General features: G+C 45.0%; 1 long non-coding RNA gene across 1 annotated transcript; it reads right to left on the bottom strand.

The window, feature by feature from the left end:
- Positions 1–48,796: 48,796 nt before the first annotated feature.
- Positions 48,797–56,630, bottom strand: LOC116184218 (uncharacterized). Its single transcript, XR_004148973.3, has 2 exons — positions 50,915–56,630; positions 48,797–49,357 (listed from the first exon to the last, which is right to left on the bottom strand). It is a non-coding gene; the product is annotated as an uncharacterized LOC116184218 (long non-coding RNA).
- Between the last annotated feature and the right edge of the window lie 15,459 nt (positions 56,631–72,089).

Genomic DNA, 72,089 nt, shown 5'->3' with positions numbered 1-72,089 from the left:
GAGCCCAGCCCCAGCTGAGCACAGCCACCTTTCAGGAGCTGCACAGAGTGACAAGGTCACCCCTGAGTCTCCTTTTCTCCAGGCTGAGCACCCCCAGCTCCCTCAGTGGTTCCTCACAGGGTTTGTGTTCCCAGCCCCTCTCCAGCCTCGTTGCCTCCTCTGGATGTGCTCAAGAGCTCAAAGTCCTTCCCAAACTGAGGGGCCAGACCTGGACACAGCCCTCGAGGTGAGCCCTCACCAGTGCCGAGTACAGGGGGACAGTGACCTCCCTGCTCCTGCTGGCCACACTATTCACACTGTGAAGAAACATCTACCCTGATTTGGGAAGGTAGAGAATAATAATGAAGTTTGGTTTGTGCATATGAGGAACAAAGGAGCAGAGATACAGTAGAATTAGGGCTCCTATGGCAACTAAATTTCAATAAAGAGAACATTTCTTTGGCTTCCAAGCTGTCCCAAGGAGTGGTCGGTATTTTTATGGATGCTAAAGGAAGCAGCTATCTTGGGTGACTACTGTGGATGCTGATGGTTGAATCACTGGATCATCCCCACTGCCTATTTGTTATTTTAGGATTCCAGTTCAGAGGCAAAAATGACAATGTGAGAGATGTCTCATTTGGACAAGTCAGCACTGAGAGGTTGTGGTCCTTCTCCAGTAATTCAGCCCCTGAAGACAGGACACTGAATAATCCTCTACAACTGCCACCAAACCTCTCTGGGTCTTGGTTTCCTAATTCTAAACCCACAGACTGAGAATAACCTAAACAAAACTGGTCATGGCAGGAGACTGCAGAGGAACCAAGAGGGCCCCAGCAGTGTTTTAGTTCTGACACCCTCCTCTTCCAAAAATACATGGTTTTAATTTGTTACAGGGGGTTGGGGGGGGGGGTGGGGTGGGTGTGAAGCTCACTCCATAAGAAAACAGATTTTAAAAAATCAGACCACAAAGGAAATGCATTCCTCAATGTCAAGTTTTAGAAATTAATTATCTGCCGATTCCTGAAATCATTGTATTAGCTGGAGTTTTATCTCTGGTTTCACTCAGGTAGCAACACAGCATTTTGAACAGAAGGCATTTTGAAGTCTGCAAACTTAAATAGAGATGTCCCTCCTGATTAAAGGTGCTCTGCATTTCCATAGTGCACTGGGAGAAATGCAGACTCAGAAGGGTTCTTGGGATGGTTTGATACTGAAACAGATGTAATAAACAATACAACCTGTTGCTGAGAGACATTTCTCTTGCAAACTGGTAATTAAAAATAACTAGTGATGGCACTGACATGAAAAGGAAGAATTAAGGATGTCTGGCTTTGGATGCATTTCTACTCAGGGCTGATTGCAAATACCAGTTGATGATCTTACTGCTTGGGCTTTTCTAAGATACATTTTTCCCTGTAGAGTTTTTATTTTCAAGTCTTGGATCTCGTGCTGCTCTGTTGACCAGGAGAATCTTAGAGGCTCTGATTCCATCCAGCTGTCTGAGTCCAAAAAACAGAAGCAAAAAATGACATCGCTTTCTTTGCAGTGTTTTGACCCAAAATCTATTTCCCTTGATGAAAGCAAATTTCAGGGGTAAAAAAAATCCAGAAATACAAACCCCAGTGGTCTGCATTTCCCAGAAAGACTCAAATAACAGGAATGATTCAACTTTGCTGTTTCATTGCCTTCCTGACCCCTGCCATTTTCTACCTTCCAGACGCCAAAAAGATCTTAACCAGGATTCTGGGAAACACAAGAGACCTGCAGTCTCTGATCACATAAAAGGAAGAGAACAGGGGAAAGAAAAGAGGGTGAAAGCAAGCTAGAGTAAAGCAGATAAGCAAAAAAATAAAAAGAAAAAGAAAAAAAAAGTGAAATACAGACCTGATAAGATTTTTAGGTGGCCCAGGATGTTTATTTCTATAAGGATCTTCCTTCTCTGTCGTGCAAGCACGATTTTGCTTCCTTCCCTCTCCCTGGCTCCATTCCCTCTTTCTCTTTTCCCTTCCATTGCTCTTTAATAGCAAAAATAAGGTCTCCTGCTTTGCACAGGCCTACTGAGCCATGCAGGCCACCACGGTGGATGCTTCCCAGGCAGCTTTGCCAAGCAGGCTCTGGACTGTGGCTCGTTTTCCCCCAAATCCCTGCTCTTCCTGGCAGCCCAGCCATCCCTCCCACACTCCTGCCTGTGCACAAATGCAGGTCCCTGCCTGGCACACCCATTCACCTTCTGAAGGATATGAAAGATGCTTCACTGACACCTGTTTGTCTTTTCTCACCTCCCCATCCCTCATTCCAGCCATCCGCTGAACTCAGGTTATTCAAAAGAAAGCAGATATGAGAGGCACAGAGATTTTTTGGTTTTGTTTTCTAAACTCTCCCTTAGAGGAATTTACACAGGAGCTGGTTTCTGAATATCTTTTTTTATTCCTTCTCTGATAACTTTCTCTGTGCTGGGGATGCAGTGCTGACCTCCAGCAGCAGAACTTTCAACTTTCCCTTTTCTCCCAGTGCTGTCCCTAAGTGCTTTGCAACTCATTGAAAACCCATTAATTCTGTCTGTGCCCTATCAGATTAAAACCTCTATTCAAGTAACATTTCAAATATCAGCTGCTTTGCCTTAATATCTTTCTCAATAACATTTCTCCCAGCTTCACATTCACACTCAGCTCCCCTGGGTGCTTCCCTTTTCTGTGAGTATTGTTGATTCTTTAAGAGCACACACTCTCTACTCCCTCTTTCTGCTGCTGCTCTCCACTGCAGCTTGCTCTCTTCTACCCCATCTCCTCTTTCTCTTGCCCTTATTTTATTCCTCTACTATGAAGAGAAGCTGCAGCTCTTTCCTACATTTCCCAGTCTGAAATTTCAGCCCCAGCAGAGACTTGCTGTTGTCAGAGTTCCCAGATGGGAAAGAACTTGCCCAGCTGCTTGTTCATCCAAACAGCAGCCACAGAATTTGCTGGGCCATGGATGTAGAGGCACAAAAATCTTTCTGAGTAACCCTGAAGACCCATCCAAGTGATTCAACCAAGACATCCCTGTTTCCACGGGACTGAGTTCCAATCTCTCAGGGCCAGATTTTAGCTCCAGAGAACAGGGAGGCTGTGAGGTGTTTCACACCCCACCAGCCTCCCTGACAGGCCTGAGCTATGACTCCACAGCCTCTGTCACAAGGTTTTTGTGGGTGGAAGCTTGTTTTTGTATCCATCAGTGAGCCCCAGAAGTTATGGATGGAGCATGGAGACCATGACTCAGTACATCCTCCCCTTCCTCAGCCAACACCTTCCAGATTTGGAACAGCAGAGCTTGGATGTAGGTACAGTGACAGCAGGCACAGGTTTGTGTAGGAGACAAAAAGGGATGACAAACACTTGATGCCATCAGGAACTCTCTTCTGACATCATTGAGGACCTTCCAGCCTCTGCCCAGAGGCAGAAATTATCCTGGACTTTGTCATAGTTTCTCCTTTCTGTGCCAACACTTCTCAAAGTGCTCTTCTTAACTTGTCCACTCCCTTAACCCTTCTCCCCTCTCGTGCTGCTTGTCTGGCAGAGGTCTGTGTCCCTGGGGTGCAGGAGGCTGGGGCAGCCAGGGACACAGGGCAGAAGCCAGTGTGGGCAGGAAGAAATGGTGATAACCCATAATAACCACCTCTCACACAGGAAATCTGTGTGTTTACCCAGGGAAAGACAGAGGGAAATGGGTTGGGAGAAACCAAACAGCACAGAGAAACCAAACAGCACAGGGATGGAAGGGACAGATCTGGGTTGTTGGAGTCCAGGACATCCCTCTGGCTGCCCTGGCTGGCTCCAGACCCTGGCAGGGGGCTCGAAGCCCTTGGCACAAAGTCAAAAATAGCTGTGACTTCGATTTTAGCCCGTGGAAAACACTGCCAACTCTGCATGAGTAATTACAAGTCACAAGGGTTTGAGTAGTGTGATATTTGAACTAACACAAGGTGGAAAAGTAGAATTTTGGGATTTTTAGAATGGGGTTCAAGGGGCAACAAGATGGAGGAATTTTGACATGTCCTAGCCTTCTTTTCCTTCTTCTTGTCCTCCATGCCTTGGTGTGATGGCGACACTTTTCTATTGGTTTAAGGTAGGGATTCACAGTCTAACATAGATGATAGGAATTGGTCAAGAAATTGTAAACATAGACACGTAGTTTTGAGTATACAATGTGGGAACTGCCCAGGGCTCAGGGCAGATGGCCATGGTGGACTTGCTAGCCAGAGCTCAGCAGGTCAGAGAAAGAATGTTTAGATCAGAAGAAATAAACAACCTTGGAAGAACAATCAGACACATTCCAGGCTCCTTCTTTGGCTGCATTTGGGGTAGGGGAAGCAAAGACTTTTTATGATCTCTTGGGTCACCCTGTCCTGGGAACCCTGAGAGAAATCCACATGGGTGGGATCCTGCAGGTCCCACCAGCAGGGTGGGAGCACCCTTGGCCTCATGGCAGTGGCTGGGTGGGACAGGGACACCTGGAGCTGGTCTGGGGACCTGAGCAGTGTCAGACAGGGGGACTCCAAAGCTGCTGCTGCAGAGACCACGCTCAGCTCTCACTCTGATACAGCAACAGCCACAACCCCACCGCCAGACTCCACGCCAGACCTTTGCCTTCATTCATGTGCTCAGGCTTCTCTCTCCCCACACGGGCTCAGAGCTCACCCCACACTGACTCCCAGCTGATGTTCCTCCAGTGAATCCACCACAGCTTCCAATCCTCACTGTTTCCCATATTTTAGGATATGGTGCAGCCAAGAATAACACACAGATTTTTTTTTTTTTTTCCCAGGGTGACTGAGGCAAAGGAGTTTGGTGGGGCAGAATTGTCTTAACGTGGTCTGAAATATTCAAGAGGAGCAGACACAAATCTCTGCATGTATTTCCTTCAGTGCATTTGGGGAGAGGCTGCCCACAGAGAGAAGGAATGCTCCGTATGGATTTCAACCTGTGCAAGGTGGAATGGACTCAGCTGAGTAGTTTGCAATACATAATTTATCAGAGGAGTTTATCTTCTATTTTTTGCTCATGGTTTCTTCAGATTGTTGTGGGGTTTTTTTACACAGCCCTTCATTATTGAAGCATAGTTGGAGATTTTACATATATATATGAATATATGTATAGATAAAATCTCTAAAGATTTCTCTGAAGATGTTTTAGTTGTTTCAGTAGTAATGGTGAGTTGAATTGTGTGTCCCTGGTCTTATTATTCACAATAGGAAGAAGTTGCAATAACCACTGAATAGCCATGCACATTAATTTTGAAATTCATGTTCATCTGGAAGAATTCTGTGGGATGAATGTTTATTGCTGTTGTTGTTATTACTGTTTATTTTATAATGGCAGGAGGAGCTCCATTGTCCTTGGTCTCCTGGTGGACACCGAGGGGTGCAAGACAACTGAAGGAATTTCATTATATATTTGGAGGATGCATTTATACCAACGTTACCATTATATTCTCTCTGTCTAATATTTTTTCCTGAACTGAATACTTAATTCTTCTTCAAGGACCAGCTTTAGCATATGCAGGGCCCTGTGTGAAATCAACACAGCATAATCACAGAGGAAAATTATATGGAGGGGAGTAATGGAGGCTGGAATTATGAAAACTATATATAAAAAAATCCAGACCCATGCTGACTCCTTTCTACTTCCAGCCATTTATCTAGACCTGGGCAAGCAGTACAAATAAAGAGCAAATTAGTTGGATTTGCACGATTACAAAGTAATCTTAAGAAAATTTATTTTACAATTTCCTAATCATTCTATCATTAGTAGCTCAGTCCACAGACAGATTGTGCAATGTGCTTTCACCTGGGTTTGAAATTTAAAACAGGTAGAAGGATCTTTCACACTGAAACTGCTTCCAGAGGTTGGTGATGGCCTAAAGTGAGGTGTTTTAGGGGGAAGGATAGCACCCTTAAACCTATTTTACCTTGTCTCTCACTTCTCAGTGAATCAGGATACAGGAAAGTCTTTCTCTGTTTCCCCTACAGCCAAGTCCCCTGATTTAGAACATTTTTGGACCAGGGACTAAAATACTGTCACTGTTGAAAGCAATGGCAAAACTCAGAAAAATCAATCTCCTAATGATGTCTACATTTTTGAAAGGGAAAAAAAAAAAGAAAAGAAAAACAGGAAGGGAAGGCAGAAGGACTACCTGTGATGTCCAAGAATAAAGAACCTTCAGACTGAAAATGAGGCCCCCTTTAAATGAAAGCTGGAGTCCCCAAAATCTAAAGGCATCCTGCTTAATTAGGCTCTCCTGTAAAACACAGGCAACAAATGCTATTGTGAGGCAGCTCCTGGGGTTTATTTCCTTGTTTATTTGTCTGTTTGTTTCTGAGCAGCCAAAGAAAACTTCTCCAGGGACCTGTTTGATTCCTCTCTGCAGTCTGGGCTGGAATATTGATCCTAGAGAAGAGATGGGTGTTTTGTGTCGGTGTGTTGGAGGAGAGATGTGAGTTTTGTGTATGGGAGCTTTGTGTACATGAGGATGTGCAAGCTTGTAGGAATGCAGAACTCGTGAGAAAGACTTGGAATTCTCCTGACAGCCCCAGAATTCACCTGACAGCCCCATCCCCTCCCCACAGCACCTCTTCTCCTCCTTTCTCCAAGCCCAACCTCAGAGGAAATCATGTATTGCCATTGCTTCAAAACCCAGCTCTAATTTTCTGCCTAATGAAAGATGTATTGACAAAAGTTGACATTAAGCGGAACTAATTACACTGTAACTGCTGAATAACTAAGAAATAACTACCCTGTAATTTATGGTGCAGCATGGACTCGGTGCAGCAGCTCTCAGAGCTGCTCAGTCTGTGCTGAGCTCACTGGTGCATGAGCTGCAGAACTTTTCCCCTGCCAGGAGGATCCTCTGGACGTGAAACTGCAAACACTTGGCCATGGTTAGAGCACAAACCCAGCCAGGCTTCCCACAGCCCTACAGAGCAGTAGGATACATGACTGCCCCCATTTTATTCCTGGTTTTCATTCAAAGCCCTAATCCCATCGGGGATGCCCTCTCTCTCACAAGGAGTCCATGCCACCTCCTGCATCAGCTCCCCACTGTGGATACCAAGGGCTGGGATATATAAAAGGGCTGGTGTGGGGTCTGGCTTGCTGCCTGTTGTATTTGTGGCACCAGAAAAATTTTCCTCTACTCAAATAATTTGTTGGAAGATGCATTTACCATGAGCTGGGAGCAGGGGAAGGCAAGATTCCTTGTTTTCACAAGGAGGATGGGGCGTTCCAAGAGACAACTAGAATCTCTCCCATACATCACTGTCACACAGCAATATCAGCATCCAGCTCAGAAGATAAGTTTAAATGTGCCCTGTTCCATCTGATCAAACTCAGAATTTCTTAGACTTCATCATTAAAGTTGATGAGAAAACAGGCATTTGGTCTCCAGAGAAATCTGGCAACTAAACTTTCATTTATGTCTCAGATAGGACCAAATCAGAGAATACGAGTTTGAAATATTTCTCTTCAGAAGTGTCTTGGGGTGATTTTATGATGATACTTTATTCCCTAATCATCTGCTTTATGCCCAAAAATGTCTGCTATGGTTTTAAGATAGACTGAGGGGTGGGGCAGGGAGGTCGGGGCTCCTGCACACCTTGGTTCAAGCCCCTTCTCACCTTGGGTGGTACAGACTGGGACATTACATTATTCCCTTTGTTGAATTAGTTCTTGCTTGTTTAGGCAAGAAGCTTTTTTTGTTTTGGTTTTTCTTTCCCCACCTTTTTCCTTGGACTCCAGCAGAGATCCTTCAGTTGTTTTTTGGGGTTTTTTTCCCCTCTGCTGGGGACAATCCGGGACGATCCAGGGGAGACTGAGCCAGCAAAAGAGAGGAAACCAAAACCCACCAGCTTCTCCTGCTGTGAGGAGGGGACTCATGCCAGAAATGTTCCCATCTATTCTGCCCAGCAGGTGAACCATGGTGCCTCCCCTTCCCTGAGACAAAAGGGAGATCTGCAATCTTTGCCCCTGTGGGGATGGAGGTTAAGGTTTTGAAATTTCAGTATCTAGCATTTATTCAATCCTTATCTGTGCCTTGTGGGAACCCTTCGTTTTTTTGGTTAATAAAGAGTTTGTTGGGGTTTTTTTTCACCATCATTTCCCTCATTGGCAAATAGGTTTGTCAAAGCCCTTCTCTTTAGAAGAAATGCTCAATCCAGGGTGATTTCTCCTAAAATTTGCCTCTAAACCGAGACAAGAAGTTATGCCACCACCCCCTGAAGTGTTTCATTTTGATATTATTGAAACACAGTTTAGCACTGCAATACTGGATGGGATATGGATATGTAAGAGAATAACATTAAGATTCTAATATAGAAATGAAAACAAGTGGGAAATGGAGCACGAAAAATTTGAAATAATAAAAAATTTAAAATCCATTCTGATTTTAAATTGATTCAATATTTTGCCTTTGAAATGTCATTGGAATTAGAGTACTCTAATGAAGCATTCACAATTTTACCTATTACCTAAAGAAGAGCAGCCTTTTCCCAGGGGAGAAATGTTCCATAGACCAATTTACAACTGAGTGCAAACCACAAAATTTTTAGCTTGGAAACTCTTCAGTGCAGAAAGCAGAACTTTGTACTTTGGTGGTAGAGCTCCAAGCACAGCAGGACAGATCTCCAGGCATCCTCTCCACTGAAAGCACAAATAATAGAGTTGTTGGTCAGGAGATTTTCTGATGAGCCCCAGAGGAAGTTATAGTGTGCATAAGAAAACCAGAGAATTTGGAGGTAATGAAAGTAGGGAGACAGAAAAATCACTCTGTGTTGGAGACAGGAAGACAGGCAGAGAAAAGAGAGTGAGATTGCAAAGATAGACAGGTGGGGAGAAAGAGAGAGAGGTGCAATTCAGCTCCTGCTCCTGCCTGATTCGTTCCACCTCCATTATCATGCACCAGAACAACTCATTCTTCTTTTTTTACCAGAAAGCGTAATAATGTTCCACAGGTGAAGGAGTTATCTCAGCTTTTCTCTTTTCCAGCAAAGCTAACACTCAGTACATGAAATAAAGGTTATCTAGAAAAATAGACGCTGCAACTCGCATACAAAGGACCCCTTTCCTGTGACAAGGGAGTCTTTTCTGAAGGGGTCTGTTAGGTTTTGTGCTCAGAAGAAAAAGGGGAAGAAAATGGATTCGACTGCTTAGTCCCCCTGCCAGGTTGCCAAATTGACTTTTGAACAGGGGCAGGGAGACTCTTTCCCACAGCATGAAGAGTGGAGGATGGCAAGGGTGAGGATGAAGAGGAAGGCAATGCTGCTGGCCATGCAGGGGATTAGGACAAAACTCACCTTTCACAGCTCTCCTAGATCCATGAGGACAGGCATGGTCTGAAAGGCAATGCCCCTGTGTGCAGAGTCTCCAATGCACAATAAGGAGAAGGAAAAAACAAATCTCCCGTGGGTTGTGTGTCAGGATGACTGAAGCACAGCACACAGCTGCCCATGCCAAAGGTGGTGGGTGCCCAGGTGTGTGCTCAACATCCCTGTGTGCCCAGCATCCCTGTGTGCCCAGAATCTCTGTGCTCCCATCATCTCTGTGTGCCCAGCATCCCTCTGTGCCCAATATCTCTCTGTGCCTAGCTGTGTGCCCAGCATCTCTGTGTGCCCATCATCTCTGTGTGCCCATCATCTCTGTGTGCCCAGCATCCCTGTGTGCTCAGCATCTCTGTGTGCTCAGCATCCCTGTGTGCTCAGCATCCCTGTGTGCTCAGCATCTCTGTGTGCTCAACATCCCTGTGTGCTCAGCATCCCTCTGTGCCCAGAATTCCCTGTGAGGAAAAGACCCCATATCCTTTAAAACAAACCCTAACAGGGTCTGCAAAGAGAGATCATTTAAATCCTCACTTAAATTACTGATGAAAAGATCTGGTTTTGACACGAAATGTTTCCTTTAATATTTCCATCATGTTTCAAAGTGTACCCAGCTCATGCCAAGGCCTTCCATGGCAGAGAATCAGCTGCCTCTGCTCTATTCTGCCTCTGATCTTCAAAATTCATCTACCTTCCTCCAACAGATTTTCCTCTTTGCCTCACATTGCTTTTACATGGATTCAGTAAATTTGCCACTTAGAGGGTCTCAAGTCTTCTGTCCTCACACATCTCCTTTCTTTTCTCCACAGAGCCTGGATCATTTCTTTATAGCACCAGAATTGAATCCATAAATCCAAACTGAAGGGTTTTAACCACAGATGGTGGCTGTGGTGATGGACTTGGCTGTCTCCAAGGATTCCTTCCAGCTTTGCCTCCTGGAATGGCTGAGGCTTCCATTCTAGAAGCTGACTCCCCCCTGCACTTACATACCTTTCCTTTCCTCTATAGACAACAACATAACTGCTGAAAAGAAGATTTTAGATATATATTTTTAGGAGCAGAGTTTAAAGGACACTTTGCAAGGCAAAAAAGATAAGAGAGTGTAACAAACGTGTGGTGTCTGACTCTCTCTTGGAGACTTTGCTTTGATTTTTCTTGAATTGTTTTTTGTCTGAATTTTTAATATAAAGTGTTAGGCAGCTTGTCACTCTTTATGTATGGAAAACATAATACTCTTTGATGTTCTCAGTTACTGTGTCATGTTTATGTGCTCTGACAGTCTTTGAACCATGGCTCACTGCAGACAATAGGAAGGGATCCTCAGAGGGATGGAAGGAAGGATTTTAAAAGAGCCTCATTTCCTAATCCCAAAATGGCAGTGTGTCACCAGCATCCACACTGGTGTCCAGTGCCTTCCAAACAAGGCAGTATCTGACTGAGTAAGTTGCACAACTGAGCCCAAGGCATGTGACATCACTCTGGTTTGTCAACACTTCAAGGGTTTCAGTGAACATTAGAACTACTCAGACACTTCCAACCATTTGATGTAAGGAAAGACAAACTTCTGGAACTTCACAAAATTATTGTCAATTATTTAAAAGAAAACAAAATTCAATGAGTATAAAAAGCTATATTTCACCCAAGTGCTGATCACAATGACAGGAGCTGCTAGTAAAATAAATACATCCCTCCTGTAAGGGCTTTTGTAGGTACCCAAGAACAAAGAAGTGACAGGCGGCTGTTGCAAGGAAATTAGGGATGAACACATCCAGATTTATTCCTGCTGAATACTAAATACATACCTGAGATCCCTGGTGATGATGCCCAGAAGCTGTCCCTGTTCATCCTCATCATCACAGTGACATTTAAAGGAGGCACCACCGAGCTATGGAACTCTTTGCATGGCTTAGTGTGTTATTTAATGATCAGCAGGGCATGAGACAAAGTGTAGTAGTTCACACTGGCCTTTCCTGAAAAACTAAATATATCTAAAATCTTCTTTTCAGCAGTTATGTTGTTGTCTATAGAGGAAAGGAAAGGTATGTAAGTGCAGGGGGGAGTCAGCTTCTAGAATGGAAGCCTCAGCCATTCCAGCAGGCAAAGCTGGAAGGAATCCTTGGAGACAGCCAAGTCCATCACCACAGCCACCATCTGTGGTTAAAACCCTTCAGTTTGGATTTATGGATTCAATTCTGGTGCTATAAAGAAATGATCCAGGCACTGTGGAGAAAAGAAAGGAGATGTGTGAGGACAGAAGACTTGAGACCCTCTAAGTGGCAAAATTACTGAATCCATGTAAATTACTGAATCCATGTAAAAATTACTGAATCCATGTAAAAGCAATGTGAGGCAAAGAGGAAAATCTGTTGGAGGAAGGTAGATGAATTTTGAAGATCAGAGGCAGAATAGAGCAGAGGCAGCTGATTCTCTGCCATGGAAGGCCTTCGCATGAGCTGGGTGCACTTTGAACAAATAATAGAAATAATAAAGGAAACGTTTAGTGTCAAAGAGCTGAAAATCACAGTGAATTGGGATCAAACTTAGTGAGGAGGTTTGCACAAAAAAAAAAAAAAAACCAGAAAGAGTTTTGAAAATCTTTAAACATTTCAAAACTTTCTTAACAGACTTCTAAGCGTTTTATACTAATATTTTCTTTGTTTCACATCAGCATTTCATTTTAAAAATCAGCTTAAAATATAACTAGGTGAAGAGGTTAAATAACTTTGTGAAGTGACCTTCAGATCTTAAGCAAATGCAGTGCGCCAGATTAAACATGGGCTTACACTTTTCTTTAAATTCTTTCTTTTCCTTTCATTCCCCTTTCAAATATATTTTCAAACTCTAAATGATTTGAAGTGCATTTTGTCCTTTGACACTTTTCTTTAGCTTCTTTTGCAAATACATATTAAAAAATATTCCTAACTTAGCTCTTATCACTGATAACTGCTGGAAAAATAGAGAATACCAGCTGTTGTTTGTACAGTGCTTGAAAAGGCTTCAATAACAAAATGGCCAAAGGGACTGGGGAGGACTCAAGGACAAATTCCTACATGAGCTTCCACTGGAGTATTGAAAGTGGTTCATCACACTCCTCAATTCCCTCTCTCTTCTGCACATCCTCCTTCCCAATCCTTGAAATGCCAACACATTTTAATAGCTCCTGCTGCCTCTCTAGGAGAGAAATGCAGCCCCGGGTAACATTTGTGTGCTCAAAATGACCACCTGGTGATGGCCTCAAGCTTCTTCCTTGTGCAACTTCTTCTGCCTCCGAATCCAGAGATTGTTGGGTTTGCTCATCCTTTGTGCTAAGCTGTACCTGGAAAATCAGGGTCTTTTGGGGAGCAACCAAAACCTGTGCACAGAATATCACCAGCTAATCTAAACCAGAGGCAAGTGAACTGTCATAAGACTTGATTTTTTTTCCTCCTCTGTGCATGGTGTTCTCTCTGTTCCCTATTTAAAAACCAGGGGTTATTTGAAGTGGGTTATTTATTTATTTATGCACTTCTATTATCACAAGAACCAAATTGCAACCTTCGAGAAAAAAAAAAAAGTGTTTGTGAAGGGCGGTGGTGGGGGGAGCCAACAAATTAAAGTCAGAGAAAGGGGGCTACATCTTTATCAAAAGACAACATCAAATTAATTTCTGTCTGGTCTCAGGAACTCATGTAAAATTTATAGGCTGTTTGTTAATTTTGCTGTAGTGCCAGCAGCACGGGGTGTTGGTGATTCGGGGAAGGGCTGGGGTGGGAAGGGAGAGGAGGGAGAGGGGGAGGCAGAGGAGGAGCACAGCAGCCTTGGCCGGGCTGGCAGGGATCCGTGCGTGGAATGACCTTGCTCAGGTGGCCAGCTCAGCTGGGATGGAGCGGGAAGGCAGCAGGATGGATGGCTTTGGATGGACCCTGCTCCCTCCCTCTGCCTGGCTGATTAAAATTCCAGCGGTGTGCTCAGCTCTCGGAGCAAGGCTGCCCTTTCACCACCAGCACAATGACTCCTCTTACATAACCCAACAGCCAATTCAGCAGGCTCACGACTCAAAAAAGAAGGAGAATTAGTTTTGTATGAACACACCTTCTTTGCCCTTTCCCCACCCTCCTCTCCCATCTTCTTTACTTTTTGTTGGCTTTGGAGCACGTCCATGGAAGTGTCTGAGCCATTTGTGCATTTTCCATTATCTCAGCAGGACAAGGGGCCGCAGTCAAGGCAGCAGGAAAAAGCCAGGGAGGTCTCCCCAGTGACTTAAATGAGGTGAGAGAGCACACTCCCCACCAATGCTTCACAATGGCAAGGTCATTTTTATTTTGTTCTCCAAAATCTCTGCTGGAATTAGAGATTTGCAGCTTTCAGGAGCTCTTCTGGCTTTGCTAAACCCCATGTTTCTGCTGGAACCATGCTGTGCCACAGGGAGCATCACCAGTTGCACACTGTGAGATCAGACCCAGGGCAGAAATGCTTTCAGAGGGATATTCAAGGGTCCCACTATCATGTGTGGCTGGTAACTTAGCAAAGGTCAGTATTTCCCCAGCAATATTTGCAAACAGAACCCTAACCCCACATTAGCAGCAAAAAATAAACAAACAGAACTGCTGGAATCGGCTGAATTTCATTTTCATGTCAAACTTTCCAGCTCTCAAAGAAACCTCGGGCATCTGGGTCTTCATTTTAAAGACATAAGCTGGCACATCTGCAAAACTTCCCAGCTGAATGAGAATGCATCACTTTAAAACAGACCTCTAGCACTGATTTAAAGACTCCCACTTCCCCTGTCAGCTGCCCTAACATTTTAAAAGCCTTGCAAAGCAAGGTATGGGATTTGTTTTTTCTTTCCTTTTCTTCTCCCCTTTTTCAGGATACTGACCTGGAGATGGATGTTCCCAGTCCCATAATCTGATTCCCATTTTCCCATTTATTTCCCAGCTTGAAAACAAGAGAACTAAACCTGTCCTACAGATGTAATGGAAATGATCAAACCAACTGAAGACTGAGATTAGATTCATATAGAGAAGAATATTCCAGAAAACATTAATAAATCACCCACTGCTCCCCACTAGACCAGAGATTTTACATCAACTTCTAACAAGCAATTTCATTGTTAGAGAGACAGAAGGAACATGCCAGTGTGGGGTCAGTGTGGTCCTTCTCCACTCCTTCCTGTTTGTCCTCATCCTCACAGAGCCTGGGGAGGGGAAGAAGAGAATTCCTGCCGGCCAGGGGTGATTTTTTTTTCCTCCACAGCCACGGAGAGGAACACTGTGCTTCATAAACACACTTCAAAGATGCCACACTATTAAAAATACATGGACATCATGTGGATCTAAGCTAAATACATATGGCCTTTGATTGCTTGGCATTTCCAATTCATACAGGAACATTACTGCGATGCATTATTGATGATCACAAGCATTTCACTGCCTCAGACTAAGGACACCTCTTCCTCTTCTCCCCTCCTCGCATGCAGCACCCTTTGCTGGAGGCTGAGCGGTTTAATTAAGCCGTGATTAACAGCACACACACGCCTGGCTGTCAGTGACTCAGCTCTGGGAGTGCCACCGCTGTGAGCTGAGCGCTGCTCTGGCACAGGGAATGTCCCCTCCGGGTGTCTCAGCTGCTCCCCACCAGTGCCAGCACATCTGGCCAGCTGTGTGCGCCCAGAGGGTGCCCTGGCACAGCCGAGCTGCCCCCCAGCTCCAGGCAGGTAGATGATGCTGCTCAGGGACAGCAGGGATGGGGAGTGGGGAGAGTGAGCCATTGGTTCAGCTCGGAGGGGTTTGAGCTGCAGGGATGGGATGGGCACAGGCTGCTGGCTCATCCCTGTTGATAAAAACAAGCCCCGTGCCGGGCTTGGAACCTCTGTCCCTGGAGGACATGGCCTGCCCTGGCACTGCAGCTCAGCTGGGCTCTCCCACACCACACACGGGGCAAAATGCCATCCCTCCTTTCCATTGGCCCTGCCAGGTCCAGGCATCTTCCCTGCTCGCCCCTGGGCACTCTGTGCACTCAGTGCCCTGCTCCTTGCTGGCCAAAAGCACGGCTGGACTCTGTGTTGGATGTCCCCTTCGCGCTGGACATGTCACCCTGATCATGTGCTGTCACCACGCGCTGCCCTGGCTGCTTTGGGGAAATTCTACACAAATGCTCCTTCTCCCTGGCTGTTGTTTCACCAGCAGTTCCTCACTGACTCAGTTACACTCCCCCTTTTATTCTTTTAAAAAGGAATTATCCAGAAGCAGGAATTTGGGAGGAGGAGGAGAATATTCGGGGAAAAAAAAATTATTACAGCTGAGAAACAGCTCTTGAAACTTATTAGCTCATGACTCATCTCTCTGAAAGGAGCTAATACCTTAATTTCATATTTCTCTGCTCAAATGGAGACCAAAGCATAAACTGAAATGAAACTTTACACTAATGGCTTCTTAATTACACCCATCTAAAAGCAATTACCTGAGGTTTAACAGATACAAAGTTAGGGGTTGACACGGTCAGCGGAAGGGAATGGTGCAGCAGTGTCTGTGAGGAGATGGGCTGTGGGAAAGTGGAATGGAAGCGACCATGGCCAGGCTGCCCCTGCTTCCTCCTCAGTTGCCCTGCTGCTGTGCAATCTCCCTCTGAGGGTGTGTGCAGCACCCACAGGGAGGGATATTCCTCAGGAACACACTCGATTTTGCAGTACTGGGATAAAAATTCCTGTCATAAAACTCCAGCGTGGAGGACTTGGCAAATGTGGTAGCAATAATATTTCCCTCTAGGAAGCCACAGCTCCTGCATCCCAACTCCTGCCTGCTAATGCTTCTTCCTTCCACCTCTCCACCTGCAAGAGGAGAACCATTCCTCCCAGTCCCAGGGTGCATTTTAAGAATTTCTTAATAGTTACTGAAGGTTTTGAAATTATCCACACTAAGTTACCACATGAGATCAAGGTGGTGTCACTGTTATTATAAGTACTATTATTACTACTACTGTGAGTAGATTTCAGTCGTGTTTTGCTCACAGTTTAATAATTTAGCACTAATAAAGGGACTTCAGCAAACCAGTGGAGTCCAGGCCACCACAGCAGTGTAGGTTTCCTGTACAATATCTGGAGGAATTAGCTTCCAGGAGTGGGATTGAGAACTGGCAGCACATGGTGCTGGGAGCCATGTGAGCTGGGAAAGTCGTGGAGGTGGATTTGAATTCCAGTTCTCTCCAGAGCTTTAGTCCAAACTGCAGGGAAAGAGCTCCCTCCAGTCTCAAAAAGACCTTGCAGCGGCCGGTGGCTTTGTGAGGAAATTCAAATTTTGGGAGGAATAACCACAGCTTAAAGGACTCCCCAAGCCTGCCCAGCCCCACCTCATTTTGTGGAGGCTTGCACCATATCGCACCACTGAACGAGATAACACAATTATTGGCTAATTAGCGTCATCAGAAAGCGTTCTGCAATGGCAGGCTTTTAATTGACTTCCCCATTAACAGATAATGATCAGGCTCTGCCTCCTGCCAGGACGACCCCCACTCCTCTTCCCCCCTGAGACAAGTGGTTGACCTGAAAATGAAACAGCACAGCTGTCCTGAGCTCATTCATGGTTAACACCTCCAGTTTGGTAAGGGAAGCAACAAACTGAGACTGAGAGAAGGAAAAAGAGAAGGAAAAGAGAAGGAAAAGAGAAGTTTCCTCTTTGCCTGCCCAGGCTCTGGCAGACAGGGCTGGCACAGTGGTAGTGAAGTTGCACAGCCCCATCCTTCCCCTGCCAGCTCAAAGCCCTCCCCAGTGCCAGCCCAGGACCCTGCTTGCTTTCCTCCCCTCCAGTCTGTTGAGTAATGTAGTTTAGAGAACACAAATTCAATTTCACAGCTTCTTTCAGGGTGCCAAACACCTGGTGTTTCCTTGCCCTGGAACTAAAGCTGAACATTTCCATCATATTTCACAAGATACAACTGGGCTGAACACTCTTGTTTTGGAAGAAAAGGGCAGAATTCTTTTTCAGCTTGTTTCTCTGCAGTCAGGTGCAATTTGCTGGCCTCACAAAATCTATTGGTTACCCTTCTGTTGGAAACTTGAAACAACACACAGCATGGTGCCTTGGTGTAATGGGATCTTCTCCTGAGAAACATTTAACCCACATGCTGAGCTCTCATTTGGGTACTCAGCACTTGGGAAAAAGGCAGAAGCTCCTGTATCTAGCCATAAATCCTGGTGAGGGTTTTAAATGTCATTGTGATCCATCAAATTAATAAGTTTTTCCCAGAGGCAGCAGGAAGAAAGACAAGTTTCCTTTTTGTCCTGTGATGAAACCCAGGCCTGGTTCAGGGACTCCGTGTGGTGGAAAAGTCTCTCCTCCAACCCGAGCTTCCAAAGAAAGGCTCAGCAGTCTCTGTTGTTCGGTCTCAAGGCAGTTTATTGCAAGTTATCTAAAAGATTTTCTTCTGGGGCTGCTGTGGTTTGCTCAGAGCTCAGGCAGAGGCACACACACACCCTGACATCCTCTCTGACCCCGACTGCTTCTTCTCTCCCGCCCAGGGCTGCTGCTGTCTTTTATATGGTACATTACGTGTGACATGGTTACAGTTTCCCCCAATGCCTATTACCTATATTAAATGGTGATTTTCTATCTTTTATATGGTACATTACGTGTGACATGGTTACAGTTTTTCCCAATGCCTATTACCTATATTAAATGGTGCTTTTCTACTCTAAACCAATCTGTGAGTGCCAACATCACCAAAAACATGGAGGTGAGGAAGGAGAAAGAGGGAGGACAGGACAGACCCACATCCCTCCATCTTAAAACCTCTGACCCCCATGTACAAAACCAAAACCCCCCTGTACAACACTAAAAAAATTCTTCCCTCTACTTTGTAACTACTTCTACTCTAATATCTAAACTTTTGTGACTTCTTGTTCTTCCTGCAAGGTTGGTAACTCATTCCATGGCTCAAACCCAAAATCACAGCTGTTTCCAGCTGCCTGCCAGGGTCCCAAATGCTTCTGACCAGGGCCTGGAACCTCCAAAAATGTCTGAGGGACATTTTGAGTTCCAACAGTCCTGTAGCCTGGTGACCGGATTGCCCAGCAGTGGCTCAGAAGGACCCAAATTCCTCCTGGCTCTGCAGCAGTGCTGGGACAGGAAGCAGCAGGGTCATTAAACTGGGAATTGCTGAGCTCCTGCACAGGTCAAGAGCAGCACCACTTTCAGACTCTTTTCTCTGCCAGCTTCACCAGTTGAACTGGAGTTTCATTACTCTTTCCTACTGCATAAAATGTGCTTGAAACTCTATGAAAAAGTTGTTTGGGAAAGACTGAGAGACAGAGAAAAATAAACTTGCTTTCCTTAGAAAGCAATTTGAAAATAAACCAAATTTCTGCTAGGTGTGTGCTGCCATCTTCAAGACTTCAGGGGTCTCCACATCTGCAATTTGCCCTTGCTGTGGGCAAGATGTGTTCTTCTCACTCACCAGGATTAAAACCAGTAACAACCCAAAGGTGAAGATTTACTGAGATGCAATAGTTGAGATACTGGTGCATGGGATGGAGGGATAGAAATCAGTGCTGAAACCTGCAGAGCCTGGTCTGTGCTCTCTGGAGCCCTGGCCATTATTGTTTCTGCTAAAAGAGCAAGGAGCCAACCTACCTCTGGTGCATTGGTTCCCTTCCTTTCAGAAATGTAGCTAGAGTCCATTCAGAGGGCTGGAAATGCAGATTTGAAACTTGTGCTAGAATTTTGGAGGGAAAGTGCTGTTTATTGTGATTTCCAGGAGTGAGCCTGCCCTAGGAACAGCCAGGAGGGAGGTGAAGCCAGCACCAATGGGGACCTCCAGACATGCTCAGACTGCACAACAAATCCCGCTGAAAATCAGCTGTACTGATGCTGTGCTGACCACAGGGCTTCACAGCAACACAAAAAGACAACGTTGGCACAGAAACCCAGAGGTCTGTCGTGAAGAAAAACATGCAGAGGTCAACATTTCTTCTGTGTTCACTGTTAGGGTCTTTTTTCTTGTTGAGTGCTCAGTCACAACCCATCCAACCCATCCAGGGGGCCTGGCTGCTCCCTGAGAGCCTTGCACAAACACCCAGTGGTGGGAAGGGAGAGAACATGAAGGATTGCCATTATCTGATTTTTAATTCCTTTTTCCAGGTAAGTGGATAAAGATTGAAATCACCCCAAACTCTGTCTTTCCTAAATGCAGGTCAGCAGATATGTGACCAATAAAAGCAAAAAGGCCCAGTTAAGCACTAAAGAAAAAGGGAAGCACTGACCAAACTGCATTTCTTTGGCAAATTATTTTCCTGTCTAGACTGGTTGTCAGATGTTGTTTTGTTGTTCTGTGTGCCCAGAGGCCAGACCAAAGCCGGGATCCCCAGTACAGGCAGCTTTGTTTAATGAGAGACAATCCTTTCCCCCAGGGAGCTGTAATCAGAATAGGCAGGACAAACAAATGAAATAAAGTCGCCTTCTTCATCCTGTGAGCTTCGATGGAAACAGGACCCCAAAGAGATTAAGTGGCTTGCCTGAGGCCACCCAGAAAACCTGTGGCAATGCCAAGCTAAAAAGAAAGAAACAAACAAAAACCAAAACAAAAAGCACCCCACGCAGCCTCAGAATCCTAATACCAGTCTTTGAGACAAAACCTGGCTGAGTCTCTCTATTTCCACGAAAATCCAGAGAAATCCTATTTAAGGCACTGTTGCTGTTCTTGTTCTTCTACAGCTGCATTTCTTGCTGGAAAAACTCAGTTTCTCCTTCCTACATGAGCTACAGATGCTGAATTACCTCCCTGGAGTGGGCGGCAGCTCCATCCCCGAAGGCGCTGGGAGGAGACGATGGAGAGAGGTGGAGGGAGGAAGAGTCGCCAGCCTTTTCTGATGCTGGAATGTAAATAGTGTTTTGCAAAAGAGCCATTTATCAGTGAAATTACAGAATCCGTTTGAAGATTCCCCAGGAGGACGAGCTGAGAAGATGGCTTGCATGGAACTTAACGAGAGGTTTCCTGCAACACTTGGTGTAGGCAGCAGCACTTTGCTGGGAATTAAAACCGCGCTGGAAATGTTAATAAATGCAGACACATGTTCTTGTTTGTAGGACGCGCCGTGCCTCCTTTATTTATTTCTTTCATTTTATTCTCCTGGATGTAGCTGCAATGCCAGCCCCTCTGTCTGACACTTCCCTGGGGGAAAAGTTGCCTCTCTCTTCTTTGCCAACCCTCGGCTGCCCCTTAAGCCTTTTGTGCTGTGTGTGAATCCAGAGCTTCCCTCTGGCAGGTCTGGGACCCTGGCAGGGGTCAGGAACCCCCCTGGACAGAGCCCCCAGAGACACTGGCTGTGATCTCTGGCCATGGAAAAGAGTTTTCAATCTTACAGCATGAATTACCAGCTCTGAGTGTTTGATATGAGTAATAACTAAGTGTGGTATGGGTGCAAAAGTAAAATTTTAGGATTCTAGATGAGGGGTCCAAAGGGGACAAGATGGAGGAAATTGGGTGTGCCTTGTCCTTTTTCTCCTTCATGCCCTCCATGTTTCACTGTGGTGTTGGCATTTTTCTGTTGGTTCAGGCTGGGGACACACTGTCCAACGTAGGTGACAGATATTGGCACGTTCTTGTAAATCCAGCCCAGGGAGTTTCTGGTATTTAATGTTTGTAACATCCCACTGAGGGCAGAGCCCCACACGCTGCCCTGCAGGACAGAGCTGGGCAGGGCAGCAGAACATGTGAGAGATCAACAGAATAAACAACCTGGAAACCAGCACAGACCAATTATGGCTTCTGCTTTGGCAGGGGGCTGACAGACAGAGACTTTCTACAACCTCGGGATCATCAATACCTCAGATTCCGACAGTGCTGCTGCCCAGCCTCCAGCCAGCAGCACAAAGGGACCTGAAGGGGACTGGATGGCTTCAGTTTCTGGGCAGACAGCAGCTTTCAAAGCACCAAAAGAAAGCCCAAGAATAGCTGAGGCAAAACTGTTCTTCTGAACAGTTGCTGTGGAAAGGGTTTGCCCATCTGCTCTGGTAGCAGAAGGATGGAAGGGAACCAGGCTTCCAAAATCCACCTGGACTGACTCTCCCTGTCTCATGGATGAAGACCCAAGTGAATCCTTTGTGGAGCACATCAGGTGTTTTTGCTCCCTGGACTAGAGGATGCCCTCCAGCACAGCAACAATTGAAAAAATAAAGTCAATTTTCTTCCTCACTGGAAGAAAACCTAATCAGAGTCATCATTACATCATGCCCTGATCTCTACAATGACTCAGACCAACAGGGTGGCCTTTCTGCACCTTCACATAAACCCTGGGAATGACCTGAAGAAGGTGGCCTGTCCCTCACATCTCTTTCTAGGAGATGAACACATCCCAGTGAATTCATCCAAATGTTATATATTTATGTCCAGATTTTTCCCTCAGGCAGCTCCCCTAGGAAAGAGTTTAGCTGATCTCTAGAACAGAGTAGGTGCTCAAAGCTCTGCAGATCTCTGCTGAGGTGCTCAGCTTCCTTGAAGAGCAGATCTTTCTATTTAAGATCCCAAATCAAGCATTCATTTCCCTTTATAGGAAAATTGAAGCACAACTGAATCAAAGATGCACTTAAGAGAAACAAGATGTAAAAATTACACCTTCATTTCTCCACAGCAGCTTGCCAGGTGTCCCTTGTCCGCTCCCCACACAGCAGAGTGTGGCACAAAAGGCTGGGAAGCCTCACCCTGGCCCTTCTCTATATTAGGTTTAGTGGCTGCCTGTTCAACTGCCCCCTCCTCTGTAACTGCAGCTGGTTGATTGTCCTCCAGAGACTGCTAATCTGCTCAGCCCCTTCCCTTCCAATTCCATATTAATTACCTTGTCTAGATAATGAATACTCTCTTTTCCCTTTCCTCCCACCTGGCCCCGAGTACTTCAGCATCCCCATCCTCACAAGGCAGATTTCTCAGGGTGGCTCCACCAGATCCCCTCACATCCCTCCCATCATTGCCCCTGAGCTCTACCAGGCTTCAGTCTGAAGCAGCTTTCTCCTCCTCCTCCTGTTTTCCTTCTCCTCTTTGTCATATTTATTACAGGAGAAGGAAGAGATGAATTAACCAGACCCTTGTGTCTGTCTGAGGGCAGCCTAGCCAGACTCATGGGCCCAGTAAAATCCAGGAAAGCCAATGATTGAAACTCAGCCTTGGATGTAATCTTTTTTTCAGTTCATATTATTCTCTGTTCCTGTAATTTAATTTACAATATAATTTCATATTCTTCCTCTAAAGCAGAACTTCTCTCTTTATATGTACATACATTTTTTTATCCTGCCAGGTTGGATTTGTGTCTGATTTTATTTTATTTTGTTAAACAAGGAGGCTGAAGTCACTTTATTTCCTTGAATAGAGCAGGAGGATAAATCATTGTTGGAGATGTGCTGAGGCATCTTTCCAAAATGTGGATCTTTAGAGGGGATGAAAGAAAATGCTTTAACCAGGCATTTTGACACCTGAGTGAGGGATTGTGCTTTGAATATTGGGTGTATTATTTCCACTGAGGTATATTACAGCACATTAAGTATTGATTCTTTGTTCCTTCTGGAGCTGGGAGAAATATTTACAGGTGTATGGAACTGCTGAAGAGGTCAGAGACCTTTGTTACTTTTTTAACCACTTCTTTCTAACAACATTCCAGTTCCCAGCTGGGAATTGGAATCCACAAAGTGCAAACAAGCATCACTAACAGTGACCACAAACCAGAGCAAGCAGATGCTGAACAAGGGCTCCTGTAGCCCTTCCCAAAAATTTCTCCTTGCACTTCCTGGTGTTGTCACAGCCCAAGTAAATTTTGTGAGGAAAAGAGCTGTGAAATCAGTAGGTGTGTGATGGATTAATAGTGGCAGGAATGAGCCACCCTCATATCCAACAGAATATCAGACAAACCTCCAACTAAATAAAAGATCTACTTTTTTTTGTATCTCACTTTCTCTCTTTGCCTAAAGCTTTACAGTGTCTGTTTAGTGTTCAGAATTCAGTTTAATTCCCACCAAAAAGAAAGAAGATAATTCCTTGCTTTTTAAAAAAAAAACAACAGAGAAGAATCATGACACTTTCAAAGCAATTTCAAACAAGATGGTTCCAGTCACCACTAGCCTTGGGAAAAAGAGCCAAGATCACTTTTTTGTAGGACAATTTTCGTATCATTGAGAACAATACTGGTTTTTATTCTTCTCCAGTGTTCTAGAGATTTTTTTGATGAAACATTCACACTCCAAACTGGGTTGAAATCTTTAAGCATTAGAAATTTTATCCAACTTTTGTTTGTAGGCAAATTCACTTGCTGCTTGCCAGCTTGCATCCCAACTGCTGAAATTCTCCTTGGATTATAAGAAAAATGCGTTACTCTGCCTGTCAAAGGAAGGGCAGTTCCATTTAATGTCTGGATGATATTTCAATATCCAGATGGCCCCTTGGCCATCTTGCCTGGCCAAAATAAAGCAGCTCCATTTCTGTGACCATGTCATTTCTTTGTGCAAGAGGTCTACAGGATCCACAAGCTTTCCCAGCAGGTTTTATTTGATGGGCCTTGCTTCAGGTCCTTGCATTTAACCCCAAATGGGAGTTTTTATCCTGCCAAGTGGTTTCCATCTCTGTTCCACCATGGAGACAATTGATTCATCTCAGGCCAAGCCAGTGTGACAGGTAGATCCATCCATTCAAGGACAATTCCCAGGTAGGATGGGCTGCTAAATGAATGCACCAGATTGCAGCTGACACCCATAATGCTGATTTTCCCCTCTCCTTATAATCATAATGGGATCTCAGCAATAGAGATGGATTTGCTAATTTCCATCTCCTCTCTTCTTTAATCACTGTCAGGCATAAATTAATTTCTCCTTAAAGAGCTTTCAGGTTGAGATGCTGTCATTGCACAGTGTACTTAAAGGCCCTAAATCAGGGATCTAAATCCCAGAACGTTTCCTGCCCAATCTAAGATTCCAGAGCATGTAAATATATGTCATACCAGCAATACCACAGGCTTTTTTTCTTGGGGTAGGGGAAAGGAGGAGGAAAATTGAATTCTGGATGTGGGACATTGAAAAGCAAGGTGAGAACTGTGCTACAAATCAGCTGAGTGCTGCTTCTTAGATGTCCTCCAGGTCTGTACTGTCAAACAACAATCCTGAAAGTGCAGTGTTGGAGCTGAATCCATTGGAAATGGGGAGAGGAGCCTGTCCAGAGGGAAGTTCAGCCCCTGCAGGGCCTAAATTGCCCCCTAGGAGAGTTTCTCTTTCTTGACTGATCTGTCTTTCTTTACTGTGCTTTTTCCATCAGGTGCTTTATCAGGTGGATATTTCACTGCAGGCATTTTCAGTGCACCCAAAAAACAACACAAACCGAGAGAAAGCAGGAAGCTTCTAACAAAACCAGAAGGAGTAAAATCATTAAGCAAAGATATAATTTTCCTTAAAAAAAATGCTAGTGAATAAATTATCAATCCTTTTCATAAAAAATTCAGTGGAGATGAAACTGTGTGTGGTGATAATGAGCAAATGTTTATATTTGCAGAGAAGTGTAGCTGCATGGATGGAAAGCTATTGATTTAGCCCCAGCTTTCACACAATTTGTGGAGCTCTTTGGATGGATGTCTGTCCAGCTGGCTGCACAACTAGCAATGGAAGACTTGTGACATCCTGAAAAATGGCTACAACACATTAAAAATTCTTTCCAGGGAAATTTTAACTATTTTTTACAATGCCCTATAGAGCTACACTTTAAAAGAAAAAATCTAAAGACAGAATCCATGTCATTCTCTCTGACCCCCAAGTTTTCAAAGCACTGAAAATATAGGAGGGAAAGAAAAATCTCACAAACCTCTATTCAGTATTTCAGTTCATCTGAAAGCTGCCTTTCCTCAACAGAAATACTGACAGAGTGAAAATTGCATTCAGACTTCTTAGTTTATTCATTTTTTAGCTTCTTGTAACAGATAGGAAGTTTAAGGGACATTTTAAGAGTAAATAACCTAGCTGAAATTTGTGGGAATGCAGAAATGCCTAAGATGATTTTCTTTTTTCCTCTCCCCATTTCATCCAGTTGGTGCTCCATGTGTCTCCTTCAGAAGACCTGCTTTTTCCAACCCAGACATTCTTGGTTCTACACCCTTTGGATTTGTAGAGGAACTTTTCTTTCCCTTTTTGCCTGCCCATCCTTTCCTTCTCCATCAGTGCATCTCCACAGAGTCTCCCATGGTCCAGCCTGCCCTCACGGAATCACTCAGGTTGGAAAAGGCCTCCAAGATCCCTGAGTGTGACCCTTATCCCCAGCCCAGAGCTCTGAGTGCCCCATCAAGTCTTTCCCTGGGCACCTCCAGGGATGGGAGCTCCAAACCTCCCTGGGCAGCCCCTGCCAATGCCTGACCACCGTTTCAGTGAAGAAATTCCTCCTGATGTCCAACCCATGTGGGAATCCAGAGCTTCCCTCTGGCTGCCCTGGGACCCTGGCAGGGGTCAGGAACCCCCGGGACAGAGCCCCCAGAGACACTGGCTGTGATCTCTGGCCATGGAAAAGAGTTTCCAATCTTACAGGATCAATTACCAGCTCTGAGTGCTTGATATCAGTAATAATTAAGTGTGGAATGGGTGCAAAAGTAAAATTTTAGGATTCTAGATGAGGGGCCCAAAGGGGACAAGATGGAGGAAATTGGGTGTGCCTTGTCCTTTTTCTCCTTCTTCATGCCCTCCATGTCTCACTGTGGTGTTGGCATTTTTCTGTTGGTTCAGGCTGGGGACACACTGTCCAACGTAGGTGACAGATATTGGCACGTTCTTGTAAATGCAGCCCAGGGAGTTTCTGGTATTGAATGTTTGTCACATCCCACTGAGGGCAGAGCCCCACACGCTGCCCTGCAGGACAGAGCTGGGCAGGGCAGCAGAACATGTGAGAGATAAACAGAATAAACAACCTGGAAACCAGCACAGACCAATTATGGCTTCTGCTTTGGCAGCGGGGCTGAGAGACAGAGACTTTCTACAATCTTGGGATCATCAATACCTCAGATTCCAACAAACCCAAACCTCCCCTGGCACAGCTTGAGCTGTTCCCTCTCATCCTGTCATACCTGAGGGCGCTGGCCCAATCTCCCATCCCTGACCACTTCCCTCTCCTTTTCCCACCAGTGTTGTCTTCAAGTCTTTCCAAATGCCCCCATTCCCAGGCTCCCAAGCAGCCAGCTGGCTCTTTTCCAAACAAGCCACTGAATGGCAAACACAGAGACACACTGGGATAAAACAAGCTCCTCTTATTGATTTTTCCAAACCAATATGGCACTGACGCTGCCTCTTTGTGCCATTTCCCTCCTCTGCCAGGAGGCATTCGCTCCTCTTCCATCATTTTAATTAGACATTACACCTGACACAAACGCTGAGTTGATTAACCTAAAAGGAGCTGAATGGGTTGTGGGATCGTTAACACGGGGCCCCTGACACCCCATAACTCACTCCAACGTGTCTGTTGCACAAACTCACAGCTTCTCCAGCTCGCCGCCGAAGCCACAACGCGAAGTAATGGCACCTACAGAGAGCTTTTTACGAGGCTGTCTCACATAATAACGCTATAAAAGCCAGATTTAAAAGACAGATTGCCCTGGACTGCACAGACTTCACTTTTTAATGTTTACATAAATGCACCTTTTCGGCACTGTTTTCAGGTAACGGCCCTTCCCAAGTCATGGAAATCAAGGCAACCATCAGCTTTGCCTTCCCCAAAAAGCTGCTCTCATCAGGAAGCAGAGTGCCCTTGTGGGATTCTGCTGTTGCTGGGGTGGGGGGCAGGAGGCAGGGAGCAGCCCACACACACCGATTTGCTACAACCATGGCCCTCCCAGGAATTCCTATTTGTAGGAAAAGTCCCTGGTGTGAGCAGAATCCACCCAGCCTTAATGTGCCTTTGTTAGACCACACTGGAGAAACATTAAGTTTTGGTGTCTCCAGGAGTGCTGCCAGAGGAACTATTTTCCTGCTCAGATGCATTTTCCAGCTCATACTTGAATTTGCCCAAGACTAGAATAAGCCTACATCAGCTATGGCTGACGCTGCCCAAGTCCAACTGCATCAGCCCAGCCTGGAGTAGAGGAAACATAAATTGCACAAATTTCCCTTTTTGCCTGAGAAGGAGAGAAGCTCAGGCTGCCCCAGTGCCAGGATTCCTGCTTCAGCTGTGCCATTTGATGGCACATGAAGCTTAGCTATGGGTGCAGCATTACCCAGGGTTTTCTTGCCCTCATGTCAGTCCAATCAGACTCCACTTTTGGGAACAGCAAGAGGACAGCTGATCCTTCTCTGCCAGCAACAAAAGGAGTAGCACTGAGAGATCCTTAATGTATCTGCCTATCTGTGTTGGAGGGGGAATAAAAAAAAGTGAGTTGGTATGGCTTAATTGGTCTGGGATGGAGAGATATTCCTCATTCAGCAGGCAGGACTCCACTGAGATTGAGAAATTGCTGGAGATGTATGAGTCCTGACGAGATCCCCTGTTAGTTAGTTGGCAGCACTGACTTTGCTGTGCCTTCCTCTTCCACTTGTTTGTTTAGCTTTGCCCTGCATTAAAACCTGTCAAGCCTGCAAACAAGACAATGTTTTTTGATTAGGCTGCTCAACTGAATAAAGCAGAGCTTGGAGAATTTCCTGCTCTTCTAAAGAAGAGAGAAGTTCTGTGATTCTGTTAGGATACAGCCAAGGTACATCCAAACTTTCTGGATTGATTTGAGATGCTCCCAATGATGCCTTGAGCATCATCTGAAGTCCAAGGCTTCCCATCATCCCTGTAGTTCACACAGGCTCAGGGAGGAGCTCTGGAGCCTCGCAAAGGTGTCCCTGTTTCCACTGGGAGCAGTCAGAGCGGCGGCTCTCCTGCTGAAGTCCAACCCTAACATCACACCCTGCACTCACACAGGGACAGCAGTCCCAAGGCAGCCAGGGTTCTGCTATTGTTCTGAGGCACCTCCAGGGGACTCTTATTGCATTTGGAAATGGATTCTTACTGCAGTTTGGGAATAGAACAGCTTGGTTCTTGCCTGTCAAAACACTGCTGACAGTCCAGACTTGGACATCAGTGTGTAAGGTAAGATTAGCTACTGCTGTAAGCCTGGGATGTGCAAGGATGAGGCATGATCGGGATTCCCCCTTGTCTCTCTGGGATTAAAGATCCTTTGCAGGACCATTTTGCAGGAGACTCCACCCACTGAGCAGTGGAGAGACTGGCAGAAGATGACAACCTGCTGCTGCTTTCATATCACTGATTTGCCAAAGCATATCCTCAGCTGGAAGGGACCCACAAGGACCATCAACTTCAACTGCTGGCTCTGCACAGGACACCCCCAAGAGTCACCCCAGGCTTTTCCACGGTCTGTCCCATTCCTGGCGAGGAAGCAATGAATCACACATTTCCAGTTTGCAAAAGTCTACTCCCACATTGCCTGGCAGCCCAGCAGTGTGTGGGCAGAGGGCAGCCACAGCTGGGCTGAGGAGCAGCTTTGCTTTGAGTTCCTGCTGTGCAGCACGAAGGCAGCTGTCCTGCCAAGCTGAACGAGCACAAGTGGAACACAGTGAATGCAAACACATCTGTGCTGGTGTCAGACACGGGAAGATGTTGGTGGTGTAGCATGGCAATGTTGCTCAACCCTCTTCCCACTGAGGGTGACAGAGCTACCTCCTCCAGGCATCAGGAGATAATGGGAATGAGAAACTGCTCTGCAGCCTGGGGACAGCTCAGGCTGTGAATTCCAGCAGGGCTCAGCTGTACCCAGCTTCACTCCCTGCATTCCCAGCAAACCAGAGCCCTCTGAGCAAACAGGGAAGTGAGGGATGGACACGAGCCTGGCAAAATGCTGGGGCAGAGACACACCTGTGACATGGGGAGGGATAACCAGACATAAAATTTGCTTGCTTTTGCCCAAGGCTCCTTGTGTCAGTTTGCACGAGTGTGCAGCTCAGGGCAGCAGCCAAACTCCAACAAGGGATTGCTTGTCTTGAAGGGCTCCTGATTTTGCCTTTTTTGGACAGGAGAAGATTTTGTGAGTGACCACACAGCCTTTGTTCAGGCCACGCATTTTCTTTCATGGAGAACAGCTCCATCTTTCTGTTCTCTCTTCCACTGAGCCTGCTACAAAAAGCCTCCTTCTTCCCCATATTTGCATAAGTGATGATGCAGCCATCCTAATTATCGAGGGAATCCACTGCTCCCCCCTTCCAGCACCTCCCCCCTTTGCTGCTGCTCTTTCCCTGCTACGGGTTTTGCTGGCAGATGGAACTGGAGCCTCCTCAGCCCACTGGCTCTTCCTTGAAGAAGAACAAAGTGACAGCCCTGCAGGCAGCCGAGCCACGGCAGCGTGACTAATCCATGTCGGGAGCATCCCAAAGGCCAGTGCCAAGGCTGTGCTCCCACAGTTTTGCTGGGGGAAAGAGGGTGCTGAGCATGGGCTGGAGGGGCTGCATTGTCCCCTCACAGGGACAAAATGTGTTCTCCACACTGCTGAGCTCTGCAAGCTGCCTCAAGGCCCTCACAGTCCAAGGGCCAGGGAAAGGGAGATCTGGAGCATCCAGTTTGGGGAGTAACCAGCAAGGAGATGAGCAAGCTCATACATATGGAAGGATGACCTTAGCAGCTCCACTCAGCATTCTGCACATCAGATGTGATTTGCAATCAGCCATGGCCATGCTTGTCTCCATTTCCCCCTCAAGTCCTGTTCTTGCAGCACTGTTTACATATGGTTTTACCCATGGTTTTTTTATTTATCTGTCCTACTTCTCTGCCCCTAACCCATAACCTCAGCAATTGGCATTTACCCATTAAGTCCTTTCAGTCAGACATTTCTGTCTTTGTTTGTGTTAGGATTGGGTTTTCCATGCAGAGGAAGGTCTATTTTTTAGTGTTATTTTTCTGCCTGTGGCAAAATAGGTGGCAAAGTCCTGACAGCAAATCTGCAGCCATAGCAAGTCCTGTTTAGCACAGTCCAGTCTGTACAGAGCTCATTTTTTTTTATGTACATGGCATCAGATGGGCTACCCATGTGATCCTCTTCTGCTGTGTGCCTGGAAATGCTCCAAAGAGCTGATGAACCAATTGGAATTGCAGACAAGAGTTTAGTTATAGTCCCTGGGGGGAAATGAGGCCTGTGTGGAAGGAAGTAGGACAGGGGAGATGAAAATAGTCTATCAGGAAAGCAAGCCAAAAACCTGCCAAGCTCCTCCACCACGCAAACACAAGGCAGCCTTCTCCCGTACTCCAAGCCCTGAGCTCCTGCATCCCACAGCCATCAGCTGAGCTGTCAGTACACTCAGCACTTCCAGGACATCCATTTCAGGAACCAGAGCTGCAAATCATGACAGCCACTTCTGGGGGTGTGCAGCAGAACGGGGGAGGACAGCAACCAGGTCCATGTCAGCAAGGATAGACCGAGCACCTCCTCCTCTGAGCTTGGCAGGACTCTGGGATCCCACAGAGGATCTTGGTTCTGCTGGGAAAAGGCACCAAGAGAGAAGTCCATCATCTCCTCTCACAGCAATCTTCTGTAGATGGACATTACTGGGCATAAATCCAGGGCTGACCTGAAGCTCGTTAATGCTTTAAGGCAATAGCAGCTCACACCTTGCCTTCTTTAGAGGCCTGGCTCCTGGATCTGTGCTCGGGGATCACCCTCTGTTCTACCTTCTTGTTAGAGATGGGCTCTGTCATGTTCTGCTTGCTCACTTCCTCCTCCCAGCCAGCCTCTCAGTTGGATCTGACACGCTCCATCTGCCAATATCCCAGCCCAGCCTCCCCAGAGCGGCCACACAAACGCTCTCAGCTCCAGCCAGGGAAAAGGCAAAATCCCTCCTGCAGTTGGATTCCACAAGAGCCTTTCACCAGGCTCTCATGCCCCAAACTCTGGCCAGATGGCCTCACCACGTGGTGTCCCACCACATTTTGTCCGTAGCAAAGGTGCCAAACATCTCTTCCTTCCCTGCTTTGAAATCAGTGCTCTTTCCACAACACAAACACTCTTTCAGTTGTCCTGCTTTCCACATTCCAGGTTGGCAATTAGAATCTGCAACCTCTGAGCTTCTCTGCAAACTGATGAGCTGCTAAAAATACAGCCCCTGCAGGCACCCATTCAACTTCTATTTCTGTATTTTTTATTATTTATTTTTTTACTTTTTTTTTTAACCAATTTGAGATGAACAAAGCACTTCAACAAAGGGAAGGAGAAAATGCTGTGATTGTGAAGATGGATCGCTGCCACTTACTTTGTTCACTTTAATTACACAAAGTCATCACTTAGTGGGAAGCCTCAGGATAGGAAAAGGGAGCACAAAGAAGTTACCATATCCCATATCCTTATTTCACTATATTTCATGTTAAAGCCTCCCCGACATCCTGGAAACAATACCTGAACCAGCTCTTCCACACTTTTAAATCTTCCCATACATTACTCACCTGCTGTGTCTTCAACCTGGAAAGCCCAAATAGCCCCAGTCCTCCTGGTAAAAACCAGAGTGGACCAGCAGGAACAAACCACCTCATCCCTCCACAGGATGCTACAGAGTTTGTTTAAAAACTTCTCTTCGCCAGTCCTCTCATGCCACCTCCTAAACTGGATCCAGCTGGGACATGGGGTTGGAAATCAAGATTGTTCAAGACAGTTAAGAGGTTTAAAGGCAGAAAAGTTCCAGCTAGCACCTAGGTAAGGGCAAGACCCAGGAATGTGTCCTTTTCTCTTGCTATTAACTCACTTTGCCACCTGGGGCAAATAATATTCCCATTACTGACTCCCTGTTGGCAGACTTAGGATCCCTTAATTCCTCTGAAGTTAATCCTGAGTTATTCAGCCTGGCATCCCTGCTGGCCAATGCCAGGTGTGTTGGAGGCAGTGCTGAGCCCAAAGCTGGAGTGTCTCAGGAGGTTGTGCTCTTAGCACAGGCAGGAGTGGAGTGTTCCCCTCCCAGCCACTGCAGGGCTGCCCTGAAGGACCCATTTCACTCCAGCCCTGTGGTTTTGCAGAGGCTGAGGGCAGTCACTGTCCTCCCCGTCCTGCAGTGACACTGAGAAATGACAGTGTGCCATCTTCTGAGCAGACACCCAGGAAAACCACTGTCCTGCTGGACACAGAGGCTGGACAGACTTTCCCCTATGGCACTTCAGCCACTCTTTGAGCTTTTTCTGTTTGGCTGAAGCACTCAGGCTCAGAGGATGAGGATAGCTCCTTTCCCCATCAGATCATTTATGCAGAGAGCAGTTTCTGCTCCTAGGGTTGTTTCTGATGCCAGAATTCCCAAATCCATGACCCCTCCTTTACCCTGATATAGCTGCAGCAACCTGTCTGGTTTGGGGGACTGAAGGGGATTCTGCCCTACTCCTTTTAACCATGAAACACCATCATTCCTCAAATAAATCCTCTCATTTGTGTTCCCACATCTGCCCAAAATATTTACAACTTCACCATCTTTGCCTATACTTTCAGCTCCATCTTTGCCTTCCAAAGAGTTTGGGCTTTCCCCAAAGGCCTGATTTGATTGTAACTTTGCAGAGCCTGCTCATTTTCAATGAGGGCTATTTGTAATCACTGATATTGCTGCAAGTTTGCAGCTTTAGCATTGTGTGGTTTTGGTTTTCACTCCAGGATTTCTCTGCCCATTTTATGAGCAGTCGAGGCTGTGTTTAGACAGTCTCTCCTCACACACCAATTGCTACCTCATTCTGTGTTTTATCCCCAGTAAGCTGTTGCCTTTCTTGTTTCACTCGAGGGTTTACAGGCATTAACTGGGTGTCCTTCCCCCTCCAGGGCCTGGGGCTTGCATTTCCATTTGCTCCACTGCTTCTGGCATCACTGTGAGCTTTCCCACAGCCACTATCTGGTCCTTATATTTTTTTTCCACATTCCTCTTTATTTTAGGTATGCTCTGAATATTTTGTTCACAAGATTGTTCCCACACTCCCTTATTAACCCCCTTTTTTTTTGGATTGTGTTCAATAGATAAGAATTTCACTTCTGTTGTTCCTATTTGCCTTAAAATATTTATGGAATTTCTTATAAGTTTGTTTTTCCTTTCCTCTTCAATTTTGCATTGACCTTCATAAGTAAATTTTAAAAATAATTCCTCTCATTTTTTCTTCTTTTTTTTTTTTTTTTTTTCTTGCACAGGTAGAATTAGATTTGGACAAGAGTCAGAATTTCTATTTCTAACAGAGCTCTTGTAATTTCATTTCAAAGAAAATCTGATTCCTGAAAATACTCCAAAGTTTTGAAACTCCTTACAAAACAACTTCCCTAGAGCAAGTTTTTAAAAACCCAAGTGATTTGTTAGGAAAACATTGAAAATAAATTGACCTTGGAGGCAAACTGAAACGTAAAAATTGACACCAGCATGAAAGTTGATCCACCTGGCTGCTAAAAATAATACCAAGAATGATAGAGCTCTAAACTTTAAAATAATGTTGTTAGGAATGAAGGTTGTGGAGAAGAGGTGAATGTGACAGGATCCAGCAAGATAACACTGCAGGAAGATGAGAAACCCTCCGTGTGGGCAAAGAGGATTGTAACTAAGAAATAAGTGTATTTGCTGTTTCAACAGCAATAATTTTCAAAAGTTGAGAAAGATTACAAGCAAAGTTGATTAGGAAAAAAAACCTGTAGGCAGAGAAAATGCTGATTGCAAATTGGTGATTCTGCAAGAAAAGTTTATTAGAAAGTCAAAACCTAAACACTACTAATTTAATGTGAAATAAGAACACAAATTTAGCTAGAATCCAAGCCTTGCTCTGTTTCAAAGGAAAAAAGCAATGGAAAAAAATCTCTCTTCATACACAAGGATTAGATATAAAAATTCAAGGTGGGAAATGGAAAATATGCACCAAGACCCTTTGAAGAATTAGCTGAAATCCATTGTGGTCTGCTGACTTTAACTTCTAATATCTGTTCTTTATTTACCCAACTGCAGCACTGACTCCATTATCCAGAGGCATCCCATCCACAGAGGTGTCCCTGCTGTTCACCTGAATGACTCCTCTGAACCTGTCCTGGTCTGAAATTATCAGTTTCATTGATCAGCAGTGGGAAGAAATACGAGTTGGACTCGATGATCTCAAAGATCTTTTCCAACCTGGTTAATTCAATAGTTAATTCTGTGAAATTAACCACTGGAAGAAGAGATGGAAATGTGCTTGTAGTCAGGGGGCAGATCAACCCCATGAGAACAAGGCTGTCTCCCTCTGACTTGCTGAAAATTCTCCCTGGCTGACACAGATCAGCTGAGATCCTGGGGATCTTTACCCAAAAACAACCCCCAAACATGGCACTCGTACCAATCTCACACAGCAGAGGTGGGAAAGGCTCTCTTTGTGCCAAGCAACCCCAAAATGACTGAAAGGAGCAGTTAAGGGCCATTCATTCATTCATTCATTCATTCACTCCGTGTGATGGAACTCAGACACATGTCTGTATTCCAGCTCTGCTGAGAGGAGCTTGGGCAGCTCCATGCCTCAGTTTCCCTAGCTGCCCTCAGGAGAATACCACTGACCTCCAATGGAAAATGCTCCTTCCCAGGACTGTCCTGCTGTACTTTTTAAGATTATGTGTCACTGCAGGCTCCCAGCTGGGCAATAATTATCACTGACTCCATGATTACAGAAGGCTGATCAATTGTTTTATTATATATTTTATACTATATTATACCATACTCATTAAGAAATTTAGTGACTTTTATAGTTAGTCTGATAGAGCTTTCACTTAATTGGTCAATCCATCCAAACACCATCCAGTGTCCAGTTAAGAAATCACCCTTTTTAAACAAATCTCCATGGCACATTCCACATGTGCACAACAGCAGGTGCAGCAAGTGGAGATAAGAATTTCTTCCCATCCTTTTCCCTGATCTTCTCCCAGCCTTCCCCAGGACAATGCCTGGGAAAGCTGTGCCTGCTCTCTGTGGCCAGAGAGCTGCTGCCACAGCTATGCACAAGTTTGTCTTTTCCCTCCTATTCCTTAGAGCTGGCAGCAGCATTTTGTGTTGTTTCTCATCACTCAGAGCTATTATTAACACTCTTCTGGAGACATGAAATGTATCTACAGACACCTCTGGTAATTAGACTAAAAATCCTACTAGTGCTGATGCAGCTCTTGCAGAATATATTAGGAGCAAAGCCAGCACTGAAAAGTTTTTTGGGACTTGATAATCACACCGGAGATGAGAATTAGAAGATTTTTGCTGCACAGAAGGTGAGCAGGGAAAGGTGGGAGCGAGGAGCACTGTGTGAGCCTGGTTCCCTGTGTGGCTGTGGCAGTCACAGATGCCCAGTGTCCAGCACAGCCAGCCTGGCTCTGGCACAGCTGAGCTGCTCTGCAGGACCACGGCACATCCTTGCTGTGAGCAGCCTGCTGTCACGGGCAGTGCCTGCTCTGCTCACACCTACAGCTGCCTCTGCTGGGAAATAAAGTCTGAAAAGAGCCACATCCCCTCCACGGCTCCCAAAACCGTGTGTGAGCCATCCTGGCAGGTTAACTTTGCTCTCCTGAGCTCTTAAATTCAGATTCAGATGGTCAAGCTTTGTGTATTTGATGGGAGGAAGACTCAGAGCTGGCTCTGCACATCCCTGTCGTGGCACATCCCTCTTGCCCCGCCCCAGGTGTCTCAGACATGCTGTTCTTAGAGCTGTTGAGCCTGTGGGGTCAGGGTGGCATTCAGACATTCAGACAGCAGGACTGAGCTGCTGGGAGGGACACCCCATGTCTCTTGCTCACAGCTCTGCATCCCTTCCCTCACATCCAACCCCCCTGCAGGTCTGGGCATTGGATGGGAGGAGCAGGTGTGTAGGGAGAAATATTTAGGGAGGAAAGGATGGAAAGTGGCTGTGGTGGTCCCCCTTTTGCTGTGGGCACCCATCAGAGCATCGTGGGGGTGCCAATGAGTGATGCCTTGGGGATCTCTGAAAGCTCCCCTTTCCCCCCCAGCTCCTCTGTGGCACTGCATGTACCAAGCAGCCAGGACCTGGCAGGATCCTTGGGAGGGAGGTTATGTGGAGGAAAATGACCTCTCTAAGTGAAGAGCAGCACTTCATTGCTTTTCAATCCTTCTGCTGACGCCAGTTCAGAGGCTGCAGAGGAATCCAGAATACACCTAAAACCAAACCAGCAGCTGGGCCCTGTGCTGCTGCAGGGCAGGCAGGTCTGCAGGCAGCGGAGGTGCTGGGGGTGCTCTGGGCACAGGGCAGCAGGCAGAGGGGCAGCCCAGCCCTCTGCTCCTGGCTGCAAACGTGTCAGCATCTCCTCCAGAGCAGCTGCCCCGCTGCTCCAGCCCACACCGTGTCGTTCTGCTGTGGAATGGCACACAGGGAAGAGGAAACTCCCGTTGTTCCCGGGAGAACGATGTTTTTCTCATTTCTGGTGTTTTCTGGGCTCATGTTCTGTTGGAGCAGTGTCCCAGGGGCAGCTACACAGTCAGAGTCCATGCTGGCAGGATGGGACACACCTGTAGCCCCCAGGGAGAGGGGAGTGACTGGGACAAGTGATCTGATTGATATCTCAGACAAGGCACTCCCAAATTTGAGGTCACGGTGCTCAGTGCTGCAAGACACTCCATGAGGGTTTCTCTCGCGCTGTCATGTCAGGGCTCAGGAACCTGGAAACCACCTTCAGTGAAAACATCAGCATTAGCAAGGTGATTGTGGAGCTGAGTGACAGGGAAAGGGAGATCAGGGAGACTTCCTTTTACCAAAAAACCTCTTCATGGCAAGAGCAGCGAGCATAATATTCTCCAAAAATGGGAGAAAGGGAGAAGGGGTGAGAAGGGGAGGGAGAGAAAGGGAGAAGTGGAGAAAGAGAGAAGGGGAGAAAGGGAGATCTATCTGAAGTCAAAAGGACTTTTTTTTCTACCTCCAGTGGATCACTGCATAAACCAAAGCAAACAAATGGTTCCCACAAAATTTATACTGAGGAAATAAATTTCTTGGAAGCCAAGATTGAACTTAAACAATGATGTAGCAGGTTGATCAGCTACATAGACATTATTAGACTTAGAATATGAGGCTTTATTTTTTCAAGTGCATGTGAAATCAAATTTCTAAGACCTCTGAGATATCGTTTGCTAAAAGGTCCATGTGAAAGGGAATAAAATATTTTGTTTCAAAAGATCACAGAATAATGGGGAGAAGAGAAATGCAAAGGTTGTCTGATCTGTTACTGCAATTCTGATAAAAAATTCAGCGCTGGGTGATTCAGGAGAAGGTTTAACATACCTGCTCATCAGCTCAGATCTAACACATCTAATTGTGCATTTCTTCCCATGGGAGGTCATTTTTGCCTAACCCTGTCTGATAATTAGATTATGTTGTACAGATTTAGTCATTATCAATTTCAACCTGCATAATGTTTGGCTGGACACCGTTCTCAATGAGGTTGCAAACTCTTTGATTCCCCCTAAATTATTCATTTCAGTAATATCCTGTGACAATAAATTCCACAGGTTCAGTTCATCACATACATGGAAGGTTTTCCCATGCTGCCTACACATACCTATACCTTGTTACCCTCGTTTCCTTCTGCTCTGTGAATCCTGGCAGGTTTCTGGGGCTGGATTTCTCCAGAGGGGGTGTTTTTAAAGGCTGAGATGATCACCTTCTTCACAGCCCCACCCATCATTAGGGGCTTCTCTTTCAGAGGAAGCACCCCAAGAGAAGACTGCAGGGAGCTTGTTCTCTGTATACACCGAGTACTAAATGTGTTGTTCATCACAGCTGGAAGTGGGTGAGAAAACAAAGAAATGGAGAAGCTCAAATACAAGGAGAATGTGATGTCAGTGTGGAAGCCAGGTTGAAAGGATGGAGCTCATCTTCTCAGGTCCCCTGTCAGCCACACAGTGGTGACAAAGCAATGTTGAACCTAATTTCAGACAATATGCAGTAATGTTTGTAATAACTGTGAGAGGGGCAGAGGACAGGAAAACAGACAGGAGGGAGACACAGGAGGAGGAGGAGGAAGGAAGCAGGAGAAGCAGACCGAGCTTATGGTGAACTCTGACTTAAATCACTCTCCCTGAGCTACCTGCACTCCCATGGGCACAGAAATGCATGAGAACATCCCAAGTCAGGAATTCCAGACCCTGGAGTTCCCAGAGTTAGGTGGCACCCAGACCCACCTTAAGGCAAAGAACAGCAGATGGTGCAGCCCTGTGGCTCCAGGCTGGAATGCTGCCACCAAGCATGGAAAAACTTGAGGAGCTGCAGAAAATACGTGGAGGGAATGGCACGATGAGCACCAGCAGCTGCCTCTGACAAGAGCTGCTCCTTCAGCCATGCTCAGGCTGGTTCCCTCTCCTTCATGCCCCTGACCTGACCCCCTCCCAGGAGCACTGTCTGCCTCTTCCTCAGCCACTTTCAAGCCCAGTGCTTTGGGCTCAAATGCTTCATCTGTGCTCGAGCTTTCCCCCACCTTCCCTGGCAAGTGCCTCTGGATCTCAGCCACTCCACACCATCCTCCATCCTCTCTGCTTTCAGAGCCCTCTCTGAGCTCCAGCACTGCAGATCCAGCTGACATCCCTGCTGCCTCTGGACTTGCAGAGGAAATCCAGTCTCTGCTGCCTGTCTTGCCCCTCTCCAATCCACACTCTGGAACAGGCAGTGACTGCTTTCCCCATCAGCTGCCTCCTTGCTACACACTTCTCCTCTTCATTTCCTCCTCCCCTCAGGATATTGATGCTGGATGAAGTTTCCCATTAAAGCAGCCACTCTTGTAGAAAGGTGGGCTGACATGATTAATGCCATTCAGTGAGGAAGGCAGAAGTGCAGCCAGGGAGCAAGGAGACAGGCACATTCCCAGCAGCCACTCATTAGAATTTGCCCTAAAGTGGCAGCAGGGCACAGGATGGACACAATTTTTTCAGCTCTGTCTTGTGCTGGATGGAAACTTTATAGGGCCAAGAAGGAAGAGAAGCCTCCTTGTGTCTGTTTCATTTTTCATTTAATCTGTACCCAAACAGTGCTGCCTTGGGCCGAGGTACAAAGGAAGAAGTGATCCTCACAAGCCTGTCTTGGTGGCAGTGTGGAATCCACAATTCAAGCTTCAGAGTGGGCTCAGGGGAGCTCAGATTTATTTCTGGTCTTTTTAGGTTTTAGCAGCTTTGTTTTCTCTCTCTTCACCCTGTTCCCTCTTCCCCTCTGCTGTTTGCAGCAGGTCCTCTGTGAGCAGCTCTACTGCCAAACCCATTCCCTGAGATTTTCTTCACTAACCTGGAAAAGCCCAAGAGAGACCATCCCCTTAATCCTGGCTCCAAACTGCCATAATTTGGGAGAAAGGGCTTGGATGGCAGCCCCAGCTAGCACTCAGCTGAGTGAGGCTCCCCTTGTAGTCAAAGGAGAGGAAAAATTTCTCTCCACATTCTGAAAAGCAGGAATTTGGCTTGTGTGAGCTGGAGGAGTCTGTTTCCCTCAGCTGATAAGCAGAGGAGGTTATGGTGATTGACTTTTGGACTTTGAAAACTTCCTCCACCACCAGCACGCTGTGATCAAGATCCTACATCTTCCCATAATAGTTACCTCTAAGCACCCTGAATATTTAAATAAGCAAATCAATAAATAAGTAACTAAAAAACCAAAATCTAGTTTTTAAATTAGATTTATTTCCTTCAGCTTCCAGCCATTGATTCTCCTTATGCCTTTTCCAGACTGAAGAACATTTCAGTACCCAGGATCTTCTCCCTGTGCAAGTGCCTGTAAAGAACTCCAACACCTTCCAAGTCACCCTTCCTTCCCTAACTGCTGTTTTTAGAATACTTTACAAATCATGCATGAAAAATGTATAAAAAGAGCAATTCTGGCACTGCTCTCTGTGTAAAACCTCAGAAGTACTCTTGTTGGGTTTTTTTTGTTTATTTGTTTTTCCAGGTTACCCAATGTCCGTAAGACCTGCAGTTATCCAGTTTCAGATGTGTAAATGCTCTTAATCTCAAAAGAAATTAGCACCATAAAGAGCCAGGGCCTGGGAATTGCTTCAACAAAAGTCAATCCATTATGTTCATCCACACTTTCATCAATCAAAGCCTCGGTCTACAAAGAATAAAATGAATTCTCTTTGAAAAGATATTTTTCTACAATAACATGTTGACAACGCTAGCTTCTCTTTCTAGCCTTTGATTCTTTATCAATTAGCATCAGATTATGTGGCCCCGTTATTTGATCTGACTGATAACACATTACCTAGTACACAGCTACAACCTTCTGGCCTTTTTGAAAAATAATGTTATTATATAAAGTTCACACAATTACCTCTCATGCTGTGAGGTTTATTAGAAACTACAGTTAGCAGACCAAGGGGAAGTTCAGCAATTCCTCAAAGGGTCTTGGGGCAAGTTTTCCATTTCCCATCTTGAATTTTCCAGTGTAATCCATGTGTTTGGATGTAGATTTTCCATCCCTCTTTTGCTTTGTAACAGAGCAAGGCTTGGATTCCAGCCAATGTTGTCTTCTTATTTCATATGAAATTGTTGTGTTTGGGGTTTTGGTGCTCTAATAAACTCCTCTTACAGAATCACCCATTTGCAATCAACATTTTCTCTGCCTACTGTTTCTTTTCTAATCAATTTTGCTTGTAGTTTTTCTCAACTTTTGGAAATTACTTCTTTGGAGACAGCAAATGTACTTATTACTAGTCACAATCCTCTCTTTGCCCATATTGAGAGTTTCTTGACTATGCAAACATCTGATAAGTGAAGAATTGGGAAAATTGTCCAGAAAGTTCTTGAAATTCATTAAAAGAAAAGAAGAAAAGACAAAAAAGAAAAAAAAGAAAACCAAAATGAAGGAAAGAAGAGATTTCTTAGTAAATGGATTTTAAGGCAGGAAGAGAGGAAAAATTTGAGGCACTGACTTTGTGCAGGAGGAGCAGTGTGGAAAAAGGGAACAACTGGCTGGAGAAAGGTGGGAGATTCTTAATTTGCCTTTGCTGCCAGGGAAATTGTAATGCAGAGCCATCCTTTCCTTGCCTTTCTGCTTTCTTGTTCACCTCTGGGCAAGGACTGAGTTTGTAAACATGGAAATAATTGACATATGTTAGAAACAAACAGAAACAAAAATGACAATTAGGGGGAATGAGAGGGTGGAAGAAAGCAAGGAAATAAAGCCTGACACTGAGCTGGCATCATCACTGCCATGACAGATATCATGGTACTTGCACTCGTGCTCATGCTTTGTGTTCAGCACTGTGTGAGTTTGGGGTGTCCCCTGACAAAAATTGTGGTTACAGAATCATCCTGAGCCTAAGGGACTCAGGATCTCACTCAATTCTTCCTCCTCAGAATAACAAGGACTTTGAATTCTGAGCTGCTCTTTTACCCAGTCAGGTAAAAATCCAAGGGCAGAGATTCCTGGGTGTTAGAGTGGATGTGACAGGAAACGCCCCAGAGCAGAGGGAGGATGTCCTGCCCTGGCAATGACAGGTCCTGCCTCGGGCACAGGTCCCTGGAAATCCCTTTTCCTATGACTCAATAGGCACTGCTTTAGCTACAATCAGCTTCCAGCACAGAGAATAATTCATCTTTATTCCACATAATGTTTCCTTTATAGAAGAGCTACAAGAAGTGTCACACGTGATAGGAGCTGTCGAAAAATCACATTTTCTGAAGTTATGCTGACATTTTCATAGAGTTTTGGAAGACAGGCTCCACAGAGGGGGAACCTCTGGAGCCTTTCCCACTCCATAGGAACTCTGTTCAGGATGCATGGGAGCAGGGCTGATGGAGAAACCCTTGCTGCTCCCTGCACCTCCCCTGAGCTTTGCTGAAGGTCACTCCCCTGCTTCAGCTGGGCTCAGTTACTATCTGAGGCACTGGGGATGTTCCTCCACCAAAATGTTGCCCTAATTTTGCTCTCTTAGTTAAAAGCTACTCTGTGCTGGCTCTCTTTGCAGGCAACAGAGAGAAACATGGACTTGCTGCTGCCTGTGCAGACTAATTGTTTTAATTAGATTTGTAATAATGTCTGAAGTGAGGCAGCTTGAATGTTTCTTATGTTTTTTCCTTGATCTAAGTGCATGCCAGAATCCCGGGTTCTGTGTTATCAATTACACCCAGTTCCATTCCCCTCACTTTCTCCTGTAGCTTTCCCCTACATGCTATGATTCAGATGCTGAATTTCAGGCCTGCCAGTTAAAATACATTTTCTTTCCACTCTGAACTTCTTGCTTTGTCAGCATGAGGACCTAGATTGCTGATGAAGTAATTTTTGATAGTCACTGAAACATTTTCCCAGTCGCTATGAGCTCTTCCCACTAATTTGAATTTGTGTCCAAGTTCTGGTCTCCACCCTTTTGTTCCTTTTCAGCTCCTCCACTTTTTCCTTCCTTTCAGCACCTCTGAGTTGACATCCAACCCACTTTGGTAAGAAGCTGAAGTTCCCTGCCTGTGAAGGCTGAAACTCTGTGACCATGCTGCCTGTTCCTCCTTTTTTTGCAAATTACCTTTGTTGGATCAGGAAGTGGCCTGACAGATACACGACACAGACGTGGAGATGAAAATAAATCATTATCAGATCTGGGCTCCTGACTTAGACAAATAAGCATTGGGCATGATTCTGCACTCATTAAAGTGTGTCCCTCAGGAGATGGCTGACAGTTCATTAAGTAAAATGATATATTATTATTTAAACTCGAGACTGATCAGGCTGGGTGGAAACTCACTCTACTGTATTCATGATTTCATGCAACTTCTGCAAAGCATTCCTCTGAAGTGCCTGAGCCACGTGGACATCTAGATCCTGCTGTAATTTATCTAAGAGGGTAAATTGTGACATTTAAGTGGCAGAGCTCTGTGCTCAGGCCTTGCATTCCAAATATTCGTCTCCCCTCCCAGAGAGGTTTGGTACAGTGTGTAGTCACCAATCTAAGCTTGATTCAAGTCCCAAGCTGAAGATATGTGATTTTCCAGTTCCTCCATCCCAATAATCCGATTTTCCAAGCCCTTTTGTCCCTGCTTTGGTCAGTGTGAGCTGCCCCACACTCTGTCTGCAAAGCAGGACTCAGTAGTTACTGGCAACACGATGAAGTGCCAAGGCAAACTGTCCATCCTTATTTATCTTACTTCATTTCACACCTCAAATTCAGCTTTCCAGGTTCCACTCCCCCGAGGCACTGTGCCTGATCCAGGGTCATTCATCTCCAGGACAAGTGTCTATTGATCAGCTGTTACCCAATTTACAGTAGCCACGTACTACAACATCAACTCCGGGGCCTCAAGAGGGAATTGAGTGTGGGACCAAGGAAAGGAACTTCTGCAAACCCTGCAGTGCAAGCACAGCGTGGACAGATGCTGCTGCTTTACAGCACAACCCCCAAGCCCAAGCACAGCAAGAGCAACAGGATCACTGCCAGGAAAAAAATCTAAAAAAACCAGTCCCATGCCCTCCTGCAGGGAGGTTTGAGCATTCCTGGCCACGTTTTGACAGCAAAAAATACAAAAAGAGGAATCCAAGCCCAAGCAACGTTACAGGGAGAGTCCATTAATGCCTCCTAAACCCTCTGTAATATGGAAGGCTTACTCTTTTTTCTTTTTTTTTGTCAATCCTGAACACAAAGAGCAAATGTCTCCTTTCAGGGAGAATGACCTTTCGAGTGCACCAGGAGAAGGAGAGAAGGAGGCAGAATAGAGGCAGTGAGAGGGGAGCCACACAAATCCTGCCCTGCCTCTCAAAGCTGTGCTGGGCTGGACCAGAGGCAGCAGAGCTCTTAGAAACACAGCTGCACCCACACCAGTGACAGCACAAGAGCTGCCTGGGCTCCTTCAATAGACCTATTATTCCTTGGAAAAATCCATTTATTGGAAATCGGAGCTGTTTACAGAAAAAAAAAAAAATCAGTTTTACTAAATCCTTTCCTGCCTTTTTTTTTTTTTAAGAGAATTGACATAATTTTTAAGTTCTCACTTATTTTTTCTCCAGATTGAAACAAGTTCTCTTATAGCATTCCCAATAATTAGAATTAAGCTGAAATGCCAAAATGGTTGAAAAGAAGAAAATTCCACAGACATGTTCCTATTGTTGCCCTAACCAGAATGTAGCTTTGTAAAAACTCAAGTTTATGTCTGAATATTTTTCTTGGGACACGCAGACCTATTTCAAGCAGCTCCATGTCATGCTGTTTCTTGTAGTAATTTTGTAGGACATGAACACTGATATTAAGGGTAAAGTAACTCTATTTTGCACCTTCCTCTGATTTCCTTTTCCCTCTTTGATGTTCACCTCCTACTAGAACATTTTCCCTGATGCCATTCTTGGGTTGAAAGCAGCCTGATTCACATCTCATGCCAATTACTGTGACATTGTCAGAACTAAACCAGTTTACACCACCTGAGCAATATGATTATTTAGCAGTGGTATCAGTCCTCTGCCTCCTCCTTCAAGATTTCTGCCACAGGCTTTGAAGGAAAGCTGATTCCTTTCCTCGCCATCAGGAAAAAAAGCATAAGCAACTTTATTACCTCCTATATTAGTTAAAAATCAGAGAAAAAATCAAATTGTACTGAAAATTTGTAGATTTCCTGTATTTTATTCATTATTCTAAAGAAGTGAACCATATTCCTTCTGGACTACATTCTCCCACCCCACCACAGGGGACATTTATTAGGGACAAAGCCACTTTTTATCAGTTTCCCACCCTGGCTGAACTTCCCTGCATTGCCACTCCATTTACTAATCCAGACCCACAGAGGGAACTGAAATAAAAAATCTTTATAAACTGATTCACTTGAGCCCCTCCACGGGACTGCAGTGACACATCTGCAGGAGGAGCAGTGTGGAAAAAGGGAACAACTGGCTGGAGAAAGGTGGGAGATTCTTAATTTGCCTTTGCTGCCAGGGAAATTGTAATGCAGAGCCATCCTTTCCTTGCCTTTCTGCTTTCTTGTTCACCTCTGGGCAAGGACCGAGTTTGTAAAAACGGAAATAATTGACATATGTTAGAAACATAAACAAAAACAAAAATGACAATTAGGGGGAATGAGAGGGTGGATTAGAATTTTTTGCCTAGGTCTGCTCTCATTCCGGATTCAGCAGCAGGCTCAGGGATCTGGGTTCAGTTTTGTTTGTGCATTTGCTTGTTCAGATTTTTTTTTGTGTTTTGTTTCATTTCACCTAATAAATACAGACATAGAATGATATGAATCTTCACAAATTTCAGGATATAATTTTGGCCATTTGATCAAGAACTCATCTGAATTTGAACCCAAGTAAGAGGATTTTTTTTGCCCTTGTAATAACTATGTTAAAAATATTAAAAAAATCCCCCAAATTCAAATTCATAGTGGTGCTCTTCTTCCTTTTTAAAATACAGGGCTGTAAATTCACCTAATTTGAGGCCTAATGTGTGACAAGATTCACACACAGTGATAATATCTTCTATTAAAGCAACGGATATTGTTAGAAAGAACTTCAGCACTCTTCATTTTCTTCAAGACTCTCACCATTCTATGCAACATCTTTGGCATATACACAAACCCAGGGTCTTTCAACCCCCAGTGGGTCTTACAGGCACAAATCCATTATCACAATATCCCAAACACAGGGAAAAAATTGTCAGGGGTAGCAGGGAAGGAGGTTTTTTATTTGTCTTTCTGTTATGGACTTCAAATTGAATCTGTCAGACAATATCCAGATTATCTGCTCAGCATGAAAACAAAGAATTATTTTTTTTTCTTTCTTTCTTTTTTTTTGATGAAAGCTGAGGTGTGTACTAATGTCTTGAGGGCTGAGAGTGTTTCAGATATCTATTACCATAAATTAGCTCTGAAATATTGGCAGCTGGCAGCCCTGCCATTCTCTGATCTCCCTTCCCCAGTCTGCAGAACAAACACAGATGTGGACACTTTGTGCTCCCCCCTGGCCTGTGTGGGTTTGTGCCAGTGGATGTCTTGATGTGATATCTCAAGAGGAGGCTTCACTTGTTTGTTTGCACATTGATCCGTGCCCGAGTGAGAAATAACTCCAACAACCACCTTCTTATCAAGTGAAAGCATTGAAGTCTGACTTTCTGATACAAATATTCCGAGTGGGAGCTTTGGCAGTTGGAGTCCAAGCCCTGGTCTTCACCCTTTTGTTCCTTTTCAGCTCCTCCACTTTTTCCTTCCTTTCAGCACCTCTGAGTTGACATCCAGCCTACTTTGGTAGGGGGCATGGTGGGCAGTGAGGAAGATGTGTCCAGCCCTGAGCCCTTCAGTGGAAGGCATCCACTTTTCCTTGGGGATTTCAGCCACACACTCTCCCACTATCTCAGACTGCTCCAAGCTTTGTCCAACCTGGTCTGGGACACTGCCAGGGATCCAGGGGCAGCCACAGCTGCTCTGGGCACCCTGTGCCAGGGCCTCACACCCTCACAGGGAAGGGTTTACAATTTAAATGTGGGTCTCAGATTCAGTCAAAGAGAGAAACAAGAGTTTCTAGCCAGGCAGAAGCCTGGGAAAGAGTTGGAAAAGAATGTAAATAATTCTTTATCTCTCTTGTTGTTCACATTGTTTATAGTGAAGTTCTATCACTGTGCATCAAGCACTTTGCACCAATGGTCTGAGTTGTTTTCACTTCAGGATCCATGGAGTTGGACCTCACGAAGCTCTGTATAAAAGAGCAGGGTATTTGAATAAACTGGAGTTTTACTCTCACAGCCTTCTGATCAGAGTCTCTTCATTCCCATCCTGCCTCGACAGCGACATTTAAATCCAAACTGAGAAACGTGGCAGCACTTTACATCCACATTAAACTCAATTTTCCCTGGGGTAAAGGCCTTCTGAGAGGAGAGGGCAGGCATTGTGCCTAATGGTGCTGAGTGTTTGTGTGCCAGCAGCCAGCCTGGCTATCCTCCACACCACTGGGATCCGTGCAGTGAAGGTACATTGCCATCCTCTCCTCTGCGTGGGCACTCTGGGCTCCCAGTCCCTGTCACCCATCAGGATGTATTATATCTGTGCTCACTAATTTCACAGCCTGTAAATTACAGGCATACCCTGTGTATCTTCATCTCATTAGAGAAGGTTAATTTAAGCAGACAATCAACAAAAATACAGAAAACTGGTTTGGAAAGAGGAGTTTGCTGTGTCTCTGACAGACAATGAATTCACAACCCCAACATCTGCCACCACTAGAGAGAAAATGCTGGAGGAAAAAAAAAAATAAAGGAACTCATTGCTATTTCCTCTGATGAATGGTGAATTTCCAATTAGCATTTTAATTACTCAAGCCAGACTTTCATCTGGTTTGATGATCACAAGAAATTCCATAAGCAACAAGTCGTCTTGGTTTGTCAACATGTGCTGGGGTAATGCAGAATGCACTTACAGGAGTTGGCCTGTGAGACTGTTTCTCTTCTGGAAAAATCCTACAGCATTAATTGTTCTCAAGTATTTCTTTATAGTTTTACATAGTTTTTATATGGTCTTACACTTTATATAGTTTTACACTTTTGTGTGTCCCAAGAAAAAACTATAAGACTGTTGTACCTGAGGTCTTTGGTATAAAAGATATAGATTTAATTCCTGGCAGATCCTACAGCAAATCCATCAATAGGACCCTAAACATCTCAACCTGTATCACTTGTCTGAACAAATCCTTCAGCAAATCCATCCTGTATAATTTCAGACACCTTTGTGTGTCCTTCACCTGAGCTAATCCTACAGCAAACTTGTCCCTGATGGGACTGATGGATGGGTCTGCAGAAGGTCTGGTGCTGATAACTGCCACCTTTCTGTTTGTAGAACCAAAAAACCAAAAAGGAGCGGGGCATTTTTTAAAGTTCCTGTGCAGTGTTAGGAAATTCTGTGTCTTCTGGTGAAGGAGAATGAGCAGGGATGTGGTTATCCCTGCAGCTGAGTACAACTTTGACTATCCCAAACTTTGCACAGCAACACCAGTGGCATGGGACACAGCCCTGCCACAAGCTGGCTCTTCCAGAAGGTCAAGGATGTCATTGCTAACAGAGAGGCTGACACAGGCTGCTCCTGTAATTCCAGGCCCTGGCTTGGGCACCTCGTGCTTTGCCTTGAGGGAGAAAGATGTGCTCAGCTTTGAACCCTCAGCTCGGTGCTGAAGAGCCACAATCCTGTCAATGAACTGGCATCAGCAAAGATCAGTCAAATCCTGCAGGTACTCAGAAAGGTCTTAGTCTCAGCTTTAAGACTTAAAATGGTTGATCTGGGGATTTGGATTATTCCAGTCCCTTGATCTGAATAGATCTGGAATTGATCAAGATGAGGATGGGCCCTTTGGGCCCTTGTAGACCATTGTTCTTCATTTTAATTGTCTGCTCACTTCAGTAATTTTTTTCTTCCATTTTGGTTTGCTGATGTTGGGTTTTTTCCTGTGAAGACTTCCTTTCCCCTCTATTTTTATGTGATTTCTCATTCTCTCTGGATGCCCATCACAGAGCAGCCTTCTATGGTGTAAAGCTACCTGCACATCACGGGTGTATATCCATCATCTGAAAATACCACCTTCTCTCCTTAGCAGTAATCAGGACTAAATCTGTTTACTTGAGAAAAAAATTACACATGGGGGGCAATCATTTATTCAGAGCAAAGAAAACCAAAACAACCAAGCCAGCAGTGCCCGTTTCATTAAGTGAACAAATGAGAGGTTTTTAAGTTCTTGGCAGTCTGATGGATAAAGGTACCTTGTCAGAAGGTCCCTCTAGATTGAGTTGCAAACAAAAGAGAGGAAAAGCTTGGGAGGAAAAGCAGATTTTGGTGTCAGAATGAGCAGATCTGACACACAGCTCTGGTTTCTGTGGTGTAGCTATCCATGGTGCTGCCAAGTGTGTGCCCAGACACCAACCTTGGATGGACATGGGGCCTCTTTCCTTTTCTTTTTCCAAGTGGTCTTGTCAAGTCAATCCTTCACTGCAGCTTTTCTTCTGACTTCCCACATCCTACTCCTGCATCCCATCCTTTCATCCTCAGTGAGGCTGACCAGACTAATTCCCTTCTTGCAGTATATTATTTATGCATTTTTGTTATTTTTCCCTCCAAGGTTCAAAGGCGGACATGGTTCTGTCACTTGGAGAAGCTCCTCAAGCACCAGCAGGGTAATGTAAATCCCACAGGGAAACACATCCTGCCCAGTGAAATGAGAGAAAAAAATTATAGAAATTATCTCTACCTCCCCTTTCCCCTTTCTGCTCCTGAAGCCTCACGTCCTCTATATCCTGTTTTTCCCTTTCCTTTGTGCAATTTCAGCCCTTGCCTCATCCCTCTCCAACTCACAACAGTCTGGTAGAATTTCACCAATGCAGGCAAGTGGAACACTTCACTTCCACTGCCTGAATGAGGCCAGGGCACAGAGGAGTTTATTATATCATAAATTAGAACATGAAAAGCTAATATATTTTATACATTTGTCATAGAGGGAGAGAGAGAGGAGGAAAAGCCTTTGCTGCCAGGTTCCTCACAGCAAATCTGTCATGCTGGAGAGAGGCTGCTGGAAGGGAAGTACTTACAGACAGACAGACAGAGCCCTGGTGCAGAATAGCAAAGCTCCTGCTGGATGCTCCAGGGCTGTGGCATGAACCAGGATGAAGTTTTCAAACCAAACCACACACAGCCCACCACAAGCACCTGGGCTCTTCTTGTATGAGGATAAAATGATGCCCCCATGGGGAAGCTGTCTGTGGCTGCGGGGGGCTTTGGGTGGCTGAGGAATCGGGGGGTGCTGCTGGTCTTTGTGTTGTGGGTCTCAATTTACCTGGTGCTGCTTTACAGAAAGTGTATGCAGAGATGGGCAATGGAGCTGGGGAAGGGTCTGGAGCCCCAGGAGAGGCTGAGGGAGCTGGGAAGGGGCTCAGCCTGGAGCAAAGGGGGATCAGAGGGGATCTTGTGGCTCTGCACAGCTCCTGACAGGAGGGGACAGCCAGGGGGGCAGGCTCTGCTCCAGGGAACAGGGACAGGACGAGAGGGAACAGCCTCAGGCTGGGTCAGGGGAGGCTCAGGGTGGACAGCAGCTGGAATTTCTTCACTGAAAGGATTTTCAGGCATTGGAACAGGCTGCCCAGAGTGGTGGGATCACCATCCCTGGAAGAGTTTAAAAGTCACGTAGATGTGGCATTTTGGAATGTGGTGATATTAACAATTGGACTCAGTGATCTTACAGGTCCTTTCCAACTTTAATCAAACTCTGATTCAAAGTCAGATCCAAGTAGATTAATACAGAGGAATTTTCTGGGAAAGCTGTTCTACCTGCCAGGCACACATCCCTGTGGCTTTCCTTCTCTATGTTCATTCCTAGGTGGATTGTCCCATTTTAATTGAGCTTTGGCCCAGTCCCACAGCACCCCCAGTCTCTGTGATGTTGCATTTCTGCTGCCTGGCAGATCCAGTGGCAATGGGTATCATATCTCTCCTTCCACAATCCAAAACTCAAGGCAGGAAGGCGTTTCCCAGACATCAACTCCCTTGAAACAGTCAGCAAGTCAGACTTTATTAAGACTAAGAACAGCAAAAAGCAATAATAATTAAAACTTAGATTTGCCTGCACAGATGAGGAAGTAGAAGGAGCTCATGCTGGCAGGAGCATGGTGTCTGAGGCTGGCATTCCCCACAGCCAGGTCCTTTCTCCACAAGGATTAAGCATGGGAGGTGGCAGTGATAGAGTCTGCAAGCATTTAGCTGAACTTACCCACAAAAGATGTTCCTCCAGGCTGAACTGTTCCTCAGGCAGCTGCTGAACTGACTGGAGAGGGAAATGCAATAGTTGTTGCTTTGGTTATTTCAGTCTTGACTGCCCCCAGGCCTCAGGACACAGCTGGAGGCACAGCTGGAGGCAGACCTGTGGGAATGTTGCTTTTGGCAGCATTAATCTCTGCGGGGTTAAAGGTGCACTGGGACACAGCACTGGTAGAAGAAATGGTGGAGGAACAGCCAAGGAAAACAGGAAAACCCTCTGATCTGCCACAGTGTCCTGACATCAGCTGAGAGCAGCACAGCCAGAGGGAGAGCATGCAGCAGTTCTTCCTCTGAATGCTCTTCCAAGCCCTGCAAAGCTACATGGCAGTGGTTCCTTGAGTTGTTGCCACCTCTGATGCTTCCTGGTGCTGTTTCCTTGGCTCCTGCCATGGCTGTGGGTGTCACTACATCACAATTCTCAGATCCATGCTGCTGCCACCCAGGTCTATTTGCTCTTCCTCTCTTTTTCACAGAAGAATTTTACTCTCTCCACCCTTCAAACTCATTTCTTTGTTCCTCTTCCCCAGCTCCTTTGCTCCATGTGGGAGAATAACCATTGGTAATCCTGAAATACGGGGCAGAAACCAAAACACAGAGCTCAGAAGAGCAGGTGGAGCTGGGCTCCACCATGGCTCAGATCCACCTCTCTCCAGAGCTTTGCTTGGCCCCCAGCATTGTGTCCCATCTTCCTTGCCAGGGTAGCATTTCAGGCACTCACAGAAGCTGTCAGACAAAACACTCCAGATTAATCCCACTCTCTTCCTCTCTCTTTTTAGAAACTTTTAATTAGTCCCCAATTCAGCACCATTATTACTATTTGTTATTAAGTATTAAAACTGCTCACCCCCAGCTCCTTCTCCCTCTGCTTCCTTCTTCCAGCCCTTTGTTTTAATTGTTATATTTTTTCATCAGTGATCAGCCAAGCTTCCCTAATGATCTAGGCTCATTTAAAGGGTTTATAACTCCGGCACAAAACTCCAATAAAAAAGCGGCAGCCTTGCTGGGAACCTCCTGGGGCTACTCAGCAGCCAGGAACACAAACTCATTTAACACTTGCCTGTTCCCCTCTTTTCTTAGTCACCATCACGCATCCTGTCAAGATATCTTCCTCTGCACACAAAGAAACCCTTCATTTTTCCTTTTCCGCATCTTTCCTTCTCAATTCTTTTTCCCTACGGATCGAGACAGGAGATCTGGAAACATCCTTGATTAGGCATGTGGTGGAGTTAATAGCAAATAGACCAAGCCCATTGTTCCTCCCTGCCGATGCTGCATCCCTGTCCCCTCTCAAGAGGAAAAACACAAAGAGTTGTAGCGAGGCTGAGGAAAGAAATGATCTGGCTGTATTTCTCCTGAAGTATATTTAGCAGTTGCAAGTTACCCCTCTAGAGAGCTTAAAAGCCTCTTTTACAAATCTGCAAGTTGGCAGTGCCTTTCCCTCCTTGCTCTTCTCCCTTAGCAAGAGGTGTAGATTTACACACCGTAGGCAAAGGGCTGCTTGGCAAACTCTCAGAGTCTTGGCCCAGCTTCCCATCGAGTACAGATGTTGCTTCCAAACCTGTCTTTAGCCTTGTGCACAGCCAGCAGGAAATTCGTGGGGATCCAGGCAGGAGGAGGAGTGCAAGCTGTTCTCCAGGAACAGAGAGCATGACCTAGACCAAGGTAGGCTCTACTGTGACCTACTGGGCTTCTTGCCCATGGCCTTGGGCACTGGGCCACTAGCCAGGGTGAGGGGCAAGCCAGGGGAACACAGTGACCTCCTTGTACCAAGCGTTTTGTGGGAAACCTCACAAAAGCTATTCCATCTCTATTTACACACAAAACCCTTCTGAGCTGAGGAGGAAAGAAGGGAGTGTGAGTGGTAAAAAGGAAATTGGTACAGCAAGGCACAGGGCAGATTTATGTCACCTGCCTTTAGCCATCTGCCATGTAGGTACTTCCATCTGAGCTGTCGCTCTTCCTGGAAATGCCATAGGGAAAATAAACACTTTTAACACCATGGTTACCCTGCCCTTGTAAACTAGTGGAAAATTGACCTTTTTATACTGAAAAGACCCCCAGTCTTCCAAAAGCCATCCACTTCAAAATTGTGGAGCAAACTATGCCATTAAATGCTCTTGCTTTGAAGTCACTATTGCTCCCAGGACAACATCACACCTGCAATGACCATGGGAGCCACAATTGCATTGATACACTTTACAAGCAGCCTTTTGTTCTCTCTTGAAAGGAACTCAGCTGAAAGGCCCAGCAATGTGTTCAGTCATCTTCAAAAAGCCAGAATCATTTGGTGGGAATAAACAGTCAGAGCTCCTCAGTCAGTCATTTGAAAAGGACAGCTTCCCAAGGAACTTCAGCTTGTCTAGCTGCTGGGCTCCTTTGGGAGATGATTTCTGGAGCTGGTTGAGCTGCTTTGACACATATTTATCATCAGCAGTTTGAGTTTTGGGGAGAGAGAGGAATAGCAAGAGAAACAAATCGATCCATTGAAATATTTCATGAAAGGTGGGAAAAAATCATAAGGTTTTGGGGTATTAATAGTATTCGGTTCTCAACTTGGGCTGAGAGGGCAGCACAGTAAGTAGGGTCTGTGGAGGATGCCTGCAATTAGAGACCTTGGTGATACAGAGCTGTCTTCTCCTTGTTTCCAGCTGCTACATTTAATTAAAAGAAAGCTAAACAATCCATTACATTAAATTACTTTCTGCACATTATTTTTCCACATAGACAACCGAAATGGTTGCCACAGGGATGCTATCTGACCGCAGGCTGGAAAGGAGATAAACCATTCTCAAAATTATTCTATCCTTGCTTGAAATATCACCCCAACGACCTGGTCAGGAGCCATTCCTGACTGTGTGAGGACCTACAAAACTGGTGGGGATTCACCAGGAATGTGAGAGGCATTAATGGACTGCAATCCCAGCCTCATCTTGCTTATTCCTGCCTCATGTCACAAGATAAGGATGCCAAAGCACTCTAATGTTGTGGCAAAAAAAAGGGCTTCTTTCATGTTTCTTCTCTGTACTCTCTGTCACCTTCAGCCCGGAATCGGCAGTAAATAAAATCACACCATGAGTTAGTCTCTACCTCAGCTGCTTCTTCAGAGTTTCTAAGCAGTACCAAACAGTCCATATACCTTGTTTCACCTTCTAACTCAAATAGTCCTTCGATATTAGAAGTCAAGTATGCCAGGGATATATTGAAATATCTTATGGAAATTGAATTTGTAGGAAAACTCCTTGGCCCTGTGGGCTTTTTGTTTTCCTTTCAATTCTTGTCAAAGGATAAAACAATGTTTGAAATCTTCCTCAGTAACCCATTAGGCCACAGAGCAGATTTTGCCTCCTGGAGAGGAGCTCCCTAGGAGCACAGCCCAAGTCCAGGCTGCAGCAGGGAAGGAGATGCTGGTTAAAGCCTGGCCCTGACAGCCTCTGTGTGCTGCACCAAGCCCCTGCCTTGTCAGAATCTGAGGTATTGATGATCCTGAGATTGTAGAAAGTCTCTGTCTGTCAGCCCCGCTGCCAAAGCAGAAGCCATAATTGGTCTGTGCTGGTTTCCAGGTTGTTTATTCTGTTTATCTCTCACATGTTCTGCTGCCCTGCCCAGCTCTGTCCTGCAGGGCAGCGTGTGGGGCTCTGCCCTCAGTGGGATGTGACAAACATTAAATACCAGAAACTCCCTGGGCTGGATTTACAAGAACGTGCCAATATCTGTCACCTACGTTGGACAGTGTGTCCCCAGCCTGAACCAACAGAAAAATGCCAACACCACAGTGAAACATGGAGGGCATGAAGAAGGAGAAAAAGGACAAGGCACACCCAATTTCCTCCATCTTGTCCCCTTTGGACCCCTAATCTAGAATCCTAAAATTTTACTTTTGCACCCATGCCACACTTAATTATTACTTATATCAAACACTCAGAGCTGGTAATTCATCCTGTAAGATTGAAAACTCTTTTCCATGGCCAGAGATCACAGCCAGTGTCTCTGGGGGCTCTGTCCAGGGGGTTCCTGACCCCTGCCAGGGTCCCAGGGCAGCCAGAGGGAAGCTCTGGATTCCCACACTGCCTCACCACTCTGCCATTTTAAAAACATTCAGGTCTTAAAGCCGCTCACAAAGTATGACCAGCTTGAGGCAAAACCAACGTGGACTGGCTTCAAGAGGAGAACTGAACAAAAACAATATCCTGGCTTGAGTCTGCTGCCACTGTTACAGCTCTGCCCTTATTTTCTGCACTCCACGCCACTTTCCCTCTGAGATAATTGTTGCCAAGTGGCTGTTTGGAACAAGGTTCAGTGCAGATTGTTAAAGGAGAGATAGGCTTCTGCTTCTGTCTTGCTGACTATTTTTGCTTTATTCCCCATCTCAGACAAAAACATTCCGCGGGTATCTGTTTACTGTTTGTGCACAATGCGTTATGGTAGGAAATGGTCTCTTCCTCCCTCATTTTACAGCATTTGCACCTCATCCTGGGGTGACCTCCCAGCAGCTGCACAGACCTTTATGACCACAGAGCTCCAGCCCTATCACTCTCTCCCTGAGCCAGCCTTCCAGAAGGGGAATGCCATTGGCTTTGGGTTTGGGCATGCAGTGGGAAATGCGTTCACAGGCTGGACCCAGAGTGACAGCCTCACTCTGTCTCACATTTGCCCTGTTTGAAGTCTATAAACTGCTGGACTGGGTTTACAAACATCATCTTAACCCAAGCAGCACTAGCTGAGTCCTTCAGCAGTCTCATCCAGACAAGCACCTTACTCAAATTCCTTGGGAATGATCCCATCCTCTCTCTGAATTTGAGGTCATGGGGCATACGAGACAGGAATCACAGATTCTGGTAATGGCCACAATAGAGGAGCCTTATAAAAGAAGGAGAAAGGAAGCTCAGGCTGTGTCCACTTTGTCATGGTCATAGTAAATAGCAAGATTTTGGTTTTAAAAGAAAAAAAACATTGCCAATAATCACCCCCTGGGAAGCATCCTGCTTCCCTCCACTGTGTCTTCATACAAGAAAGTTATTCCTGCAGCTTTATGGAATGAAGAAAACCACATCTCACACTGGGGACTTCTCCATCACAAAAGATCCAGAAACCAACCCAAAAGGTAGTAGGTCAAACACATTAACAACTAATAACAACTAATTTGTATTATATGTATTATATTTCTCTCTGTTTTTAATTCTCCCCTAGCAGCATAAGCTATTCACCCTCAAAGCTTCCAGCCTCTTCTGAAATTTCAGTGGTCATCTCACAGGCTGCATTTTTATCTGTAGGTCCCCATCAGCACTGGGCAAAAATGGAGTGAAAAGAATGATGTTTTTCAGCCCTGCAGTCAGGTCCTCAATGTTCCCAGCATCTGACTCTTGCCTGCAGAGGTGTGAATCAAATTCTGGTTTCCCATGTGGTCACACCAGATGGTTGGCTCAAAACCTATCATTTCTTTACAGCAAAACTCACTAGACACAGACAGTAACCATAAGATATGTTGGAAACTCGACTCTCGTACAATTTAGACTGCCGACACCCATGCAAAAGATCCTTCACCCTACTCCTTTTGTCAGCTCTTTAAGAATGGTTTCTCCGCTGAAAATGTCCTAAAACATTTCGAGGCAGTGATAAAAATACATTCTTACAGTCAGCCTGCATCCCCTCATTCTGAAAGATCTTGTTACTTCTGATCAAGTTACATTCAAGGATCATTTCAGATGCCCCAAAAGGCAGCACTGCACCCCAAGAATCCTTGGAAGCAGCTGTGCCGGGCAGCAGGTCACATTCCAATATTATTTCATTGTCTGTGGCCCACTGCAGTAGGTTCTGGAACTTGCTGGGGGTGGACATCTCCAACCACATCACACTGTGCCTTCTACAGAAGAATTGGGAATGCTGAGTAAGTCCCTGCCCTGGTGAAATTGTGAAGGGAGCACTGGAGAGAACATTATTCACTAAAGCAAATAAAAATCTCGGAAGGAGACTGTGTTGAAAACAATCATATGCTTGGGAAATCTGGCTCTGTGTTTTTAGTGACCACAAGAGGTCAGGGCATCAGTTTTCCATTGCATCTTAAAAGCAACATCTCCAAGAGCCTGGAGCAAGGATACTATTTTAGCTGAGACTGTTCAGTTCAGAAATTTCATCTTTAAACATTCCTTAACAGGGGTTACCACAGGAGCAACAGCCCTTCTTTTCTTTGCACTTGAGTCTATCAGGATAATAGTCGGGTTTGTCTTTCTTTATGTTCCAGGTCTTGCTCCACAGTTTGAGGGTTTACAGAAATATTATATTTTACACTAAAAGCCACAGTCAACACCTCCATTTCCTTGGCACAACCAGACTTCCTTCATTAGGAATAAATCATGCTGGTGACAAAGCTGTCCCAGGTGTGACCTCAGGTGTGTAGAGTTTCCTCTTGCAGAAGCTTTTAAGCATCAAAAGCCTTCTTTTTCTCCCTTCTAAATCCACTTCTCCACCATGAGTAAAGACCAGTCTATGAGACAGCAAATGCAGTACATATTTCAACACCAAATTAAGACTATTTCTGCAAATGCAGTTCTTCATCTATGAGAGGTCTATGTCAGGGAGACAGAGGAAAAAGCAGATGTATAAAATAGTAATATATTCTGTACATATATATATATATATATATGTGTGTGTGTGTGTGTGTGTGTGTATGTGTATATATATAAAAATATAGGAACCGTGTACACACTTGCCCTCTGAGAACCACTTTCTGTGGATCCTTTTTTTACTAATGTAGTTTTTCTAGAGAGTGTCCTGCCCAGGCACTAACTGGGTTTGACCCAGTTTGGTGGATAAAAACAGACATGATTGCTGCCTGGGATATTAGATGATGAATTTTTCATATTCAGCCTTGTTTCACTGCAAAGTCCAGCCTCAGTCCCCCCTCTGTCTGCAGCACATCCCCTTTAGCAGGTCCTGCTTTGTGAAATTGCATTTCTTTGTTTACTCTGCATGACGCCAAGAAATGCCTTTTCTTCTCTTCTTTTTTTCTTTTCTTTATTTTTGAAGTGAAAGTTATTAAGCTACTTCTGGCATAATACCTCTAAATGCCGAGTTCGTGAGAGGGAATTTTAACTTGGTTAATCTGACACAAATGAAAAACTATTCAAGGCTTGAGATGACTGGAAAGTTTAGTGTCATGGCTTTTTCAGGAGAAAAAGAGGGTTCTCAGCAAAATTTCATTTGAGCACTTGACGTTATTTATTTCCTTTAAAGTGTTGGGCATGGTTTAAAGACACGGGAAAAACTGAACTAATGGTTCTGCTTGCTGCTGGGGGGCACATGGGGCAGAGAGAAGGGCAGAGGGGATGGAAAGTGTTCTCCTTATTGATGTGGGACAGTGGGTAACTGCTCCCACTGCGAGCTGCATCCTGCAGGCTTGCTCAGGGCTGGAATGGAAATGTCATTCTCTTAAAAGTTAAATTTCAACTGCCATCATTTCTGTGACTATTATCAGCAGAGGGAAATGGGAAGTAGAGGCTCACTGTGATACAGAGACCTCATAAGTCTGAGATCATTCCTTTCATTGTTCAAAGCCATTACATCTGAATTAAAGATGCCTTGGGATGCTCCTCATCCAAAAGTTTTTTTCCATTTTTCATTTGCATTTCTGGGATCAGAAAGAATCAGGATCTGCCAGAGTTAAGCTATGCCAGTGCTCAGAGGGGAGTGGGAAATGGAGACAACTCCGGAGATTTGAGGACCATTTTCAGAACTATGCTGTGAACTGGTGGAGTCCCAGCATCTTTTCCTCCTGGAAGGAGTGAGTGGGGTGTGTGTTTGAGTGCTGCCTTCACTCCTGAGCAGTAGCTGGGATAAATGGGCTGGAGCTTCCCTCTACTTTTTGCTCCAATAACCATGTATCAGGTTTTCCACAGCTGAGCTGAAACCATGATTCATAATCAGTTTCGTTTGTGAAAATGTTCTTCTAATTGATCAGACGGAGACCAATTTCAGTGTGGGAAACTGAACCCTGAGAAAATTAATTACCCGCCAGGCTAAACCCATTTCCTTTGGCCCAAGTACAGCTTATTGTATGTTACTGAGAGATGACTGGCTGTCGGGAGAGAGGCAATGCTATAATTCTTTCTAGGACACGCTACATTGGAAGCAGATAAAGTGCTGCTGGCTGAGGGCACTGCCTATGCAGAGTGGGGAGGTGGCACAGGGAAAGGGGAAAAGGGACAGTAAATACATGGCAAAAGGCTCAGAGGGAGTAGAGATAAGAGAAAGGAGAAAATACACCAATTTAAAAATCCCAGATTCTCCCAGGGATTAGTCACTACAGAGTTTGCCTTTGGGGACAAGGGGTTTTAACATTTCCTGTGCCTACTTGGTGTTCATTTTACACCTGTGAGATATAGAGGGATGTCACAGACCCTGGGCAAATGACACAGGCAGAGATATATTTTTTTTTCTTTGCTGTGATGCTCCAGTAATGAGGGTAGTGAACTTAGCAAGGCTCCACAGCCTGGGGGCAGGAAGGCTTAGAATAAATGCTGTAACTGAGCAGAAAGCATCAGGGAGTAAAAGTAGGCTCTCTTTCCTCCTTTAGGCTGAGGAGACGTGGAAGATCTGGGGACTCAGGAATGTGAATGAGGGTGCTGCACCCTGGTGCAGCCCATCCCTGCTCCCAGCATGGGAATTGCTGCTCCTGCAGCTGACTGCCATCCCCTTCTCTTCCAAGGGCTCCTGGCATCAGGATACCAAACTCAAAGCCCTCCAAGACAGGAGGCGTTACAGATTTTTTAATTAAAGCCAATTGGGTAATGAAAGTAGCAGGAGTATGTTCCCACTCTATGAATGGATAAATTAAAGCTCCCAGCAAAGACAGCAGACATGGAGTCTGGGTGGGGAACAGATTTTAGATGGAAATTCTAACGGCTGCCATCTTTAAGCTAATGACATCCTGCCCACACAATTGTGCCATCTTCCAGGGTAGAAAAATAACCACAGAGGGAACATGGATCTCCTTCTTCTTAGACTGGGGCTTCAACAGTGAAAAATATTAGTGTTACAGGATACTCAGGCTGCAATCCCCTGACAGTAAGAGCCAGCTACTCTCCAGCTGCTCCAGGTTAATAGAAATACTTCCTTGGCTAGACCCCAGCACAAAACAAAATAGGATTTACAGCCAGAGCAAAGCTAATCAAAGAAAAAGGACAAAGGTTTATCAGCAGCCAGAACTTCTCAGAAGCAAAGAACTTAGTGATGTCTGGGTCAACAATGTTCTTGTGCTTCAGAGAGCCCTCGATGCAGATTGCCTGGGGAATGCCTCGCCTTGATGGAAAGTTTTAACCCTTTGACTTTTGAAAGGACATGGTCTAGGTGTATTTATTGGAAAACCTTAAATTCAAACAAAATAATCTCTGTGTTGCTGCCAGCCTTTTATCAGCGCCTGTGTGGAGGTGCTCAGGAGCTCTGTATAAATGCGATGTACTTAAGAAACAAAGGTTGAGTGGAATGACCTCTTCAAATGCAGATGTCAGGTGTCTTTAAAGCCCTGGGGTTAAAGGATCACCAAGCTGGGTTAAGGCTCCTACTCTGTTTTCCTTCTCTATCCACCACCGTTTTCTTGCTCCGAGAAAGAGGATGGCATAATTGAGTCAGGCTCAGTGAGAGTCTCAGGGGAAAATACAATTCCACACTATTTCCTTATGGTACATTATGGAATTTATTTTTAATACAGGATGTTCCTTCTTACATACCCTCATCAGAGACCTCTGTTCCCAAAATCTGGAGTGCTCCAGGGCTCCATCTCCCTAACAGGTCAACTGGGAAGAGGAAATACCCTTCCATGGGAGAGGGAGAAAAACCTGGGAGCAGGGAAGAGATGCAGGAATCAATACATAACAGAGAAAATTGAAAGAAGTGCCTACTGAATTAATGATATTGAGATAATTGCTATTCCATTTAGGACCTCTTATTTTGGCAGTGACACAGCCAAGGTGTAATACAGCTGGAAATGAAAATGGATGGATGTTAATCCATTGAGCTTTATGGCTACTGTTAGTTTCTGATGGATCCTGATAGTCTGCTAAGCAGACCCCTCACTGCCTACCTCTTAAACCAGAGTTCCCAGCTCCTCCAATCTCTTGCAGCAGGAATGCTTTTATTAACCCTCTTTGTGCACTGGAGTTGACCCTTCTTCTGGGGAAAAGTCAGAGCTCTCTCAAGTGAAACACCAGTTTTGAAGGGACAAATTCCATTTACATCATGAGTGTGAGCCAGTATTTTTACAGGCAACTATGCAAGTACAAAACCACTCAAAAAAATGTTGGTGAGTTGTCACCCTGTTTTTTTGAGAGTTTTAGAGTTCTTCTAAGTTCCTATGCCTTCTGATATTTACATATTTCAACTGAGTTTTCTCACGCATGTTCATGTAAATAACAATTGTTTTGCATTCTTCTTTGTGGGTGGAGAGAATTGATGGACTGTTGGTTTGACCAGTGTGGTTGGAGAGGTGGCAATTTCACCCTCCAATCCACTGTCATTTTTGCTATTGTATATATAGTTGAGTCAGAAAATAAAGTTTGCTTTTTTGTGTTCTTTTTCTTTCCTTTTATATCTAGCCAGCTTCTGTGAGTTATTTCATGCCACAGTGTGACAGTGAGTTAAGTCAGTTTAGCATTTTCCCACCCATCAACTGAGCTACTATAACAAAGATTGTGTCCACTCTTATCCCTTAGCTCTTGGACAAACTGCAAAACCATGTTGCTTGGCTCCAGCTTTTTTTTTTTTTCCATGCTTCTCTTCCTCTCCACTCTCCACTGTTTTTCCATAGGAAAATAAAAATAAGAAAAAAACTACAAATACAAAAGCTATTTTCTAAATACTCATTAATTTCAACACCCAGAAAAAATTGATAAAAGATCAGCATGCACTTATTGAACAGAAATTCAGGAGAGCAGCAGGAGGTGAACATTTACTCTCCTGGGGAATGGTGCTGGTCCAAGAGCAGCTCACCTGGCCATTCATTCAGTGCCCACTGAGGGGGAAAGGAGATGAGATATTACTCCATTACAGTCTCGAATGTATAATTCATACAATGCCAATGAAATCATGATAAATGACTGAATTGTTCACAAAGGCCATTCTTCACACTTTAACCCATTAAAAAAAAAATCTTTTATTCCTCTCTTCTAAACTTTCTATTAATGACTCCCCTCCTTGCCTTTGCTTCCCTTGCAGGCACTTGGTAGAGATGCCCTAAAGGGGCAGAAGGAGAGCTGTTGGAGAAGACACAGAGAATTGGATGCATGGATATTGGGAACTTTCATTCAGTGAAGGTGTGAGGCCCTGGCACAGGTGCTCAGAGCAGCTGTGGCTGCCCCTGGATCCCTGGCAGTGCCCAAGGCCAGGCTGGAGCACCCTGGGATAGTTGAAATTGTCCCTGCCCATGGCAGGGGACGGAACGAGATGATCTTTGAAGTCCCTTCCAAAGTGTTTTGTGATTCCAAATCTCCCTCCCTCTCTGTGTCTCCATGAACATCCCATTCTGTACCCAAGTATTGTCACTTGGGTGTATGAGCCAGCTGACTTTACACATCTGATCTGCTTCAGACACCCTCTGGCCATGGTTTTCTCAAAAGATGTGTCTGCCTTTCAGTTTCCTCCTCTGTTCCATGCAAAAGGAAAGGTAACAGAATATTCCAAGTCCATTCTTGGTTTGTTTGGTCAGTTGTTTGCCCTCCGTGAGATGACAGCAGCATGTGACAAACACAAGGTTCTTGCACATGCACTGCAAGAGTTTTGAGTCCACGAAACCAAACCACAGCACTTTGAATCCTTGGGCTGCATGGGAAAGCTGCCATGCTCCTGGTAACTCACCTGCTGCTCACTCACCTGGCCTGGCTTCTTTATCCCTGGGAAAGGTGAACCACAGATGAGAAAGTGCTGGAAATAGGAGCTGGTAAAGGAACTGCACCTTGAAGAGCCCCAGCTCTGTTGTGAGATGCATCAGGAGGAAATACCAGTCATCCCTTGCTCAGAGCTGCTGTACTCTGGTAATCAAAACCTGGGGAAAAACTTGTAAAGATTGTAGCACACACGTGGACAGACAGTGAGATAGATCATAAGCAAAAATAACAGTTTAAAATTGCATTTCTGTTTGTGACCTGATTTTCCCAAGTCCGGAGTGCTCGATCCAGTGGCACATGCTGTGGGAGCAGCCCTCTGGGGAATTAGTCCAGAGGTAGGATCTGTACTTAACAGGCTTATTTTTGCAAATTTTTCTTATGTGTAGTTGAAAAGGCAAAAAAGCACTAACCAAGGATGTTTTCTAAAGGTCGAACCTTTCTTTTTGCAGGAGCTTTCCCACTCTGCTTGCTTTTATTTCCAGGTACTCCCTAAGGACTGACTGAAACTCCACAGCTCTGAGCACATCCTTTGTCCTGCTTAATCATTGTTAACAGCCCAAAAAGATGAGATAATGGCGACCCATCTTAGGGACTCCAAGATCCTGATTGTTCAGAAAGGTCATAGAAAAGCCACGTTTCTAATCTTTGCAAAAGAAGAGATTAACAGGCAGCCTTGCTGAGATGCTGGGGGGAGGAAGGAAAAGAGGAAGAAAGGTGATAGAAGGCTCTTTGGGTTTGACTTGGATACAAGGAGAAGGAACTGTGAAACAAAGCCTTGACATCGCAAGGAAGCAGGGAAAAAAAATTCCTCTGTAAAATACACAGGCACCATGAGGAGCAACTGGGGAAAAGGGTGGAAGGAGACAAGCTTTGGGGAAAGAATATTCGGTGTAAAATGAGTCAGGGTGCTCTTTATTCCTCCAGCATTCGAGGTTGCTGGCCTTCCCCTCTGATTCCTATGGGAGATTGGTACTGGAGCTGTTGTGGCTGAAAAGAGGAATGGGACAGACTGGAAGACTGGATGGGATTTGTCCCCCATTATACACTGTACAAATTAAAGCTGAAAGACAAGATTCAAGGGGTTCTCCAGGCTTCCTGGAGTCTGTGGAGGAATCATCACCCACGACAGGCAAATCCACCCATAACAAAAGAAGTGAGCAGTGAAGAGGGAAGAGATGCCTCAGCTCTAGAGGAGCTCATCTGTCTTTGGTTAAAGAAAAAGAAAATCAAACGGGATGAGTTCAGAATGGAGGGCTAATCCCACCTCTCCTGAGTCAGAAAAATCCCATCCAGAAGCCTCTGAGAAGTCTTTTATGGCTGGAGCAGATTCTGGGAGCACAAAGGGTTCTTGCCCCATGCTCTCAGGCCATGTTGTATGTTATGGAAGGACAGGAAAATACACAAGCAGAGCTAAACATGAAAAGCTGTGTCTGACAGCCCATGATCATCTTGTTCAGCTCCATTTTGTCTGTATTTCATCCAAATGATTAAAGAATATGTTAGGGATTGTGATTCCTCTCCCAGTTCTGAGGATGTTCTGGCAGGAGATGAGAGAAGCATTTGGGGCTAAAGACTTAAAAAATTCAGGCCCAGATTTCAAGCTTCTGAGGTTTGAAGTTATTTTATGCTGGAAGTTTGGCTTGGACACATCTTTAGTAGTTGCTAGAATCAGACAGAATCTCCAAAGATTTGGAAGTATTCCTAGTGCAAGAAATTACCAATTTCCATATTTTTGTTGCTCTTGATGTTTTTGACACCCAGGAACAAACGATCTTCATTTAAATGAGATGAGAAAAGTATCTCCTGCAAATTATGCCATTTCTTTTCCCCATTATGTTTTTCTGCATCTTCTGGCAGCGCTGTTGCAAAACCAGCGAACGGTCAAGTGGAACTGCAAAGACAATAACTTTAATGGAAAGAAATTGGGAACTGGAAGATGACACAGATTGCATTAGGGGGGGAAAAAAGTGAAATAATATTTAATTTCCTTGGTCATAAATAATATGTCCGCCCACATTACAAACACATCAAATATGACAGGAAAAATAGGCAGTGACATGAAAAAATATCATTATTTTTTCATTAAATGTTTTATACATTTATAAGGGGGGGAAATTAAAAAAAGCACCCTGACAAGCAAAAATATAACAGCTGAAGGGCCATTAAAGAAATGAATTAGGGCTCTAGAAGTGTGCAGATGCAGAAATTGAAAGGAAAGAAAAAAAATATGTCATAGGCAAAACTTTGACTGTTAGAACCCAGTTCCTTTCCAGAAAGGAAGTGGGGCTGTTGCTGTGGGGCTCTGGACACTGGGCAGCCCTTGATAGGGACTGAGTGATGCTGTCAGGGCTGGTTTTGAGGTAAAAGAAAGGGATCTGCTCTGCCAAGTATTTTTGTGTAGTGGTGGTTGGGCAAAGAGGATTCGTACACAGCACCTCACAGAAAGCATCAGGCTGAACACAAAACTAGAGGCACTGGAATTGGATGTTGATTTTGCAGGAAGCTCCTGGAAATTTGGGAAGGTCATAGAGGTTGTGGGTGTAAATTTTCTTGTAGGGTTAGGGCCCAGCAGGGGAATGTCAGGAGCCTTGCAGGTCCAGCTGAGCTGCTCTGTTTGCAAAGAAATTTACCTTCCATGAGTGTCCCTTAATCATCTTCCCAGTTTTCAGTTCCTTGTTCATACTATTGCTCACCCTCTGTAGACCCCAAAAGCAGCAGAAATCAGTCAAGGAGGGCAAAAAAGGCTCCAGATGAAAGGTGACATTTAGGGAAAAGGAGTTAAACACTCCTGCATGTTGTTTTGTCACTACACTCATGGCCAGTGCCTCTGTGAGAACTCAACACTGAGGCTCTAATTGTTTGTGTCTCTCTAATGATCCATCCTCTCCATCCCTCTCCATCCCCAAGACCAGAACACATCCATTCAGGATGTGAGGAACATTATCCCTGTCAGTTCTGCTCCGAGACGCTCGGCATCGCTCATCAACGAGAAGTCAAGGTCACGACACCCCTGAAGCAGCAGGCACAGCCTCATCTCCTCTGCTCTGTGTGCTGCTGAGGAGCTCCCTCCTCACCCCCGCACTAATGGCAGCAGCTCTGCTCCCCTCCAGATTGTTTAACAGATGCTCCTGATAAATGCCCGAGCAGCTGAAATTCTGCGGGAAATGGAGCGCGGCCGCCGGGCTGCCGGTGAAGGATGGGAGACACTCACAAGGTCTTCGGGATGGGCTTCACATAAGCAAAGGTTTTGGCCCTTTCACCAACGTTGCCCTGATTTTTAAAAGTGTTTTCTTTTATAGTTCTTTTGAAAGTCTTAAAGTTCTCATGAAACTTCTTCAACCTTCTGATAATGTTTACATATTTCTACCGGAGTTCTCACGCACTGTTCATGTAAATAATGATTGTTTTGTATTCTTCTTTGTGGGAGGAGAGAACTGAAGGACTGTTGGTTTGACCACTGTGGCTGGAGAGGTGGTAATTCCATCCTCCAATCCACAGTCACCTTTAGAATTCTATAAATATCAGATGCTAAATAAAACACTCTCTTTTTTGGCCTTTGAACTCACCAAGCGTTTGTGTACTTACTTTGTGACCAAGAGCAACACACCAGGACAGAGGGGCTGGAGTTGGGGAATGGGATGGGCTGAGTCATAGGAATTTTATAATATATGATCATCTGCCAGGTTGCAGGCAAAGGTGGGCTCTGCTAGAGGAAATATCCTGGGCTGTGCCAGGGTAGAGGGCTCCCAGCTGCCTCTGTGATGAATTCACTGGTAGCCAACAAACAGAATTTAGTTTGAATAAATACACACACTCTGTGTGTGTGTATACATATATTTACATGTGTTTACATGTGTTTGTTTATATTTGAATTCCACGGTTGTCAAACAGCTATCTAATGTATTTGAGAAGACAAAGTGTAAACAATTTATGTGGGGGACAAGTTTGTTGCAGACCTTTTTAGCTACACAGCCAGAGAGGTTTTGCAGGTGTTGTCTCCACCAAATATTTAGCAGTCTCAAGTAATGAATGGATTGAAGAATTAAGATTTTTTTTTTCCCTCCCTTTTGGCTTGCAAAAGACAACCCTGCAAAATGCAGTCCCTGTGAAATGTGTATTTTATCAAGATAAAGGTTTTGTTTGCAATAACACCCTCTCACAAAGCTTCTGCTGTCCCCAGAAACAGCATTCAAGATTCAAAGGACTGAGCACTGGAACAAAACCTAACCCTGATTTTCCCAGAGCCCCATTTTGTCTCTTCCTACTATATTTGGTTTATATCCACACCTTCAGTGTTCCTTTGAAGCACAGGAGATTTTTACTGAGTATAAGGATAGGAAGGAGGAAAGAAGAATGAGAAGCACTAAAGACAGAGGGAAGAAGAATGGTGAGTATTTTGAGAAGAGAAAGAATGAGCTGCTGTGGTAGTAGTTGTAGTTAATAAAGTGAACTTCCATTTCTACAGGAAATTTCTCTTCTGAATGGGAAGCAGCAGCCTAAGTTCTAAAACCTTGCCACAGAAGAGAAATTGTGTTAAAAGAAAAAATCACATGGAGACATCAAAATGCCATAGTGTGTGGCACTCTATGCCATTACAAGCTATTTAAAATTAATGCCGAATGTAATATAAGATCCATACAAATTAGATTAGAGAAAAAAGTGAAAATCAAGTGTTTTTTCTGTTCTCAAAACGAAGTTTTTTGTCATTACCAAAATGAAGTCAGAACAATTTAACTATTCTTCATCAAACATTTAATTTCAATTGAGCTGGTTCTGTGAAACCTTGTAAAAACACCTTTGCTTCCAACAGCAAACTGCTCAAGTTTATAACAGTCAAACAATGGGGAACAAATAGTTTTAAAAAACTTTTGGCTATTCAAGCATGAGTAAAAGGTGGCAGGCACTGCAGTTCTCTTGCTCTGAACTGGTTCATTGATAATTTTCACTGTAAAAGCCACAGACTGGTTGTGTTCTAACCCATGGAAGGGATATCTCTGAATGAGATCCCTGCCTGGAAATTGCTCCTGCTCATCCCTTTCAGCTCCTCTTCCTCCTGCTCCTGTGAAGCCCTGCCGGAGGATCACAAACACAGCCTCAGCACAGTTCTAGGGTGGCACGGAGTGCTGCCAAGTCACACAGGGCAGCAGAGCACCTCCCTGACCCTTGGGATGTCTTTGTGCAGGGCCCTGGTGGGCACTTGGCTCACCCTTCACATAAAACTCAAAATAAAATAAAAAGTTTTAGAACACTTCTAAATTAACCCATCTCAAAAAAAAAAAAAAAAAAAGCAACCAAAAAAACCTCAAAAAAAAAAAAACAAACCAAAAAAACCCCCCAACATAATCCAACATGGTATGAATTGCCCCTGCTTTGTTTGTATTTGTGACTTTTTCTTTGCCTTTTGAACAGTCTTTATCTCAAGTTATCTTGCTTTCACCTTCCAGTTTTCTCCCCCATCCTGCCAAGGGAGAATGAGTGTGTGTGGGGGGCTGATTTGCTGGCTGGGGCTAAACCATGGCAATAATTCATCCTAAAATACTTCAACCTAAATCACACAGAAACACACTCAAGGCCTCAGTCGTGTGTCAGTTTGAGTCTTTTGGGTCCACGGACTGCACTCTTCTGGGAATTGGACCATTAAGTATGGATTTAAGTGCTTTGCTTTAGGCACTTAAATTTAATTTGGGTTTGTTGCACAATTTCCCAGCGCTTATGGTGCTGCCCAGGAGAAGGTGATGTGCCTCAGCCCCTGTGGCTGCTCTCAGCAGTCTCTGCACAAACTCCACGCTCATTCCTGCACTCACTGGAGCTCCTCTACACCCCTAGTCCCTACTTCCCTCTCTTTCCACTTTGCCTTTCCTCTATGGGCTCTTTCCTGCCCGTCCCAGGGAGGAGGGTTGAGCTCACTGTCCAGAGCTGAGATTTCTGCTGCTTGGCCAGGGTTGAGGAGGTTTTTCTTTTTATTATTCTTTTAGTGCCAACAGCCTCTGCCTACAAGGAGCTCCATCAGTCAGCCAGCACAGCAGGCTGGGTGCACACAGATTACCACGACCCATCAAACAGCACAAATCAGAATTAGGCAGCTGAGCACAGGCAATGAGAAGAGCCATGTTCATATAATCAAGAAAACAGAGCAAATGCAACAGGGGAAATAATTAACAAAAAATACATCAGCAGCTTCCTACCATTGGAGAGGCAAGTGGAAGATAGGGGCTCCCCAAGTTAAGAGTGGAATCTTCCACCCAGGGAATGCTGAAATTCTGAGCTGCACCTTCCCAGTTTCTGCAGCTGCTTCTTGTACTTCGCAGAGCCTCCCACAGAAATCAGCAAACTGATTCACAGGCAGAAAATTGTCCCTGAGCACAACACTTTGATGTTTATGGGCTGAATGGGACTGTGTTCACCATGAAATCTCATGGCTTTAACCAGTCTTGGGTGGGTCTTATGTCCAGAACATCTCCCCTCAGCAGAACCATCTCCACGTTTTGGCTGAAAACAGTAATAGCACACTAATGTGAAGGGAGGCAAAGAGAAAAGGGATAAAAGACAAATGTGTGTCAAATAAAATAGAAAGGAAGATTTTAGGAGAAAAGAGAGAGAGAAAAGCACTGCAGGCAACAGAAGGAGAATGAAGGAGAAAAATGGGAAGTGGGAGGACAGAATGAAATGCTGAGGTACAAAAACAAACAAATGCATGAATACAAAGTGAAAAAGCCAGATCCAAGTTTTCCATTTGTATGTGCTGGTACAGCTCCATCAATCCCTAGTGAGAATCCAGTTCCCTGACTTAGAATCACTGAAAAATCCAGGCTGAAAAAGACTTCTGAGACCATGAAGTCCAATTATTCCTCTAGCACTGCAAGGGCCACACTAAACCATATCCCCAAAAGCCACCTTTACACATCTTTTAAATCCCTGCAGGCATGGTGACTCCACCACAGCCCCAGGCAGCCTGTTCCTCAGTGCTTGATGACTCTTTAGGCAATGAAATTTTTCCAAATATTTTTCCTAAAGCTTCTTTTATGGGGCTCTATGGATTTCATAGAGCTTCATGGATTGGCAGCACCTCAGCCTGTGGCTCGGGCCCTGTGGGCTGCAGTCCAAGCAAGGACACATCATACACAGCCCCATTCCTTCCTAGGGCACAGTCACTTTATTGCTCCCAATTCCCCAGACTATTTGCTAAATATGATTGACAGGAATTTCTGTTCTTGTCAGCAGGATTCCCGTTCCCATCACCTCTCCAGACCATGTCTTGTGTCAAGGACCATAGCCATGATTTCACTGTCTGTCTATGCCCACTGAATTATTTGTCAGACCAATCTCAAGTTATCTTCTAGCCTGCTTTGCATATCCCACTCCTACGAACTCTCCCTTATACCCTTTAACCATGGCCGAGTTTTTAAAAACTCACTTCACAAAAAGTCATTTTGATTCTCAGGGAATTTTATTTTCCTGAGAAACAGGTGAATAAAACTGTAATAGAACCATTCTAAAAACAAAATTTAAGTAGGTCAAACACTCCTTGTTTTTGCATAGACCTTAGTCCAGGCCTTCATTTGACCTATGGAATTAATAATTTCTTGGGTTTAGCACTATCAGGCAACTGTTTTTTTACCTGGATATTAACTTCAGGAAGTATCATGGAAGGAGATGCAGCAGGGCATGCAATGAAGACCATTAAGGAAGGAGAGCCTGCTTTGTGAGGTATTATTCCTGCACTATATTTGTTCCTGGGGCCTCATGAATAGCATCCCTCTTCCATGTGTGTAGTTCCCAAACTTCTGAATTCTGCATGACTCACTGCCTCAAGCAGCAATGATTTGTCTGCCACGTTGCTCCTTCTGAGGTATTAACAGAATATTGAGAATCTCATCCTTGATCTCCCTTAAAACTTCTTGGTAAATGGATCCAGCTCAGAGAAAGGATGAAAATAATGTGTGCAATAAAAAGCCCCCCAAAAAAGGAGGTGGAGACAAAAAAAAGAGAGAAATGAAAGAAAAAGATGGGATTTTCAGGGAGTCTTGACTGATCTCCACTTCATTATTGAAAGATTGGACTATTAAAGGGATACAGTAGGCCTGAAGGAATTGTGGGATCATTTGTGCAAATGGTAATTTTAGTATTCAGTCTATCATATCCATAAACATAATGTGGCTGGGAGTGACATGAGTGATAGCAAATCCCCTTCCCAGGAGGCTCTGTGCCACTTAGATGCAAAGCCTGAGAATACAGAAAGCTGGAAAGAGAAAGATGCTCCCTCCCATGCTGATGGGTGAAGCCACTCTGATTAGAGCAGATTTGTGGAATTAAATGGAGGAGTCGCAGCACTGACAAAGAAACTGTTCCAATTCTGGAAAAGCTCCTCTCGCTCTTGTACTTACTCGCTCACACAACGGAACATGCAAAATCTCCTCAGTAAATAGAGATGTGTTACTCTGGCTCCACACAGCACTCTGCTGAAGTGCTAATCCCAAGGGGAACGCCTGCCAAACACTTACCCCGCTTTACAGATGTGCTGCTCGTGCCCTCACACTCTGCTGGGTGGAGGAATCCACGTCCTAAGGCAGAGACACGGCTCTCCTGCTCGGGTGAGCTCACACAGGCAGTGCCAGCTGGGATTTGTAACTGTGCCCAGCAAGGCTGAACACCCTAATCCCACTGGCCTCCATCTCAATCCTTTTGTAAACACCAAGCATCCCTTCCCTGCTCCGTGTTCTCAAAACCCCTGACAGAATCTGTTGCATGCAGTCATGGTGGATGAATTGAGGTTAACCACTCTGGGATTACTCTGGACAGAAATGGATGGACAGAACCAATTCCCTGTTGGGGTCAAGTGATCAAATCTTCCCTGTGCTGTCTCCATGTGTGGGAATCCAGGGCTTCCCTCTGGCTGCCCTGGCAGGTCTGGGACCCTGGCAGGGGTCAGGAACCCCCCTGGACAGAGCCCCCAGAGACACTGGCTGTGATCTCTGGCCATGGAAAAGAGTTTTCAATCTTACAGCATGAATTACCAGCTCTGAGCGTTTGATATAAGTAATAATTAAGTGTGGCACGGGTGCAAAAGTAAAATTTTAGGATTCTAGATGAGGGGTCCAAAGGGGACAAGATGGAGGAAATTGGGTGTGCCTTGTCCTTTTTCTCCTTCTTCATGCCCTCCATGTCTCACTGTGGTGTTGGCATTTTTCTGTTGGTTCAGGCTGGGGACACACTGTCCAACGTAGGTGACAGATATTGGCACGTTCTTGTAAATGC

The sequence above is a fragment of the Lonchura striata genome, chromosome 17 (genome assembly GCF_050655825.1).
Source record: "Lonchura striata isolate lonStrDom1 chromosome 17, ASM5065582v1, whole genome shotgun sequence".
Lineage (NCBI taxonomy): Eukaryota > Metazoa > Chordata > Aves > Passeriformes > Estrildidae > Lonchura > Lonchura striata.
This window is presented reverse-complemented; position numbering and strand designations above follow the sequence as displayed.